The sequence below is a fragment of the Myotis myotis genome, unplaced genomic scaffold (assembly GCF_014108235.1).
Source record: "Myotis myotis isolate mMyoMyo1 unplaced genomic scaffold, mMyoMyo1.p scaffold_m19_p_3, whole genome shotgun sequence".
Taxonomy (NCBI): Eukaryota; Metazoa; Chordata; class Mammalia; order Chiroptera; family Vespertilionidae; genus Myotis; species Myotis myotis.
Window position 1 is genome coordinate 211,187,083 of NW_023416335.1, and position 68,627 is coordinate 211,255,709.

At 59.3% G+C, this 68,627-nt stretch overlaps 4 protein-coding genes across 4 annotated transcripts in view; 1 reads left to right on the plus strand and 3 right to left on the minus strand.

Annotated features, from left to right (window-relative positions):
* The window catches only part of EFCAB6 (EF-hand calcium binding domain 6), a 155,717-nt gene extending 148,992 nt beyond the window's left edge, over positions 1-6,725 (minus strand). The window contains exons 1-2 of the mRNA XM_036298810.1: positions 6,627-6,725; positions 5,385-5,547 (exon numbers count right to left, since the gene is read on the minus strand). The gene's annotated coding sequence lies outside the window, so the exon portion shown is untranslated. The remainder of the gene's footprint in view (positions 1-5,384; positions 5,548-6,626) is intronic.
* A 12,101-nt stretch (positions 6,726-18,826) lies between these two features.
* Positions 18,827-40,785, minus strand: SULT4A1 (sulfotransferase family 4A member 1). Its single transcript, XM_036298806.1, has 7 exons — positions 40,551-40,785; positions 28,485-28,615; positions 27,316-27,396; positions 26,663-26,789; positions 24,437-24,531; positions 23,497-23,635; positions 18,827-20,209 (listed from the first exon to the last, which is right to left on the minus strand). The coding sequence occupies exons 1-7, from the start codon at positions 40,717-40,719 to the stop codon at positions 20,097-20,099; spliced, it is 855 nt and encodes a 284-aa protein (XP_036154699.1). The 5' UTR covers positions 40,720-40,785; the 3' UTR covers positions 18,827-20,096.
* Positions 40,786-45,543: 4,758 nt separating this feature from the next.
* On the minus strand, positions 45,544-56,692 carry PNPLA5 (patatin like phospholipase domain containing 5). Its single transcript, XM_036298796.1, has 9 exons — positions 56,228-56,692; positions 55,607-55,839; positions 53,623-53,688; positions 53,132-53,341; positions 51,880-51,940; positions 51,535-51,720; positions 49,421-49,553; positions 46,681-46,797; positions 45,544-46,357 (listed from the first exon to the last, which is right to left on the minus strand). Exons 1-9 carry the CDS (start codon positions 56,418-56,420, stop codon positions 46,270-46,272), a joined length of 1,287 nt encoding a protein of 428 aa, XP_036154689.1. The 5' UTR covers positions 56,421-56,692; the 3' UTR covers positions 45,544-46,269.
* Positions 56,693-66,915: 10,223 nt separating this feature from the next.
* Positions 66,916-68,627, plus strand: part of PNPLA3 (patatin like phospholipase domain containing 3) — a 12,669-nt gene continuing 10,957 nt past the window's right edge. The window contains exon 1 of the mRNA XM_036298811.1: positions 66,916-67,349. Within this exon, the coding sequence (XP_036154704.1) occupies positions 67,100-67,349 (250 nt within the window). The 5' untranslated portion in view covers positions 66,916-67,099. The remainder of the gene's footprint in view (positions 67,350-68,627) is intronic.

Sequence of the window (68,627 nt, forward strand, 5' to 3'; positions counted from 1 at the left end):
CAGGTTGTGGGCTCGATCCCCAGTTCGGGGCGTGCAGGAGGCAGCCAATCAATGATTCTCTCTGGTCATTGATGTTTCTCTCTCTCTCTCTCTCTCTCTCTCTCTCTCTCTCTCTCTCTCTCCCTCCCCCCCCCCCCTCCCTTTCTTTCTCTGAAATCAATAAAAACATATATTTTAAAAAAACACAAGACTTGGTTCAATGAATGGTGCATCTTGTGGAAGGTACTGAATTTAGAGAAAAAAAATGCTGATCTCGTGTTACTTCCTCGCTTTACAAATTCCAATTGCTTCCTGTGGCCCTTAGAATAAAGACCAGGGTCCTTCATGGTGTCACAAGGCCTATGGGCGGGCTGGGCCTGCCTCTCCGGCTCTGTCCTCTCCTGGGTTCTCTGTGCGGCGACCGCACCGGCCCCTGGCAGTCCCTCCGATGAGGCCTCCCACGGGAAAGCTTTCTCCCGTGTGCAGCAGCCCCCTGCCCAGACCACTCCTCCTCCTTCCCTCTGCCTCTGGGTCCTTCCTCCTCCCAGAGATCCGCAGGATCTCCTGGAGGGCTCGTCAGACACCCACGGCTGCCCCTCCGCCAGGTCCTGGGTGGGGGTGGGCCCGAGAATCTCCTCGCTGACAGCTCCCAGGTCATGCTGGTGCTGAGAACCCGGCCACGTGTCTGGGTGCAGTCACTTCCTCAGGAGCCGTGACACCCGCACGCTAGGTGGGCCCCACGACACCCCACGAGGACCGCCCTAACCCTGGGAGCCCGCAGCCAGTTGCAGTGGCGTGTCTACCTGTGAGTATTCAACCAATGCCTGTCTCCGGCGCGGGTCCCAGGCAGGGCCTCGAGTTCCGAGGCGTTCACCCCCGAGGGAAGGAACGCGTTTGCTTCCACCCCTGCCCCTGGGCCGGTTAGAGCAGCAGTCCCTGCCTCCGGCCTCCTGCCCTCTAAGCAATCAGCACGCACCGTCAATTTTACCAGGAAAACACCTCGCCCACGGACTCTCTGCCCTCCGCCCCATGTCGCTGCTCTGATCCTCACTGGTCTGGATTAAGAAATAGCCCTTAAGCTCCTTCCCGGCCTCCACTCCCCCCCATCCTCCTCTGCTGCCAGGCTTCATCTCGCTAAAGCACAGACGCAGTTACGTTACTCCTTGGCTTGAGGGCACGCAATGCAAAACACACGTGTTACATTCTCAGAGAACTATGCACAAAGGAGAACATGAGAGCCTGTCCGCGCTGGGCTGCGGCTTAGACCCCGGTTGTGCTCCCTGCACGTTGGCTGTTCTGTGAGACGGTACCACTGAGGGGAAGGGAGGACACACTGGGCCTCCCTGCACTAATTCTGCAACATTTTTGTGGGTCTAAATTTTTTTAAGTTAAAAAAAAATACTCCACACTCTCCAGAGCAGAAGATCATCACATCATTAACAACCTGGCTCCAGGAGACCCCCCCAGGCACCCCAGTGCCTCACACACCGCACTACTGCAGTCCTCCCAACGTGCCCCGTGGCCCCTCACCTCCCAACGCGCCCCGTGGCCCCTCACCTCCCAACATGCCCCGTGGCCCCTCACCTAACAAAATGCCCCGTGGCTCACCTCCCAACATGCCCCTTGGCTCACCTCCAACATGCCCCGTGGCTCACCTCCCAACGTGCCCCGTGGCCCCTCACCTCCCAACATGCCCCGTGGCTCACCTCCCAACGTGCCCCGTGGCCCCTCACCTCCCAACATGCCCCGTGGCTCATCTCCCAACGTGCCCATGGCCCCTCACCTCCCAACACGCCCCGTGGCCCCTCACCTCCTCACCTCCCAACGTGCCCCGTGGCTCACCTCCCAATGCGCCCCGTGGCCCCTCACCTCCGCGTGTGGTTCACTCTTTTGCTGGAATTCCCTTCTCCTTTTCTGCCTGGCACACTCCCACTCATCTTTCGAGATGGAGAAGGGAGCCCTCCTGCGGAGGCCCTCCTACCCTTGCCTCCTTAAACGAACCAGCCAGGCCTTTCCAGAAAACGTGGCCTTACAGTTTCGTTCTGCACCCGTCACTCCATTACTTTGCTGTGGGGCGGGGGACATATGTGTACGGTGTTAGCTCCTCCCAGCCCGTCCCCCAGTTCTGCCGCCATGTTCACTTCGGTTCTCCGCTCCCATGCTCCGCGCTAGGCTGTGTAGCAGCCCCCCCAGCGGAGAATCGGCAGCACCCAGCCTCCTGGACCAGCACCTGCTGCACAGCCTGGTGCGCAGTGAGCACTCCATTAACCTCCTCTCGATGGACCGCCGCTCTCAATGCCAAGGACTGGGAGGGCAAGAAGCGCGGGCTACTCTGACCCTGCCTTTGGCAGCTGAACAATGTCCTGACCGTGAGCAAGGCAGTGACGCGTCCTGTAGGTCAAGCCTGACTTCCCACCACCCTCAGCTGAGGCTGCCTAAACAGAGAGAATTCGAAGGCCTCAGCGCACTCGGGATTGCCGCACAGCGTGGGAAAGTGGACATCCGCCAGGATTCTAAGACCACTGCCCCCAAAGAAGCACCAAGTCACAGAGCATCACAGACACTCCTAACCACAGGCGGGGGCACGGACAGGCGGCGATTTCACCTGTACATGTACTTGCCACGCACGTCCTGAGGTCCAGTTCCTGACAGATGCTATTTATACCAGAATCGTAACCAACGTGCCATCCATCTGCCTGGCCATCAAGAAAGCGTAATTCCACACCCCACAGAAAAATGTGTGCGGCCCAGCAGAAGCGGCATCGGCAGCGGAAACTGTTGGAACTGTATCGCGGGGAAGTTATCACCTGACTAAATTGGGAAACGGTGCAAGCAACACAGATGATTCTGGCAGTTAAATCCAAATCCTTGAGAAAAATCTTCCCTGTGTCCATTCTGCCATCAAATGGATGGTCTGTTCGGTTCTGGGACACATCACCCTGGTAAGTTCCCTCCTTGGCCTTCCATGTCCTCAGTCATTTGCTGAGCATCTCCGGGGGAGGGGGGGGGCGCGGGGGGGGGGGGAGCAGGGGGGATGAAGAATTTGGAGTAAAAAAAAAACATGGAGTCAAACTGGCTCCACTACCTTCTGTGCAGTTGCCAGTGAACTAACCCCCGCCGGACTGTCTCCTCATCTGCAACATGGAAATAATCTTTCTCTTTAGAGCAAGTATTCCAGCCTGGGACCTGGGGGCGGGTCCATGTGTGCTTCCATGGAACTTGCAAGTCTCAGAGACTGAATAGTAAGCGTGTGACATGATTTTTCTAAAAAGAGGATGCATTACTTCCACCAGCTTCTCCAAGGGCAAGTGACACCCCTCCCCCCAACACTCTAAAGGCTGTCAGAGGGTCACAGATACTGTCGCTAAAGCGCCTGACACACAGGGGCTGTGTCCAGTATTTGGTGGCTGTTATTAAGTTTAGGTCCTGGGAAGGGACAGAAAGATAAGTCAGACCCCAGGGCAGAAGGCAGGGAGACAGTTCCAGGGGAAGGTGTTGAGTGTCGTCTCAGGGATGTTTAGGCCAACACAGGAGGGCGAACCAAAGTCAGTGCCGAGAAGCCAGCAGGAGAGAGTGACCAGGTGGAGGCCCGGCTGCGCCAGGTCAGCGCCTGGCCACCACTGAGGTGTCCTCGACGCCTAGACAGGACTTGGCACACGGCCGGTGCCCAGCGAACAATCGTGAAATAAGCAGACGAGTGAGGGAGACCAACCCAGGGGACAGGATAACACGTGTCCCAATCCCTCGGGGAAAAACAAAATTCCGAAGGTGTTACTGAAAAGTACTGATTTGATATTCAAAATCACGTTACGATTCCCCTGCAAATGTGATGGTCCACGCTCTCCCCTAAAGAGTGAGGACCCCGGGCCCACGCCTCCGTCACTCAGCGGTCCCCGAGCCCTCGTGGGCGTTGTGATGAAACCCAAGAATTCTGCCTTCCAGACCAGCGGTTAGAAAAGCTTCATTTTTTTTCCCAGAGGAATTCAAATGCCTTATTTGCCTGGACAAAATTAATTCAATTTCTTTCTTTTTGTTTTAATTTTCTTTCTCCTTGAGTTCAAGAAGCTGAGAGCTGAATGTGTAGCCCAACGGTTTTACCCACTATGGATGGTCGGAGTGTTTTTGTTTCTCCAGACACTACTTTCCCATCCAATCTGTACTGGGCGTGACCCTGACTTCTGTGTTTTTATTTTCGGTATCGTATGTGTTCTCACGGTCATCTCAAAGCTTCAGTGGGACGTACAGAGTATTGACGTGAACACTGAACACTAGCACCGCGTCCTGGAGTACTAGGCACGAACACCGGGTCTGGGCCACGGCCCAGTAGCTCAGTGGTTTAGAGCTCTTGCTCACACACCAAGGTTTCGAGGTTTGATCCCCGGTCAAGACACGTACAAGAATCAATCAGTGAATGAATAAATAAGTGGAACAAATCAATGTCTGTCTGTCTCTCTCTCTCTCTAAAATCAATAAAACGATTTTTAGGGGAGGCAGGCCTGGAGGAGAGGCTGCACCCTACCATTTGTCTGCTTTGTAGCCCCTTAACTGCCCTGCAAAATGGAAAGAGTAACCACTTTTTCATAAGCAGCTGATGAGGACTCAATTTTTTTTAAATGTATTTGAGCCTGGAATAGAGTAAGTGCTCCATGAGGAGCTCCAGGAATAGCAGTCGCAGCTGCAGGTCTCGCGGCAGCAGGAAAGCTGCAAACACGTGGAGCGAAGAAATAACGGTGCCCCTGACGCCCAGCAAACAGAACCGAACAGCGGTCAAAGGTCAGAACCAAGAGGAACGCGAGGGACATAAACCCTCTCGTACTGGAAGGGCCTCCTGTTCCTGTGTTCTCTCTATTCACGCTTGCTCAGACCTGCCCCTCCCCTTCCCACCTGCTCTTCTGAACGGTGTGGACATCCGGGGCAGCGCTGCACTGAACGTGAGTCCATCTTTAAGTAGCACCAGAGTCCAGTCGATGTGATGTTGCACGCCTACATCTGGGCACTTTTGGATAAACACACTTTACGGGAGGGAAGCAACGGTTACCTCCCTGTCCCAGCCGCGGCTCCTCGTCTGCATCACACAGCTTGTGCTCCCATCCTGGCGGAGGCAGGAGGCAGCCAGGAAAACCTGCCGGGGCTCCCACCACCCACTAGCCCGGAACATTCACTCTCCGTTTTTTAAATATGTTTTTATTGATTTCAGGGAGAGGAAGGGAGAGAGGGACAGAAACATCCATGATGAGAGAGAATCATGGATGGGCTGCCTCCTGCACGCCCCACACTGGGGATCGAACCCGCAACCCGGGCCTGTGCCCTGACCGGGAATCGGATCGTGGCCTCCCAGTGCATTAGGTCCACCCTCAACCCCGAGCCACGCCGGCCGGGCCGCAACAGTCAACCTCGATACACACCTGCAAAGCAGCTTCAGTGAAGCCATCGGCTTGTTACCAGCCAGCGGCCGCCCGGGAGATCCCTGCTGGGGGCGGGCACCCGCCTGCGCACCATCCTCCCGGCACTGGTTCGGGCTCCAGGTGCCCGTCAGCCCAGGGCGTCAGCATGGGGAGCAGCAGACGGCTGGAAAGGGCAGACACAGGCGGAGGCCAGCGTAAAGTCTCCGGTAAGCACTTGTGTTTTCCTTTTCATTGTTGACACTACTGCCCATGTTCCTGTCTCCCCCCACCCCCTCCACGCAGCTCCCACCCACTCGGATGAGCATTATTTGACAAACATCCACAGCACCTGCTGTGAGCCAACGCTAAACTGGGTGCCTGCTTCACTTCCCAATTCCCGGGACATGACCGACCGGATGTATGTTGCACGGAAAACAGGGAATAAAAGAGATGAAGGAACTGCAGTGGGTGAAAGTCTAATTTTTTTTTTTTTACAGCATTTCTGTAAATCTACCCATGGTAGAGGCACCTTCTTAAGAAACATTAAAATACTCCTCTTGGAAGCGATGTCTCGATGGTCTTAAGTTTTGTGAAAGCCAATATTTCACAAAGCGCCTCCGGACAAAATTTCTGGGGAATAACTATGGAGGGGAGGGGGTGGTGTCTGAGGAGAAAGAATGTTCTAGAAAGACCTGAGATTTCTTTTTTTTTTTTTGGACCCGGGACAGAGTGCCGAGTTTGAATTCTGGCTTTGCAACCTCCTGGCTGTATGGCTTTTGGACAACCGCCCTCACCCCATCGGGCGCTAGTCCTCACCCAGGAGGTGGCGGTAACCACGACACAGTCAAGGTGGGAACAGAAAAACAAGGGGCGTGGAACAGTCTGTAAATGGGAGCAACTCGAGGCATTACCGCGCGTTTCCCACGTGACCTCACAGATCCAGGGAGGGGAGGTCCCCCCTTCCACGTTGTTGATAACCTGTCTTCCCCAGATACCACGTCAGCTGCGCGGGGGCCACGCCATCCTATTCACCTACGCCGCCCACCCCGCGCTCGGCACCTGCAGGCGCACCACCCACACGTGGGAAAGCCAGCACCGGCCCTTCACCGCGGACGGGGAGGGGAACCCCCGTGCCCCCGGAGCGGGCAGCCGCCCTCCCGGAGCTGTGGGGCCTTCAGGTCTGCCCGCCGGCCCCCTGCTCGGCCCTCCGCCGCCCCTGCGGCTCGCGCGCGGGCTCCGGGGGCCGCGGCCATGCCGCCTTACCCGCGCCCGCGTCCAGTTCTCCTCCTCGCGGGGCCACTAGAGCGCGCAGCGAGCCGCCGGGCGCGGAGGCCCAGCCCACTCCGGGACGCTGTTGCCGGGGCGACGACGACGCTCGCTGACTGGAGACTGTTTCTCCGCACTCGGGAATAAGCCGTGTTCCGATTGGCCAGGTCGACTACGGAGCGCGCAGGGACGGGGCCCGGGCCGCGCACTGGCTCCGCCCCCGACGGAAGGGACTTCCGCCGGAAGTCGTGTCCTCACGCGGCGGGAACGTGCCTGACGACGGGCCGCGAGAAAGCGGGTTTCTGTTAAGAGGGCTTCGCGCGAGGAGCGGGCGGTTGGACTGGTCGCGCGGAGCCGCCGGGAGCCGCGTGTCTGGTGGGAGGCAGCCGCCTCCTGGGAAGCCCTCCTCACCTGTGCACACCAAGCACACCCACTCGGGGTCTGCCCTCGGCGGAGGGAGGGGTTTTCAGAGCCCGGCCGCGTGCTACAGCTTCCCAAACGGCAGCACTTAGTCTTAGAGCCATTGCGACTGTCGCACTGATGGGCATGGCTACTGTGCCCGGCGGCCTCCTCCGGGAGAGGACAGCCCTGCGGGGGGGACCAGCTCGCGTGGCCCGCAGCTTAGCCTCAGCCCCGCCGGCCTCACCAGGGCTGCCTTCAGGACCAGCCGCCAGGGGAGCGGGTGCTGTCCGCATCCGCAGGCAGAGTGGGAACTCCGCAGGTCACGTGACCATCATCCTGGCAATGGCAGCAGCTGTCGCTGGCCTCAGGGAGCGCTTCCCTTTGCCGGGTCCCCATCCAGGTGCGTCACTTGCCGTGTAATCTGCACTGATCGGCACAGCAGCCCTACGAGGAAGGCGCCATGGTTATCCCCGTTTCACGTTTAGGAGACGGAGGCACCGGGAGGGTCTTCTGCGCAAGGACTCACAGCTGCTCAGTGGCCGAAGCAGAGCGAGAACCCAGGCAGCCTCGGGCCCCGGGTGCGCTCTGAAGCCCCTGCCATGCCGCCCCTTGCGGAGCGAGGTTCTGCCGGCGGAGGAACGCCCTCCCCGCGGTTCTGTCCGCGGATAAATCGCAGGGCGCCCTGCTGAGTCCTGGGGCGGGGCGGGGGCGGTGTTTTAGGGCCCTGCTCAGCCCTGGGACTGCACGGCTGGTGGCTAGTTCTACTCCACCGAGAGTCATTTCCGACGCTTTCTCTCCTGGGGTCGGCTCGCTTCGGTGAACGGCCTCCCCTCCGTTCTCGCTGAAAACAAAAAGGGACCCATAAGAATAGAACATGCACCTGCTTTGGCAACGTTTCTGCTTTTGCTCAGGTTCCAAAAGATGAAAGGGGAATATTCACAGAGGCGGGTTCCCCCGCTGGCGCCCTGAATCCCACCCCCATTTGCCTGGACTTCCTCGCGTCGGTCGCCGGTTCGGTGTGATCTGGGAAGCCCTGGTGTCCGGATCCTTGCCGAGAGCCCAGAATCGCCAGAACTGTTTTCGTAGCAATGCCAAGACGGTTCACTTCTGTTTTTGAGGAGCGTGCAGTAGGGTTTTCCGGAAGCTACGTGATGTGTGATGTGGCAACAGATTGGATGCAGGAGCAGGTAGGAGAATTCAGCAGTCTGCTGCTAAGCTGGCATTAAAGAGGCTTTTAATTCGGTCAAATTTGTTTGTTCATTGTGTTGTCGGGATTTTCCATTTCTCTACTAATTTTTGTTGTTGCTGTTTTTCCCTTGAGTTTCTGAGAGAGATGACACTATAAGTTGTATTTAGTGTGGGTCTGCTCACAGTAAATTGATTCCATCTTTATTTTTTTAAAAAGATATATTTCTGTGTTGATTTCAGAGAGGAAGGGAAAGGGAGAGAGAAACATCAATGATGAGAGAGAATCATTGATCGGCTGCCTCCTGCACACCCCACACTGGGGATCAGGCCTGCAACCCAGGCATGTGCCCTTGGCCAGCATCGAACCCAGGACCCTTCAGTCCGCAGGCTGACGCTCTACCCACTGAGCCAAGCCGGCTAGGGCAATTCCGTCTTTATTTATCTGAAAACCTTCATTCACCTTTAGGATATTTTCTTGAGTATAGAACTCCAGGTCTGCAGATATTTTTGCTCAGCCTCTTTTTTTTTTTAAATATATTTTATTGATTTTTTACAGAGAGGAAGGGAGAGGGATAGAGAGTCAGAAACATCGATGAGAGAGAAATATCGATCAGCTGCCTTTTGCACACTCCTCACTGAGTATGTGCCCGCAACCAAGGTACATGCCTTTAACCGGAATCAAACGTGGGACCCTTGAGTCCACAGGCCAACGCTCTATCCACTGAGCCAAACTGGCTAGGGCTTTGCTCAGCCTCTTAACAATGCTATGTCCTGGCTTCCATCATTTCTGTTGCAAAATCTGCTGTTTGTGTAACTGTTATTCTTTCCTAAGTAATGTATCTTTCTTTTCTCTGGAAAATTTTAAGATGTGCCTAGCTGTGGTTTTGCTTTTTTTTTTTTTAATATATTTTTGTTGATTTCAAAAGGAAGGGAGAGAGAGATCGAAACTTCAATGTGAGAGAGAATCATTGATCAGCTGCCTCCTGCACACCCCCTACTGGGGACTGAGCCCACAACCCAGGCATGTGCCCTAACAGGGAATAGAACCACAACTTCCTGGTTGATGGGCCGACACTCAACCACCGAACCACACCGGCTGGCCTTGGTTTTGTCTTTACCCTGCTTGGGTTTGTAGGCTATCTTGAATCTGTGGCTTAGTGTCTTTCATCAGTTTTGGAAAATTCTCAGCCAGGATCACCTCAGATATTGCGGTGCCCATTTACTCTTCTCTTTCTGTGACTCTGAGCCACAAGGACTTGTTCACATCACACTAGGGCAGTTGTTTTAAAAAACACATTCTGAGGCTATTTGTAATCTCCAGGATTATCTCATTGGGTTGGATTTTTGGGAGACCTATTTCAAATAACACCTGACACATCCAACGCCAAAAAATGTAATGGCATGGCACTAGGGATTTCTAACTCTGTGTTTCAGTTCCTCTGTCTCCAGTCCCATCGGGCGTCCTCTTGTTCAGAATCATCAATATTTGGGGTAATTGTTGTTCCAAGTGAGATAACAAGCTGCTCCGTGAGAATCTTTGCAAGCATTCTTGTTTTTAGCAACACTTCTCTCTGAGGGAACATTGTACGTGAAAAACCCTGACTTATAGTTGGCTGTGTGAGCAAATATGGGACTTAATAAACGTCTTTGAACCAACCTGAACTCAGTGAAACTTAAGTGATGTATGCTCGGGTCCAGAGTCCAGAACTGGGAAGCTAGAAATCTGCGCTTCCTTCCTTGCTCACGAGGATTTTTCCATGTACCTAGATGACTGATTAGACCAGCCTGTCATGAGAGTTTGAAGTGTAATTCTTTTTTCCCTAAGAGCATCTTCACTCTAGAGCAGCCGTGGGCAAACTACGGCCCGTTTGAAATGAATAAACTAAAAAAAAAAAAAGACCGTACCCTTTTATGTAATGATGTTTACTTTGAATTTATATTAGTTCACAGAAACACTCCATCCATGCTTTTTTCCGGCCCTCTGGTCCAGTTTAAGAACCCATTGTGGCCCTCGAGTCAAAAGTTTGCCCACCCCTGCTCTAGAATGTTCTCCCTGACCCTGGAAATTCCCCACTTCCATGTGAAGAGTTAACTTAGATTTTTTTTTTTTTTACAAGAACCTAAAGTCGCCTCACTGTATTGTTCTGATCAGCCCATAGTCTATTAGGTTAGGTTTTCTCTCTGTTCAAACAGACCAGAGCTCTGTGGTGCAAACAAGTTTGACGTGCTTGCTGTCGTGTGACAGGGCCTCCAGAGAGGAGTTTGGAGGAAGGGGTTACTGTCTTCCTTGACCATACCTTCCAAAGAGCACTGGCCACGCCCTTGGTGCTCTGTCCTGAGTCTGCTTTCAACAGAGCCGAACCCGCTACTGTGTCCAAGGTACCACTCAGCACCACCCGGCACCACTGGCACCACTCAGCACCACTGCAACCAGGAAAACCCAACCACCCAAGAAACGCTGACAGTCTGTGCTGCTCACACCCAGTGAGGGACCCGCTGCTGAAACCTCTGTGGACGCCAACCAGGGGAAGCTGGGGGAATAGTGCTCCCCTTACGACATCCAGCAGACAGCTCATCCCCTCGGTGGTCAGGGGGAATCTCGGGGACTTGGGGAGCCGTGTCCCTCCCTCAGGTTCAGAGCTACAAGGCCTCCCCCATCTGTACACCTAGGAGACTGGGCTCCACAGCAAACGTGTGGCCTCAGAAATGGAGACCAGACTCTGAGCCGTACTTAGGGGGACGTCCCATTTGTTATTAAGTGAGGTGTAAGTCGCTCTCTTGGAAGAGCTACTGGGGTGGCTTTTTACTTACTGAGGTGCTTTCTCTTCCTGGCAGTGCCCTTGACCAGTGACCCAGCTGCTTGTTCCTGTTCAGTCAGCCAGACACGAAATCGCACATTTTAACACTATCGCTGCACATCATTGATCATCATTTGTAAACGGGGCCGTTCTGCTATTTTAGGATCTGCCTTGAGAGAGACTACATCCTGGCTCAGCGAGCAGCCCCAGGCTTCCACTCCCATTTATGTGCTAAGATGCTATTAAGCTCTTAATTGCCCTTAAGAGTTACCAGTTGTCTCCTTCCGCGGAAGCAGGCCTCAGAATCCACTCATCTAGCTCCTGAACAGGACCGCGTCGTGTGGAGTACTGGAATTTAGAATGTTAATGAGTCCTGCCCGCCGAATATTATGCTGCAGCAAACTGAGGAGAACGGCCCCTCCCCGGAACACAGGAGCAGCTAGAAAACAACAACTTCGGCTTCATACACCTGGGCAACGAGCAAATCCCCGACAATCACCAGGAATTCTCTGTGCCGAGCGCCAGGATCTGCAGCAGCTTGCAATTAGTGCTGTTTAGCATTTAATTTGCCTTTAGTTAGGTAACAAGCATGTATTGATTACTTGATAGGGATGCAGCGCTGTGCTGAGCACGGTGTGGGGACAGAGTGATGGATGAGGCACAGCCCCTACTTAGAGTCTCCTTGGGGCTGGAAATGTTGACTTTGGAAAAGAAACTTGAAAAACAGCTACAAAATGTTTTCTTAACTGTACTGCCACAGGAAATTATTCCCCTTGCAGAATTCGGGGCTCTCACTCCTGGCACACACCATTCTAAGGAGAAAGGTACTTGCTGCTTCTGTCTCATGCTATTTGTGGGGACGCACCAGTCACTCATCCTCTGGCTGAGGAAGGTGCCCGCCTTCTCCTAGGGAGAGCCCCAGTGTGGTAGGGACCCAGGGCAGAGGTAGCCACCGCCACTGAAAGTTGGTCTGTCGGCCACAAATGGCAACGCCCCCTAATGTCTTCGGTAAAAATGGAGTGCTAGGTACCTGCAGGCTGGCAGCATCAGTGAGCTGAGATTCATTCACAGTGGCCTCCTGGAGGCTGAGCTTTAAGGCCAGCTGGAGGCAGGTGGTGGACATGAATTGGCAGCACTTAGAAATAACAAGGATCCACAGCAATTTTGAGAAAGAAGAACAAAGTTGGAGGTATCACGCTACCTGATAGCAAACTATACTACAAAGCTATAGTAATCAAAACAGCATGGTACTGGCATAAAAACAGACACACAGATCAATGGAACAGGATAGAGAGCCCAGAAATAAGCCCTCACCTCTATGGTCAATCTATGACAAAGCAGACCGTCTATTCAATAAATGACGTTGGGAAAAATGGACAGCTACATACAAAAAAACTGAAACAAGTCCACCTTCTTACACCACGTACAAGAATAAACTCTAAAAGGATGAAAGACTTAAATGTAACACTCAAAACCATAAAACTCCTCTAAGAAAACATGGGCAATAAACTGACGTCTCTTGTGGCAATGTTTTTTTTCTGAGATATCTCCTCAGGCAAGGGAAACAAAAGAAAAGTGGGACTACACCAAACTATAAAGTTTTTGCACAGCAAAGGAAACGATCAGCAAAACAAAAAGACAACCAGCTGATTGGGATATTTACCAATGATACATCTGAAAAGGGCTCGAATCCAAAACTTACAAAGAACTCATACCACTTAACACCAAAAAAAGGCAATTAAAAATGGGCAGAGAACCTGAGTAGATGTGTCTCCAAAGAGGACATACAAATGGCCAATAGACATGAAAAAATGCTCAACATCACTAATCAGAGAGATGCAAATTAAAGCCACAATGAGATATCACCTCACACCTGTCAGAATGGCTACCATCAACAAGCAACACATGCTGGAAAGGATGTGAGAAAAGGAACCCTCTTGCATTGCTAATGGGAATAGAAATTAGCATGGCCACTGAGGAATACAGTATGGAGTTATCTCAAAAAATTAAAAAATAGAACTGCCTTATAACCCAGCAATTCCACTTCTGGGTATTTATCTGAAGAAATCCAGGACACTAATTTGAAAAGACATATGCACCTCTACGTTCATTGCAGCATTATTTACAATAGCCAAGATTTGGAGGCAGCCTGAGTGTCCATCAGTAGATGACTGGATAAAAAAAGTTGTGGCACATTTACGCAATGGAATACTACTCAACCGTAAAAAAGAGAAGGAACCCTTACCATTTGCCAACAACATGGATGAACCTAGAGGATAATATGATGAGTGAAATAAGTCAGAGAAAGGCAATTTCACTTATGTGTGGAATCTAAAGAACAAAATAAACAACAAAATAGAAATAGACTAATAGGCACAGAGAACAGACTGATGGTTGCCAGAGGGAAGGGGTTGGGGGAGTGAGTAGAAAAGGTGAAGGAATTGAGAAGTACAAATTGGTGGTCACAGAATAGTCACAGGGATGTCAAGTCCACCATAGGGTTTATAGTCAATATTGTCATAAGTATGTACGGTGCCAGGTGGGTCCTAGACTCACTGGGGGGACCACTCTGTAAATTACATAAATGTGTAACCACTGGATTGTATTCCTGAAACTAATGTAAAATAATATTGCATGTTAAATGTAATTGACCAAAAAAATGTTTTTAAATAGCAGGGAAGGGCAAAATGTTCCCCCGAGTTGAGGAAGAGAGGTTAGGGCCCAGGGGTGGGCAAACTTTTTGACTCGAGGGCCACAATGGGTTCTTAAACTGGACCGGAGGGCCGGAACAAAAGCATGGATGGAGTGTTTGTGTGAACTAATATAAATTCAAAGCAAACATCTACACTAATAAAAGAAAAACATGGTAATTGGCATACAACCACTACCCTTCCCATTGGCTAATCAGGGCAATATGCAAATTAACTGTCAGCCAAGATGGCGGCCAGCAGCCAGGCAGCTTGAAACTAACATGAGGCTTGCTTGCTTCAGTGACGGAGGACTCCAACGTTCCCCGACGGCCGCTGCAGGCCTCTGAGCTGGCAGTTGCAAACATTGTAACAAATATAGACGCTAAACAAAACCCCAGAAACCAGCTTTCAGCCGGCTGGGATCTCAGAGCTGGAGTTGATACAGAGTTTCGAGAACCGAAACAAACCAGATACCTGCTTTCAGGAGCGGAGGCCTAAGAGCTGGAGCCTCAGAGCTAAAGCTGGCCCAGAAGAAAAAAAGAAAAAAAGAAAAAAAGCAGTTGGGAGCTTCAGTCCCAGCCTGAAAACAGCCCTCAGCCCCTCACTCAGACTGGCCAGGCACCCCAGTGGGGACCCACACCCTGATCCAGGACACCCTTCAGGGCAAACCAGCCAGCCCCACCCATGCACCAGGCCTCTATTCTATATAGTAAAAGGGTAATATGCCTCCCAGCACCGGGATCAGCGGAGCCGCGAGGCCTCCCGGCACCGGGATCAGCGTGACGGGGCAGCGCCCAAACCCCCTGATTGCCCTGCAGTTCTGTGTGTGACAGGGGGCAGGGCCACAACCTCCCTATCCGCCCTGCTCTGTTCGTGACAGGTGAAGGTGCCCCAACCCCCTGATCGGCCCTGCTCTGTGGGTGATAGAGGGCGGCGCCCCAACCGCCCCCCCCCCCCCCCCGCCACAGGCCCTGCTCTGTGTGTGATGGGGTAGAGCCATAACCTCCCCATCGGCCCTGCCCTGAGTGTGACAGTGGTGGCACCCCAACCCCCTGATTGGCCCTGCTCTGTGGGTGATAGAGGGCGGCGCCCCAACCCCCTGATCTGCCCTGCTCTGTGTGTGACGGGGCGGTGTGCCAACTCCCCTATCGGGCCTACTCTGTGAGTGACAGGGGGGAGCTCCCCAACCCCCTGATGGGCCCTGCTCTGTGCATGACAGGGGGGAGCTCCCAACCCCCTGATGGGCCCTGCTCTGTGCGTAATGGGGCAGCGCCCCAACCCCCTGATTGGCCCTGTTCTGTGCGTGACAGGGGGTGGCGCCACAACCTCCCCATCGACTCTGCCTTGAGTGTGACAGGGGGCCGTGCCCCAATCCCCCAATCGGCCCTACCCTGAGCATGACTGAGGGTGGCATCACAACCTCCCAATCCGCCCTGCTCTGTGCATGACAGGGGGCGGCGCCCCAACTCCCCAATCAGCCCTGCTCTGAGCCCGACCAGGGGCTGCACCTAGGGATTGGGCCTGCCCTCTGCCACTCGGAAGCAGGCCTAAGCCAGCAGGTCGTTATCTCCCAAGGGGTCCCAGACTGCGAGGGCACAGGCCGGGCTGAGGGACCCCCCCTCCCCCCCGAGTGCACAAATTTTTGTGCACCGGGCCTCTAGTCATTACATAAAAGGGTACGGTCTTTTTTTTCAATAGTTTTATTCATTTCAAACAGGCCGGATCCGGCCTGCGGGTCGTAGTTTGCCCACGGCTGGGTTAGGCGTTCGGTCAGGCCGCGATGAGCAGTGTGGCCAGGCATGCATTTTGTGTTTGATTTTCATATTTCAGACACATGTCGCATTCCCCAGTTTTAATGCTTTTAATAGAGCACAGACTTCCTTCCGTCCGTGGTGATGAGACAGGTTTAGGAAAAGCAGCTCAGGCATCTGGCGCCAACGAGCTTACAGGGATCCAAGCGTGAGGATGAAATTGTCATCTGACCTGCGGATCTGGCAAAGGCTCAGCACGCCTTGGAGGCGGCTGTGCGGGCCCACGCTGTGTGGCAGGTGCTTCTGTGACTAATTCTTTGCTCTTGGTGCTAAAGTACGTCACTGGCTAAGTCCGTCACTGGCTAATATTGCACAGTCTCCCCCCCCCCCCCCAATTCATCAGATCCTCTTGGGTTCAGCCAGTAGGCAGTTTGACCACTTAAGAGTCACAGGATGTTGAGCTGGGGGGGCGGTTAGAGGACACCTGCTCATTAGGAGCTGAAAAGGGGTGTCCCCCATGGTCCCACCAAGTGGCAGGCTGGAATGAGAAGCAGGCCCCTGGCCCACTCTGGTATGTCCTTCTTCCCACTTGGCACGCCCCTGGCCCTGCCCCGTCTGCATCCCAGCCGTGCCCTATTCCTGACATTGAGTGAGTTTGATTCCTGGTAAAGGGCACGTATCAGGGTTGCAAGTTTGACCCCTGCCCCAGTCGGGGTGGGTGGGGGAGACAACCAATCTCTCTCTCTCCCCCCACCCTTCCTCCCTTCCATTCTCTCTAAAAATCAATGGAAAAAATACCCTCGCATGAGGATTAACAACAAAAAAGATGCCACTCAACAATCAGGCATTGATCACATGCCCACCTGCCGCCTGGGAAAAGATGGACACAGATAGCCCTGCTCCCAGGATGTCACTGTCCCGGGCGGGAGGCAGAGCAGTGAGGTGGGTGGGACCAGAGAGGAACTTGGGGAGCAGAGGGGGAGGTTCACCAGGTGAAGGCAGGGCTGGTGGGCCCAGGCCGTGGGCTGGGGGCAGGGTGCCCTGCAGGAGTGGCCAGAGGACCGCCAGCAATGATGGCTGTCCCGGAGTGGCAAGCTTGTCAGGGCTGGATGTCCAGCTGCCAGGATGTCAGAGGGCATTCCTCGCTGGGTAAGGCAGGGCCAGCTGCCCAACGTGCCAGCCAGTCTGAAAAGGCTGCTTCTATGAATGAAAGATAATGTCATGTAGGCAGGACCGGGCCATTCCTACAGAACGGGCCCGTATGGAGTGATGGACACTGAGGTCTGCCCTCACCATTACAAACAGCGGTCACCCCGCTCAGAAGCCCTGCCTACCCCCACCCCCACCCCCCCAATCCCAGGACAGAAACTGCAGGCCTCTCTATCCACAGTCCTGAGGGCTACCGCACCGGCCAGGACTTCTCAGCTGTGAACTGTGATGCCGCTGTCAGCTCTGGCGCGGCCACCAGGGGGCGCTCGCCAGCAGTGCTGGGTAGAGGCGTGTGGATTGCATTTGTTTTCCAAGCCACTTGGCTCTGGTTGTGCCCATGCGATGAAGTGAGCAGGATGGAGGTCATCTCCGCTGTGAAAATCAGGACCCGGGTCAGAGCTCTGGAGTGACTCACCTGCTCTTGTGCAAGGGCCCCCTCCCGAGGAAGGCACTGGGCGCTTGGAAGAAAACAAATGACAGGCTCCAAGAGGCACAGGTCAAGGCCAAGGGAGCCCGAGACATCCCGCCTGGCAGGAGCTGGGGGGGGGCGGGGGTGGCGGGGGGGGGGCGGAGGGAGGGAGGGGAGAGGGGGGGTAGGGGGGAGTGGGGGGAGTAAACCCCGTGCTGGCCCAGAGTCCTATGGGGATCTTGCTGGTCTGTGAAGTCAGGCCCTCACACTGGCCCCTGCCGTGGCCCACCCTTGAGAATCCCGGGGAGCCTGACCTGTGGAATTCAGTCTGCCAGGGCCTCTCGCCCTCCTGGCCCGACTCACACCCCATCTGCACCCCACCCCCTCACTCCAGTCTCCAAACTGGCTTTACCTGTGGGCGCCCAGCACCTCCTGCCTTGATTGCTTTGTCTCAGCGTCGTGTGCCAGGCAGGATGCACAGGTGGCAGCCCACACGCACTGCCCGCACTTGTTCAGCACCAGACTCGGGTCAGAAGGAGCCTAGAGATGGTACAACACAGCTCCCCCCCCCCCCCCATGTCCTGGACGCTGGCACACACCCCCGGGGCAGGCCCTTCCGCCTCCACCTGGAACCGACTCGCGAGCAGCCGGGGGAGCTGTGCAGCATGCACACAGGGTGCCCTCCCTTGATGAAACCCTCCGAGGCTTCCTTTTTGTTGCCAGAAACCCAAACTCTCCTGACCTGTAAGCCCCACCCCCAGGGCTGGTGCCGGCCCACCAGCCTCCATGCCCTGCCTGCCCACCCTGGCCTCTCCCCCAGCTCCAAGCTGGGGCCCTCGCTTCCTTCGCGCTCCCACCAGCATGTGGTCTACTGGGTCCCCCCAGTCTTCTGGGGGCTGCACGCCCCTCCCGTGGGTTTGGTGATGGCTGGTCCGTCGCACCCCCTGCAGGTGCTCAGGTGTTTGCTGAATGGACGAGCTCCTTCTGACCTGAGAGTCTGGTGCGGAGCACGTGCGGGCTGCCCCCTGTGCTCCTGCGGGGCACACAACGCTGAGACAAAGCCATCAAGGCAGGTGCTGGGCGCCCACAGGTGAGGGATCAGCCAGTCCGGGCCAGCGGAGGTGTTTCACCGACCAGCACCGCCTCCCGTGCCTCCCACTGGCCGGTGTCCCTGGACTTCCTGGCTTTAGGTGTTTGTCTGTGGTTTGGGACACAGCAGACTGGATAGCCCACAAGCTAACTCGGGGCCTAGGATAATTCTAAAGGCCCGGTCAGTCTGGGTCTCACGTGACTTACAGGAACCAGTCCATCGGGAAGTAAAGGGTTTCCGAAAGCCCAGCTTTACCCGATAAACCACGGCTTGGACTTCCTTCCACGGGGATGGGGAGGCGGGCTGCGGACCCCGCAGTGCAGTGCTGTCTTGCCACCCCAGGAACGCCACCTTGACAACGGGACCTCCCGAGGCAGAGGGTGACGCCTGCATCCCCCGGATCGCTCCCAGGCTTCCCCCTCCCCCCACCCTGCCTCTCATCTCCGCTTACAGAAGGTATCAAAGGTGGCGGGCAAAGAGCGAGGTGAATTCCACGCTTGGGACGCTGAGCCCGAGAGGAACAGCCAACCCCGACCCGGCCCGTGACCCTTTACGGTCAGCCCCAGCGACAGGGTGTCCGCGGGGCTCATGCTCCTGCCGCCCCGAAGTGCCGAGGGGATCACGTGGGGGCCCCTCCCCGCAGCACAAGCTCGACACCAGGCCTGGGACGTGTCTTTATTAAAGATGCAAGCAAGCACAGAAGTCTCATGTCCATACAGCACTGAAATAGAAAAATAGAAAAGAAACTTCACAGACAGCAGCCTCCCTCACGGATGCGCGGAAAAGGGGCCGCCGAGCCCACACGCACCGCCACGCGCCACCTGCGGGTCCCAGCCGCTCGCCTTCACAGTAAAACACACCTTTCAGGGACGCAACACAGGACAGCTCCTCCAGCAGCGGCCCTGCCGCCTCTCAGGGCCCTTCCCAGCCACAGGCCACCCAGCCTCTCCGCTCCTCCAGCCAGAGGTGGGCCAGGTGATGGGGAGAGACAGGGAGGAACAGGGGTACAGACTCCACCCCTCTTCCCCCAGGGACACGGAGGTGCGGGGACAGGGACAGGGTGAGAGCAGGGCGCTAACCCTGCCACATGGCACCCCAGGGCTGAGCGCCTCCGCGGGCGGAACCAGCTGAAGGCTCAGGACCGGGAGCCCCAGGACCTCACTGCGAGCACCTGCTTCCCCAGCAGAGGCTTCTGCTTCAGGAACAAGAGAAAGACGGTGACAAAGACTCGGACTCCCAGTGTCTCCGGGTGGACTGTCCCATCGCCGGCCTGGGGCCGGCTTCCCCCCAGAGTCCCGCTGGCTCCGCCCAGCGAGTCTCTGGCCTCGGGCATCCCCTCCGAGAACGCCCGGTGGGCAGTTCCTGCCTCATTTCCAGGTGACAGAGAACTGCGCGCCATCGGGACAGTCTCCCTCGGCCCCCGCCTCATGGAGCCCTCACCTTCCTCCCAGACCAGGTGAGAATGAATGGCTGCCTCACAGGAGAAAACTACAAAAATAAACTGCAACCTGAGATCTGTCTACCGTTCGGTGTGGCTCACCCCCGAGCGCCCTCGGGAGTGAACTTTGGTTTGGTGTGTACTGACACGTGTTCAGGTCTCCAGTGGGAAGCTCTATAAAATGCAGGCAGGAATGCGGGCTGTAAGAGGCTGGCGTCTGGCTGCATATGTTACAGGCTTTGTGTTCACGGTGCCACAGTTGGAACGGAACGGCGACCCTGACAATGTTTGTATCAGACACGGACAGACTTCAGATCCGAAGGCGGGACAGCTGCTCCGGGCGGTAGGCCCCTCCCACCCCCTGCGCGCCCCCCTCCCCGCGTGGCCACACCGCGGCCGGGGCTTGTCCAGCGAGTAGCGAATGCGTGTACGGGACCGTAGCTAGTGGCGTCTGGGGACCGCGAGCATGCAGGGCTGTTGCCGGGGCTGCGCTTATAAATAAAAGTCAAACGTGAGGTCGCACTTCCCCATCTTCTGCTTGTACACCAGGTCGAACTTCTCGTTCATGGACACGGTGAAGATGTCCTTCCACAGCCCCACGCGCCCTGGAAGCAAACGAGAGAGCGTGCTGCACGCGTGCGCGCCGGGCAGCTACCCGAGCACAGGAAGCCTGCACCCTCGGACCTGGCCCGGGGGCCAGGCAGGCCCTCTGAACCGGACAGGCTGGACCCCGAGTCTGACATCCTGGGGTCCTTTCCCGCGGGGTGGCCCAGCGCCACGAATGCACGGAGCTGAGGTGCAGGCTGCCCCGGCCACTGGGGGGGGGTGGGGGGGGGATATGACCCCGCACCCAGGCTCTGAGTGCGATTCTCAGCACAGGGAGTGTGGCCAGGTCTGTGGACCGTGGGGAAGTGGGGTTTCCGGATGTCCCCACTCACGGCTCAACAGCCCCACCAAGGGGCCCCTGCTTCTGCAGACGGCAAGAAGGGAACACCATCCAAAGGCAGACCCCTGAGGCGAGCAGGCGGCCTCCAGGTCAAGGAGGGAGATTTTGAGAAGCCTGCGCGCAGCCCGGGAGGAATGGCAGTCACGGTGCCCGCCAGCTCTCCTGCCTGGATGCAGAGGGTGTGCGGCAGCCAGACTACCGACTCCACACCAAGCGAGTCAGGGCCACCCCTGGCCGCCGGGGCTGCAGCGCAGCAGGCGGTCAAAAACTGTGACCCTGGCCACCAGGCAGGAGCACGGAGCCCCAGACTGATGAGCAGGCTTGGGAGACAGAGCCCAAAAAAACTCAAACTGCAGCTGTAGCCAGTTTGGCTCAGTGGATAGAGCGTCAGCCTGTGGACTGAAGGGTCCCAGGTTCGATTCCGGTCAAGGGCATGTGCCTTGGTTGTGGGCACATCCCCAGTGGGAGGTGTGCAGGAGGCAGCTGATCGATATTTCTCTCTCATCGATGTTTCTAACTCTCTCTCCCTTCCTCTCTGTAAAAAATCAATAAAATATATTTAAAAAAAAAAAACAACTCAAACTGCAGAACCCACCCACTTTCCCGTTAACTACAACAGCTGCAGTTGGTTGGACAAATATTGACCCCTTGAGTGCCGGGGAGCGCTCCTCCTGACCTTCGCCAAAAGTGCCGGGAGCGCTATCAAAGCTTCGAAATGGCGTCCAGTTCTAAGTCTGCTTTTATTAGTGATGATGATATTGCTAAATATGTCAATGTAGTAAAGGTTTCCTTAAGTTTTTGAATATGTAACTTCATTTACTTGCGATTCATAATTTTTTTCCAAAACTGCTGTAAAATCAGCAAAAATGCCTTGGCAATTTTAGCATAGTTCCTAGGATATTGGTTGGCACTCAAAGGGTTAATGGTGCCCTGGCTGGTGTAGTTAAATGGTTAGTGTCGGCATAGGCACTGAAGGGTCTCGGTTGGATTCCTGATCAAGGGCACATATCTGGGTTGTAGGTTCGACACCCAGCCTCAGTCTGGGCGCCAGCCAGCAGGAGGCAACCAGTTGATCTTTCTCTCTCTATCTCTCCCCGTCCCTCCCTCCCTTCCACTCTTCCTAAAAAAATCAATGGAAAAAATGTCCTTGGATGAGGATTAACAAATAAAAATAAAACATTAACAGTGACCATGAAGATGCCAGAAGTGGGGTGCAGACCTCCCAGCTGGGGAGCTGTGACCCGCCAGCTGTTGCCGTGCTTTTCGGGAACTAAGATGTTTGCTCAGAACCCTTTCAGCATCTCCGAGATCAGAGCTCGAGGTCGGAGCAAACACCCCTCCTTGGCCCCCGGCCGGACCTCGGGACCAACCCACCCCTGCAAGCGCGGAGCTCACACCCCAACAGGACAGGGTTCCTCTTTGGCCATGAAGATGACGTCAGTGTGGGAGGAGAAAAACTAGAGGAACTGTTCTGCTCCCCGTTAATGGCGCCCAAGGGAGGAAATCAGGAGCCTGTAGCCCAAGCCACCATAAGTAACTTTTCCAGGATTGTTTTTCTCAGCTGAGGCCGCTGAGCGCGCATCAGAGGAGTCACCCACCTGGTTTAGGGTTTGGAATCAAGACAGTGAATTTATGCTGGGACATGAATCAAATCTAAGCAATGCAGCTGGCTACTCAAGGCCCTGCATTCTCACCAGCGCAAGGAGGTCTTCCGAGCACAGAGGCAATGTGCTAAAAGAAAACAAAATCAAAGAACTGAAATAAAGCAAAACCAAGGCGACAAGACAAAGCAAATCCATGGAAGGAGCCCTGGGACACACACACACACACACACACACACACACACACACACACACGAACCACGGGGGGCGCAGGGACGGTCACACCCACAGGCAACAGAGCAAATGCAAAACTAAAAAGGAGCAAAAAAAAATGTAAACCATAAACATGGTGAGGATGCAGCCAGGAAACAAGCGCGAGGCGCTGGGGTTTGTTTCTTCCTGGAAAAGCAGGCCGCTCTGCCTCTACAGGAAGGCACTGTGCCCCTGACCTTCAGAGCAGCCCGGGAGCCCCGGCAGCCACGCCAGCCCTCTGCATCTGCAGACAAAGGACAAGGCTGTCTAAGCTCAGAGCCCGGCCTGAGGCCCCTCCCAGGGCGTGGCAGCTGTGATGGAGCCCACCCTTCCGCCACCACCCAGGGTCTCCTGTGGACCTGATGGCACCTCTTCCCCTTCCCTCAAGCGCTGTCGTCTCCTGAGAAAGCTCCAGACTCACAACCCAGGAACCAGCATCAGGGCACCACCACCAGGCTGTGCCCCTTTCCCTGCTCTCCCACGGCCACAGCAACCCCTTGGGGACCACGGGGCTCTCCTGCCCCAGCTCCCCAGTCAATCCGCCTCTGAGGGCACGGAGGGCCGCGGGGCCTGGAGAGGACTCCTGCCTGGAGCATCTCCTCCATCTCAAACTGCTGCCTGCCCCACAGCAGCTCCCGGAGCAGCCAGCCCGGGGCCTGCGCTTTCTGCTCTCACCCCCTGCCCGGCCGGGCTTGCCTGACTGCCCCGGGCACTCATGGTGCGTGCAGGAACCGGCACTTCCTCACGTGGGAACTCACGCCCTCCCCGGCCCACAGGTTGGGGAATCCATCTGCACACGTGGGCTCTGCGATTTCACCGCCCGGGCCACCCGGGCTCTGCTGTGGGGAGACACCTGCTTGAGAACATCGTGCCCACAGAGCCTGGCACGCGCCCGGGGGGCCCTCCTGGGAACCCAGACACCGTTCGCTCCGTCACAACGCAAACAGCTGCACAGCCCAGCTTCCAGGCGGCTTCGCCCCACGCACAGCAGAGGGCTCTGGAGAAGCGAGACACGGGCAGCGGGACGCTGAAGTGGGGCGGGGGCGGGGGGCCACGGGCCCTGGGCAGAGGCAGGGGCGGCAGGGGCGCGTACCCCGGCCCACTGGCAGGGCCTCGGCGTTGCAGCACTGGTCCACCAGCTGGTGGCAGTGCTCGATCAGCGACTCCAGCTGGGCCTTGTCACAGGACACCCCCAGGAACCTGGCCAGCTGCTCCACCATCGTCACCAGGTCCTGGAAGGTAAGAGCAGAGGTGGTGCCGTTACTGACCGCTGCCTGGGCCCCTCGAGGGGCGGTACTCGGTCCTGAGCCCCGTCTGAGATGGGCCTCACGCGGAAATAAAACCCCGGGTTGGGAAGTGGCCCAAGGGCCACTCTCAAGCGGCAGCTCCGGGATTCAAACCCAGGTCCTCGGGAATGTGAAGCAGGCAGGAGCGTGATGTCGCGGTGGCCACTGTAAAACAGCAGCAAGAAGTAAGAGCCCACCGGCTCACTCTCTTCTTCCCCATCCTCCCCTCAGGCCCCGGCTGCCTGCCCTCAGCAGGAAGGAGCTGGTTGGGTCTGAGGCCAGATGCACTCACAGCTGGCCCAGCGCGCTGCTCCTGCCTGTGGAGCGGACTGACCCAGCGATGGGTCCCGGAGCTGCGTGCACACCTGCTCCCCACGCAGCCCTCCGCGGCTCCCCACGGCCGCCACTCGCTCCCAGGGATACAGCCGGTCCTTGCATAACAATACCCCTGTGTCCAGTTTTGTTCCACTGTCGCACTGATGAGACGTAGGAACTTAACTCTCCCTAATATCCATCAGCCTCCGGTAGTGATAATGGGCGTCATCATAAGTCGTTTCACTTGGCCACAGAACCCATCCACACTGTTCAGGGAGGACTTCTTGTAAACGGGGCTTCCAGTGGGCAAAGGGGGGCGAGTCTGGGCACACATCAGGCCGGGGGGCTCTCGGACGCTCCCGTCAGTCCCACCACGGGGGGCAGAGCCCCCACCACCCAGGCTCCCGCTGGCTCCCGGCGCCGCACACTCACCCGGTGCATGTCTTCATACTTGAGGAAGAGCACGTTGGAGTCCGTGCGGTGCTCCCAGAACTCCTGCACGTGCTCGAACCAGGAGCCGTAGCCCACTGCGGAGAAAGGACAGGGGGGTCACTCCTCACCAGGGGGGTGTGCCCACAGGTGGCTGTGATTCCGGATGGAAAAGCAAGCTCTTGGCTGGAGGGAGGGAGTCCCAGGGATTGGTGGGGGCGGGGGGGCCACAAGGCGGGAAGAGAGCCCCACAGACAAGGTCTTCTGAAGTCCCACGTCACCTGCTCTCTGCACAAGTCTCTCCAGGAAACAGCCCCCCCCCCCCATGCCCTGAAGACCCGACATGGGGGTGAAGGCCTCTGCTCGCCTGGCATGGACGGTCCCTGGCACATGGGTTTGTGTTTAACAATGGCCACCGGGAAGAAAACGATGCCAGGAAAAGGGACACGGGCAATCCGGTTTGCTGGTGGGTGACGGGTGCAGAAGACAGATCCTAGCACAGGGCTGACGGGAGTGACCACTGCCGCCCCTCGGGGCTGCCTGCGCCGTCTGCCATCTCGCCAGCAGGTGGCAGCACAGCAGCGGGACCGGGTGTCCATCGGGTCGGGGTCACTGCCCCCAGGGATGGGCCTTAAGGAGCAGGTCACAGCACAAAGGCCCTCCCCAGCCCTCGGGGCCTGAGGAACAGGAAGGGGCTCCACAAGGGAGGGCAGAGGGAATGGAAGGAAAAGAACGGATTCGGCCAAAGGTCTTGTTTGAGGGTAAATGCTGGCCCCTCTGCTGGTCCCCTCACCGCAGGGTTTCTAGCTGCTGGGCCCTGGAGCCGCGGCCAGCCTGCCGTCCCCGCACCCTCACAGCAGGAGGAAACACAGGACGGGCCTCAGACACAGACACGCCCAAACCTGCTGCTTGGGGACGAGGGAGAGGCGGGGGGACGGGGGCCGGGGGGGAGCAGCCACCTCACCGCAGGCCAATGGCCGCCGCCCGACGAGAGCAGAGGCTGGGCCCTGGGTGAGCAGAGCCTGAGCACATCCCTCTGGCCCAGGAGGAAACTCACAGCACACAACTGACCTCCCCTGGGGACGAGCTGGACGGGCGGGGGTGGGGCCGCTGCACCTGAGCCCGGCTGCAGCTGCAGAGGGGCGTGGCCTCATGGGGGGCCCTCCTGGGAAGGGGCTCCCACGGCAGCTCCCGCTTCTCTCCAGGTCCCTCTGCCCTGAGAGGCCACGTGCTTATCCCGGCGAATTACTGGGATTAACAGCTCACCGGCCGCCCCCAGCAGGGAGCCTGAGCTCAGAGCGGCTCCATACAGGCTCCCGTCGCCTGGGCACACCCCCAGAGTGCATGGGTACACCCGCAAAGCCAGTGCTGTCAGCGGGTCCTCTGGCCTGGCTCTCGTCGTTTCTTATTCAAATTTTCAGGACCTTGGACAGAGAAGAGCCAGGCAGGGGCCCTTCTAGACCCGATGTGGGCACTGTCTGGGAAGAGGGAGTAAAGGGGAGACCTGCGGGGCACGGGAGTGCCTATGGCCTTGGACGTCAGTGCCTGACGGTGCGGTGACCTTCAGACGCGGGCGGGCCTGCCTTGGAATCACTTCAAATGCTCTGCCCTACCCCACTGGCGACTGGAACTTTGCCCTACCCCACTGGCGACTGGAACTTGCCGAGCATCCACAACCCCCTGGACCCTAATCTCGGCACCTGCTCCCTCTGCAGCAGCCCGGCTGGCACTGCTGGAGCTGGGGAATCGCACAGGAAGTGGACAGCAACCGGTGCCACCGCGGTGAGGGGAGAACTGCGTGAGGACCTGCTGACCTGCTGCCCAGGGCGGCTCCCCCACTCCCGCGGAGCACGGCCTTCCCGCCCCTCCCTGGCCACACTGGCCTGGGCGGGGCTGCCTGCCTGACCCTCATCCCGCTGCCTTCCCCTGGGGCCTGCACTGGGCCTCCCTCACCAGTCACGGAGACGCCTGGGCCTCCGTGTTCACTTCCGAATCCAGGCCGGCAGGGAGAGGCTTTGAACTGGGGAGCCTCTCAGAACCCAACACCGAGGCGAGAGAGGGGCTTCCGAGGGGGACGCCCGCTCTGCTGCGCAGGAGCCCTGGAGCCCGGCTTGCGCGCCCATCCGCAGGAAAGCAGGCCCGCCGGGCACAGGGATGGCCAGACCGGGGCTGCGGGCGGTGCTGCATGAACAGCGGGCGGAGCACGTGCCCCGGGGCTGACGCACTTACGCCTGTCGTTCACGAACCGCCGGCAGAACTCCTGGAAGGTGCCGCGGTAGCTCATGGTGCGCAGGGAGCGGTGGAACTGGTAGTAGGACACCACCAGGTCCTTGGGGTTCCGCGCCATGTAGATGACCTGGGGGGCGGGGAGGGGGCAGGCGGGGCGCGGGGTCAGACACCCTCTTCCCACCAGCAGGTCCACGGGCCACACCCGCTCCTGCACCCCGACCCCTCCAGCATCGAGGCCGCCCCACCCGCTGCCTTTCAGCAGGGGTGCGACCTCGCCCACACAGGGCATCCTGCTGGGGCAGGTCCGCAGCGGAGCCATTTGTCATATCTCTGTCTCCAGCTCTACTTCAGAGTCAGCGGGAGGAGACAGGAGAACGACGGTCCTGACACCGGTGGTGAGAACTGTGGGCTCAGAAACGTCACGCAGTTGAGAAACGAAAAAAATCAGCCTGAAACGCTCGGCCTTCCACAGGCAGAGGCTGGACTAGGCTGGTCCAGCCCAAGTTCAACGGTGAGGGAAAACCCAGGTTAAAATGTGAATGAAACGCTAGAGACACTGGCTCTGCCAGGGTGGACGCTGGCACCAGGGTCTCACTCCCCGGGGCCTCGGGGGCCATGAGGGCACAGGCCAGTGGGAGGGCGCAGGGCATTACCTTGGAGTCGCCATTGTGGAGGTCGGAGGGCAGGAAGCGGTAGGGGAGGTGGCTTTTGATGAGACGGGGTGACGTCAGTTCCTGCGGGGGGGTCAGGGGAGAGGCGGTCAGTCCCACGGGCCTCAGGGCCTTTCCCATGGGGGCGGGCGGCAAGGGTCTCGGATGGTCGGGACCAGCGCTCCGCCTGACAAACTTCCCGCCCGAGGCAGGACCACCCTCCAGGCTGAACCTCGGGCCAGATGTGAGCAAGATGCGGCCCGTCCTCGGGCACCCACAGCCCGAGTCGGCCTGTCCGTCACCAGGGTCTGCCCGGAGGACCAGGGCGGGCCTTGAAGGGCAGCAGAGGAGGCACGAGGCAGAGGGGCGGCTGGGCCCTCAACCATCTCAGCAGGATGCCTTCCTGCAGCTCCAGGAGCGTGCCAGGCCCTCTGCCCCGACTCGGCCATCCAGTGCCGCTGGCTCCCCATTGGGCACGCTGGTCACCCCTTAACCGCCACTCCTCCTTGTTGTCTCCCGGTCCGTCTCCCTCACTGCATGTCAGCTCTGAGCGCTGTACCCCGATGCCAAGGGCAGTGCCGGCCACGGGTGCCCAGCGCAGCACTACGCACGGGCTCAGCGGACGAGTCAACACAGAATACTCAACTAGTGGGACAAGGGACAGGCGGTCCACGCTGGAAATGCCACGTGAACTACGGTGGCAGAGGCGAGGGTGGAGAGAACATTCCAGATGCACCGGAGGGATGGAATGGACAGGAAATTGGGGTGCTTATTTCATTCCTGACACCAAAAATTTGATGCAAATGCATCCTACCCAGCTCCCTGAACAGACGGGGTAAACCACGGGGCAGGTGACTCAGGGCCCCCACCCCCACTGCCTCCTGCCCCCACTCCCAGCACCTGCCTCCTTTCTACCTTGAAGTCACCCACGTCACCCACCCATCGATTGCAGGTCACCGTCACGGGTTCAGGCCTGTCACCTGGCTACCTGGGTGCCGGCAGCTCTCTGCTCTTCCCCCGCCCACAGGGCCCCCCCAGCTCTCTGCTCTTCCCCCGCCCACAGGGCCCCCCCAGCTCTCTGCTCTTCCCCCGCCCACAGGGCCCCCCCAGCTCTCTGCTCTTCCCCCGCCCACAGGGCCCCCCCACCCCCACCTCTCGGGAGGAGCTGTCACCTTGATGATGTCCAGGCCGGGCTGCGGGTACTCCAGGACCGGGAGCTGCTCGTCGATGTTCATCAGGCCGATCTCATCGGGGTCCGCGCCCTGGCTCACCAGGTAGACCACCTCCTGCAGCAAGCTTGTGCCTGAGGGGGGCCGGGGAGGCGCTCAGAGGCCAGGGCGGGGCCCTCTCAGCTCAGCACTAGCCCAAGGAGGGGCTGAAGGGTCATGGGGTTGGGGGGCGCGGGAGGGGGAGCGCGTGGCGCCCAGGAGCGCCTGAGTCTAGCGGAGCACACTGGCCTGGGCCAGCACCTCGCCCGAGTCCCACCCTGCGGTGACGGGGGGAGCGCCTCTGAGGTTGTCAGAGGGATGAACAGGACGCACAGCGCCTGCCGCCGGGGCCCAAGGGCTGTCACCATGGATGGTGCTCAGTCCCGAGGCTTCCAGCTCAACTTGCCATTCACACAGCAGCCACGGGGCCCCAGCGGGAGGACTTGCCAGCCAGCGTCTGACACTGCGGCACTGTGTGCCCAGCACCCACAGCGACACGGGCGCGCCCTGAGATCCCAGAGTCTCCCCGGTTACACGGAGACGCGCACCAGGGCGATCCTGGCCGCGCCGCCCAGAACAGTGGGCCTGGGAAACCACGGTGCCATGGGCAACCCCAGAAGGAGAGGAAGTGTGACTGATCCTCGTCAACGGCAACGAGAGCCGCGGCCCTGAACTGCCGCTGCCCTGAACTGCCGCTGCGCTCAGCGAGGCTGTGAGGCTGCGCCCCACACACAGCGCTGGGCCAGAAGAGACGACCCTCGACCCTCGGGCCACCTCGTGCCTGGTTCTTGGTGACTCCACCCACATCAGGCTCCGCAATGGGTGAGACAAGCTACGATGCTGACGCGGACCCAGATGGCATTCCACCCACTGCAGACCCTGCCAGGACGGGCTTCTCCCGAGGAAAGCGAGGCCTCCCCCGGCCCCCGCGCCTGGCAGCCTCGCCCCCCGGCCCCCGGGCCTGGCAGCCTCGCCCCACAGCCCCCCGCGCCTGGCAGCCTCGCCCCCCCAGCCCCCCACGCCTCATCCACTGAGCTCCTACGGCCTCCCTGCTGGTGCAGAGCGTGCCGTTTGCACAGGCTGGTTCCCTGCCTGAAGCCCTTTCCTCCTCCCTTCAGGTCCTTCAGAGGTGAAGGCTCCCTGACCAGCCACATAACTGACACTCTCGCCCTCGTCCCCCGTCTCTGCTGCGCCAACGGCCCAGGCATGACTTGCACATCCTTTATTCTGAATGCACAAGCAAACCCTGGGTGCTGAGCAATCAGAAAGAGGTGTGTTGATCAAGGAAGACTTCCTGGAGGAGGCAGCTTCGGAGCAAAGGCCCTAAGGGAAAAAGTGGTGCAGCAGCTCATCAATTCAAACAGAAAAGCTACTAACCCTGGGAGCTTCCCACCAACCTGAGAGGTGGGGCCATCACTCCCTCACAGACGAGACTCCTGAGGCCTAAGTGGGCCCAAGGTCACAGAGCCAGTGTGTGGCCCACCCTCCTCCTCCCGAGGCCCACCCATCGGCAAGCTCAGGGCAGCTGCACTGGGCGTCTGTGCCCTCAGGAACGACTGTGGGCAGAGTTCCCGAAATGGCTCTCCCGGGCCGTCCTCAGGGCCTATTTTTAGTGTCCCACCCCCACTCCTGCAGCCCCCACAGGCAGGGACCCAAACCGATGTTCTCTGCACATTAACATCGATTTCCGTCAATATCGACTCGTCAACTCCAAAGCCCCATTAGCTCTCTGTGCCGGAAGGCCAGCCTTGCGAGAGCCAGAGGGCGGCCTGTCCCCAGTGGCCCCTCCAGGTCCACTTCCTGGCTGAGCAACACGTGCTCCCCTCCTCCAGCCTTCAGGGCCTCAACAGGAGGGCACTGCCCGGTGCCCGGCACCAACGAGGGTGGGGAAGGGGCACCCGGGACAAGTGCAGGGAGCAGCCCCAAGCCTCAACGGGCAAGATGTGACGAAATGATCGCAGAAAAAGCCCAACCAGAGGTGATGAGGACAACGGCACTGACGGTCACTGCGGGGTTCCTGCCACTCCGCTCAGCACCATCACGGACGGCACCGCCCGGCCCTGCAGGCTCTCGGCCAGGCACCAGGGCGGCAGTCCTCCGGGCTCGCCGCTCCTCTCCATGCCACTGCCCCCCCCCCCCCCAGGTCCCAGCACCAGGCACCCCTGGGGGTTACCTGGAGCCCACTCAGCCCCCATCCACTCTCCTGGCTGCCAGGCCCCAGTGGCCCTCCCGTCCTGCTCGGCCTCGTCCCCCCGCCCCACGCGCTCCCACGTTCGATGCTGGGGCTGGGGCTGCTATGCCGAAGCTGTCCACAGGCTGCCGCCCACCGGGCCCACTTGGCCCTGACCTTTGGGCCATCGGTGCCTGTCCTGGCCCCGCAGGACCAGAACTTCTGTTCCAGCCCCCAGCGCACCGGCCTCAAGGGCAGCTCGTGAGGGCAGGGAGCACGTCTTAGCAGAGCCCGCCCACGTCTCCTGCGAGGCAGGGCTACCACCCCCGTCCCACAGGCGCGGGGAGGGAAGGCGGGACCTGAACACGCCCGAGTCACGCCTGGGTTCCTTCGCTGAGCCTCGCCCTCCTGCCCGAGGGCCTCTCAGGATCTGGCGTCTGGCCACCTCCCACCCTCTGCTCACTGGACAGGGGCTGGCCCTGGAGCCCTGCATCCCTCCTGGACCATGGAGGCGATGCCTGCCCTCCTTCACAGGCTGGCGGGGCCAAGGCCACAGATGACCTTCGCGGGCCAGAGGGGCTCAGCAACTCTGAGCTCCAGACACAGGAGCACCGCTGCCGGGACCACGCCCACAAGGACACACCACAGCCTCCAGCCAGCCAGGCAGCCTCCTCCCGACACGGGACACGCGGTAACAGACGACACCTGGGGCCACCGGCACGGCCGGGCGCAGGGAGGGTTTATGAGCATCTCCCGTGCAGATGTGGAAACGGAGCTCAGTTTAGATTCCTAGTCAAGGTCATGGGAGGGGAGAGCTACATCAGCAGTGGGACCCCAAGGATGCAGGCCCCACTCCTGCACCGCCTCCCAGCATGCGGGGGAGCAGGAGGGTGTGGAGGGCAGAGAAGCACGTGTGAGGCCCTGCGGATGGGCTGCGGGCAGATGGGGGGGAGGGCCACAGCTGTGCTGGGTGCCCCTCCACTCCTGCAGCCCCCCAACCAGGGGTACAAAAGCAGGTGGGGGCAGAGCGCAGCCACCACCCCAACCACTCCCTGGGGGAGGTGAGCAGAGGAGGGAGCAGGGCAGCAGGAAGGCTGAGGGGAGGGGTGGGGAGGCGGGGGGGGGGGGTGGTTCCAGCTCTCACCCTGAAACTGGGGAGGCCGCAGGGCCGCCTCGGGAGGAACACGCCCCAGGCTTTTACTGAAGGCGACCTCCTGCCGAAGAGCTTCCGCGGACGCCGGGAAGTCACCCCGTGCGGCGGGCATGAACTCTGACCCTGGGTCTCGGGCTGAGGCCCACGGCGTCCTGGGGGGAGTCCTCGGGAATGGGGCCTGGCCGGTCACAGGCTGGAGGGAGCCCATCGCCATGTCCACCCGCCCCTGGGGAGAGAGTGACCAGCACTCTCGGGTCAGAACCCACGGAACTTGGCTCCCAGCCCCCAGGATCCTGACCCTGGGATTAGAGTTCTCTTCTTCTCGTTTTATTAACCAAACTCTCGAGGGCACCTGGTTTAAGAAGCCAGAGGACTGAGGGCCTGTAACCGAACATCCAGGCCCTCCCCTCCCCACTCCCACGCCCAGAGCAAGCTCCTGCTGACTGTCCTCCCACCTGAGTTCCGCGTTCCGCACGTGCTCAGGCAGGTGGTTGTGTCGCGGCTGCAACGTGTCCATGTTTCCACGGCACTGATTCCAACTCGGGAGGTGCGGACCTCGCCAAGCCCCCTCACCCCGCCCCCCGCCCCCCGCGCCTCAGAGCAGGACTTGGCCTGACGATGCGAAGCCTCTGAGTGTCTCACTCAGCGCAGTCAAGGCCACACCTCCTTCCTGCACGGGGTTCTTTTCCTAGAGTCCACGGCTGCTCTGGTGCCAGCTCAGCTTTCTGTGCGGCTACGAGTGAGCCTTCCCCACTCCGTGACAACCCCCCACCCCCCCACCCCACGCAGCCAAGCACACAGCTTCGCTCAGCTCTCTACGCCCCAGGTCATGCCCCTCCTGCTCCCGCAGGAGGAGGCGTCAGGTCCGTCTGCTATCCAGGTGCCCCTCCTTGGTGGCAGGACCCGCCCTCCGGCTGCTTCCTGAGCTAGTGAGGCTGAGACCCTCTCTGCCAGGTGCCTGGCAGCTTGGCTGGGCACAGAATTCCTGGCTGGGAGCCTTTTCTCTCAGAACTCTGAAAGCGGGGTCCCGTCCGCCAGCAGCCAGGGCTGGGCTGAGACGCCCAGGTCGCAGCCTTGGAGCGTGGCCCGTTTTTCTCGGGAAGCTTCGAGATCTTCTCTATGTCCGTTTTTAATTTCACAGTAATTCAGATGCTTCAGTGTGGTCTTTTACCCGTGGCCGTGCCAGACACAGGGGTTCTTTAGCTTGTGTCCGTGAGTTCTGAAAATCCTGGTTTCAATCATTCCTCTTGCACACTCTTCCTTCTGGAATTCTGAGATCTTTTCATTTTCTTAGTTTGGGCTCCTATTTGCTCTCATTTTGTAAAAAATTTTGTTCTACTTACGGGGGTATTTCCTCCACTTGGCCGGCCAAACCTCACAAGTCAGATTTTAGAATCCCAGCTGCCATGCTGTTAACTATTTCTAGTTGATGAAAGAGAGAGAAGGAGAGAAACATCGATGTGAGAGACACACTGGTCAGCCACCTCCCATACACGTTCCCACAGGGTCCAAACCCGCGACCCAGGGATGTGCCCGCCTGGGAACTGAACCTGCTGCCTTGGTGCGTGGGCATCGCTCCAACCAGCAAAGCCGCACGGCTGGGCCCAGCCGCCGCGCCCGTCTCACCCGCTGCTCTTCCGTGAGAGCGCAGCTGCCCTCCCTCTCCGCGGACTCCTCACAGAGCGACGGTTCCGGGTGGTGTTTTTTGAGTTTTGATTTTTTTCTTTAGTTTTTCTTCTGCTCTGTACAGTGTCTTTCATTCTTCCAAGCTCTCTTTTCTGATTTGTGTTTTGTTTTTGCAGTATCTGTCCTTGATGTCGGCGGCTTTAAGACCTGGTGACCTTGGGTCCACCCACAGGTAAAGCAATGCGGATCAGCCGTCTGCGGAGGCGAGGCTTGCTGACACGGGGCTGTGTGTCTGGGACGGCAGCCCAGCCCGTGAGGTGCTCTCGCGGCTGAGATGGGAGGTGCCATGTGCACATATTCTGACTTCTTTATTCCAGAGAACGTGCCCCGCTCTTTGCCCTGCAGGACCACAAGCATCCCCGCAGCCAAGCAGGGGAGGGGCTGGGGGCCTCCCTCTCAGGGCGTAGCTTTCCCGGATCCCCATGTCCCATATGGCACCGTACCCCCGCCTGTCGCTGTGCTCGCCATCCCCAACCCACAGCCTCTGCATCTCCTTCCCCAGAAAAACCTGCCTTTGCAACAGCCTTCCTCCCGTCCTTAATCCCCATCATACCACCACCCTCCGCTGCCAGGCACATCCAGCCCCGGAGCCCGCCCCTGGAACGGGTCCCCGCGCCCCGCTGCCCCCTCCGCTGGCACTCAGCTGCTCTGCCGCTCAGCCAGGGAAGCTCAGCCACACAGCCGACCTTCCAGAACCTGCTGGCATGGCCGACCCATCACCACGCTCCTTCTCCACGGAGTTCGAGCTCCACTCCGTGACTGGCGTATGGAAAGGTTTCTAGAGGCAGCAGAGATGCTCCTGCGTTCAACCTGCCCCAGCCCCTCGTGAGCCACGGCATCCCCGTCACAGGACCCCCGTCACCGCCAGGCCTGGCCGGCTCCCTCGGGGGCAGCAGCAGCTGAGCATTGGAAGCTGCACCGCGGAGCTGGCCCAGGCCCGGGCTCCTGCACCCCACACTCCTACGGCCCCTCTCCTGCAGCCCCTCTCCTGCGGCCCCTCTCCTACGGCCCCTCTCTCCTGCAGCCTCTCTCCTGCAGCCTCTCTCCTACAGCCCCTCTCCTGCACCCCACACTCCTGCGGCCCCTCTCTCCTGCGGCCCCTCTCCTACGGCCCCTCTCTCCTGCGGCCCCTCTCCTGCGGCCCCTCTCTCCTGCGGCCCCTCTCCTGCGGCCCCTCTCCTGCGGCCTCTCTCCTGCAGCCCCTCTCCTATAGCCCTCTCCTGCGGCCCCTCTCTCCTGCAGCCCTCTCCTGCGGCCCCTCTCCTGTGGCCCCTCTCTCCTGCAGCCTCTCTCCTACAGCCCCTCTCCTGCACCCGACACTCCTGCGGCCCCTCTCTCCTACAGCCCCTCTCCTACGGCCCCTCTCCTGCGGCCCCTCTCTCCTGCGGCCCCTCTCCTACGGCCCCTCTCCTGCGGCCCCTCTCCTGCGGCCCCTCTCCTGCGGCCCCTCTCCTGCGGCCCGTCTCCTGCAGCCCGTCTCCTGCAGCCCGTCTCCTGCAGCCCGTCTCCTGCAGCCCCTCTCCTGCAGCCCGTCTCCTGCGGCCCCTCTCCTGCGGCCCCTCTCCTACAGCCCGTCTCCTGCAGCCCCTCTCCTACAGCCCGTCTCCTGCAGCCCGTCTCTTGCAGCCCCTCTCCTCAGCCCCTCTCCTCAGCCCCTCTCCTCAGCCCCTCTCCTGCAGCCCCTCTCCTGCAGCCCCTCTCCTGCAGCCCGTCTCCTGCAGCCCGTCTCCTGCAGCCCCTCTCCTGCAGCCCGTCTCCTGCAGCCCCTTTCCTGCAGCCCGTCTCCTGCAGCCCGTCTCCTGCGGCCCCTCTCCTGCGGCCCCTCTCCTGCAGCCCTGCACCGGGCTGGGACTTGCTCTCCCAGACACCGAGGAGGCTCCAGGCCAGGGAGCAGCGAGGGCAGCCTACGTCTCATTCGGCAGCATCCCGTCCTAGGAGGTGCCTCATCACACATCTCTCAGGATCGTCTCTTGGTTGTCTCTCAGAATAATCTCCACGGCGCGCGGGGGGCACGGAACTCAGAGGACAGGCGCCGCTCAGGCACATGGCTGAGAACGGGCGGCGAGCCAAGGCAGGAAGCCCTAGGCGGCGCGCACATGGGTGCCCAGCTGTCACCCAGTGACAGCCAAGTGCAGCGCGCCGTGTCCCAGGGACTGGGAGCCCCTTCCTCAGGGGTCCTCACCTGCCCCAGGCGGCTCCTTCCACTGCGTCTCACACACGGAGAGCAGGCTCAGCGGGGGCTCAGCGGGGTGCTGCCCAAGGCCACAGTCTGCAGGCCGGGGACCCGGCACCCACCACTTTGACTCCAGAACTAGGGTGTTTTCACACACACACACACACACACACACACCACACACACCACATACTTATACACATACACACACCACACATACCACCAAACACCCACTCATGACACACACCACATGCACACACATACACATCACATACTTATACACATCCGCACGTGCCACACGCCACACATATATACATATCACATGCATGCATACATATACACAAAAACACACCACACATATACACATACACACCACACGTGCATACCCACCACACACACACACCACACACACATCCCACCATACACCCACACGACACACACACACCACATGCGCACACACACACACCACACACACACACACACACGGCTCATAAAAGTGGGCAGCAAAACCAAGGCCAGGAGTGCTGCAGCGCTAACCCTAAATCCCACCAGATCGGGGATGGAGCGCGGGTGTGGCGAGAAGCCCTCCTAAGGCTCAGACCAAAAGCGGGCGGTGGGGCAGGAGCACCGAGGAAAGACCCCCCGGAAACTCGGCCCTGAGCTCGGCACTCGGGGAAGCCGCAGGAGTGAGAGCTGGTGGTCAAGCCAGTGATCGGAGCAACAACAGAACCCACACGCAGCCCAGCTCCCACGTAAAGGCCTGGCCAGAGCAGACAGCCCGCATCCAAGCACAGACGCCACTGACCTCCGGCTCCACCGCCAGCACACCATGTCCCGCAAACAGGCAAAAAGCACTACTCGTTCTAAAATAGCCGCTCTCAGCAGACAAAACAGTCAACAGAATCAGACTCCATTTAAATCAGTCTGCGTAACATGTTAAAGGATTTCATGGAAAAGGTGAACAGCACGCGTGAACACATGGGGTATTTCAGCAGAGAGGTGGAAACTAGACCTCGAACTGCTAGAGGAAAAATAAAAACACGAACAGAAATGCAGAATGCTCCTGGGGGCTCCCAGGCCTGACCGCATGGGCCTGACACAGTGGAAGAAAGAATCAGTTCACCGAAGACTGGGCAGCAGAAACTGTGATGATCACTGGAATCTCAAAAGAAGAGAAAGAACAGGACGGAAGGAATATTTGGAGAGAGAATGGCTGAGCGCTTTTCCAAATAGTGAAAGGTATCAAACCATAAATCTAAGATGTTCAGCACCCCCCCCCGCCCCCTCCCCCCCCCCCCCCCCCCCGCCAAATCAAGACAAGTATCCCCACCCTGAAAAAAACTACACCTGGCCTTAGATTAAGTGCTGAAAACCAAAGATAAAGAGAAAATCTTGAATGCAGCCGGAGGGGAAAAAGACCCATTCCACAGAGGACCAAAGAATTACAGCAACTTTCATCAGACGCCATGCGCTTGCCGTGCAGCTGACGGGAGGAGGGGCCTCGCTGCACTGAGCCTCAGGCCCATCGAGGCAGGGGGGTGGTCCTCCTGCCCGTGCAGAAACCACAGCTCACAGGGCCTGTCACCTGCCCAGGCCACCCAGGCGGCAAGCAGCAGAGCTACATTCAAACCCAGGACTTCCAGCTCCCAAGCCAGGCTCTTAATCTCTACGCACTGGTGCCTCCTACAGACCCAACCGTGGTGGGGAGGAGAGAGGGAAGCAAGGGAAAGGCAGTGTGAACTGGGCCCCTGCAGAGGCCGCAGAGCAGTGGCAAAGCCTCAAGATCTGCCCCCCTGCCCCCACCCCCACCCCCGACTTAGACTCCCAGTAATAAAGGTGCGGAGAGAAGCTTGCTCCTCCCTCCGGCCCGGGGCCTGAGTCTGGCTGCCCTTGTGCCTTTCCAAAGGTGACACTGCACCTGAGAGATGGGGGGGGGGGGGGGGGGGCGGGTCTGAGCCTCTACAGAGGCAGGAGAGTTAGTTCCTCATGAACAAACATGGCAGAGCACCTGGCACACCCAACTCCTAAGCGGCCGATGACCATCCAAAGGCGCCGCAGGTCCCACTCCCAGCTGCGGCAGGTCTGTGTTCAGAGTGACAGCCCGGCCGGCGAGGCTCAGTGCTTGAGCATCGACCTATGAACCAGGAGGTCGATGTTGATTCCCAGTCAGGGTGCACGCCCAGGTTGCAGGCTCCATCCCCAGGGGAGGTGGGGGGTGTGCAACCAATTGATGATTCTCTCTCATCATTGATGTTTCTCTCTCTCTCTCCCTCTCCCTTCCTCTCTGAAATCGGTAAGAATATATATTTTTAAAGGATCAGGGAGCTGGGCAGCCTCAGCCACTGTGGTGCTCAGGCTGTGGGTTTCTCAGCAGGGGAAACACAGCTCAGACTCACCCAAGGGCAACGCCGGGCGAGAACCCGGGTCCTGACCCCAGGCCAGCTGCCCGTGGAGACCCCTGCAGGCCCCTCCTCCTCCGAGAGGAAATCTTCAGGGCAGATTTTGGGGGTACCAACTCTTCAGTCCCCTTGATCGTTTCACGTAATGAGCAGGGGTTGGGGGGGGGGGGGAGCTTCAGAAGCACCGCGTCAGAGCCAGTGCCGCCATCAGTCCCAAGAAAAGCTCCCACTTACCTGCCCCCATCCATGGGGTGGGTGAGAAGGATGGACTGCGATGAGGTTAAAGAAAGCAAAAAGACCAGAAGCCCTGGCTGGTGGAGCTCAGTTGGTTGAGCATCGTCCCATGTACCAAAAGGTCGCCAGTTCCATTCCCGGGTTGCTGGCTCCATCCCTAGTAGGGGGTGTGCAGGAGGCAGCCGATCGATGCTTCTCTCTCTCTCCCCGCTCTCTGGCCTCCACAGTACCCATGACTGATCCTTCACTCCCGGGGTCTCAGTCCCCTCCACTCAGCCTTGGTCCAGCCACATGAGGGTGGGCAAGTCGCTCCACCTCCTGGGCCTCCATTTGCCCTGTGGGAAGCAGGAGCCAGCTCCGTCCCGCCTCCCAGAGCTTCGGGGGAAGGTGCCGGGACACAGGCACGCGGGGCTGCATGAGCCACAGAGCTCCGAGCCTGGCAGCAGATTGATGCCGCATCTGCTGATTGATGCCGCATCCACCGGGCTCACACCAGCTCTCAGGGGCAGTCCCAGGGTGCCCGACCTCAGGCATGGAGGCGAGACACCAACCGGGGCAGACGGAGACCAGCAGAGCCTGGAAAGGCCAGAGGCTGAGGGCAGCTCTGCCGTTTAAAGGGAAGTTCTCTGGGTTCTGTGGGCAGGGCCTCACACAAGGGTCCGAGGCCACGGCTGGCTCTCCCGTCACCAAGGGAGAGCGTGTGTGTGTGCTCTTGTCTGCTTTGAAAGATTCAAGTTACAAACAAGAGGTGAGTTTTATATCTGGAAAACTTCCTTCAACTAACACCTCACTCCCCATCCAGGCTCCCCCAGACCCCCCCAGGGCAGGCAGGGCCCCTCAAGGCCTCCCCCACAAGCCCCCCAGCAGCGCTTTCCCGGTGACCTCAGTGACCCGCGGGGCTGCACGCCTCCACCCCTTCCAGCCACGTCTCCCCTCCATCTCCTCGCGCAAATGGACTGGACAACTCCGAACCCTAGAGAACTGCCCACACCAAGTTCTTCCCAATTCCTCTGCAGGCAAACCCGGCCCTAAACTGACACGGGGCGATGTTTAGTCTTTACGGGCCCACTGAATGCGGGGTTCTCCCCACACGTCCATCCCCCATGGCTCTAAAACCTGGACAGTTCCAACCCCCACCCCCACGGGGCTGGGGGCGGGCTGTGGCCACACCAATGGGGGTGCACACCTCCTTCCTCCCCTCTCCCCAACCGCCCCACCAACACGGCTCCCAACCCTCCACTGGCAGCCCCTCCCCAACCTTCCTCAGAGGAACTGGCCCAGCCCTTGGGCAGCGGGGACCCTGCAGGTCTATGACAGCCACGCCACAGCTCTCCCCGCCTCCTGGCCACCTCCCTCCCTCCCTCCCTCCCTGTGGGTCCACATGACCTCCAGCCCTCCTTCCCAGGGCTGCAGACCCAGCACCCAGTGTGGGTGCAGCCGCCTCCTCCCTCCCACACAGGCGGAGGGAGACCTGAAGGGATGTTTAAAGAGCCAGACAGCCGCCTGCCTCCCTCCCTACGAACCACACAGGCAGACAACCCCTTGCAGCAGGCCCTGCACGCAGACCTGCTTTAAATTCCCGCCTGGCATTGGGCAAGCACTGCTCCCCCTCGGCGCCTAGACTGTGGTGGATTGTCGGGAAGATGACATCAGTCAGTGCTGGGAGATGGGGCTCCGGGGTCCTGCCTGTTACCCGGGTGACGGAGGAGGCCCTGAAGCTAGGGAACACCGGGCACACGCTCCGGCCAAGGCGGGCCCTCCCCCACCGGGAGCCCACGCAGGGAAGGAGCACCGTCCACAGTCCCCACGCCCGCCCGATCCCCTTCCCAGACGATCCCCAGGACTCTGCGCGCATCCGAGGCTGCACTGGGTCCAGGAACAGAGAGGTTAAGTGACTGTCCAAGGTCACACAGCCCGCAGGGGGAGGGGAGGGGAAGCGGAGGAGGCGGCCCGGGCCTGGCCTCCGGGCAGCTCCAGCCGACCTGGCTCCATCCTCCCCCACCCCCACGGGACGCTGTCCAGCCTCCAGCCGCGGACACCGGGCTTCACCTCCGGTCTCCGGCCTCAGTCCCCAGATGCGGGCCGCCCACCCCCATCCCGCCCTACAGGGGCCCGGGCACTGGCGGGCGGCGGCGCCAGGCCCTCCCAGCCAGACTGACGCGGGCCGCGCGTCCCCGGGCGCCGCAGAGCCGGGGCGGGGCGGCGCGGGGCTCACCGGACTTGGGGTAGGTGACGATCCACACGTCGCTCGGCCGCACCGGGAAGTTGGCGATCTCCTCCATCTTCCCGCGGCAGAAGGGCGGCAGCCGCACGCCGTGGAACTCGAAGTACTTGCTCTCGAACTCGCCCGGGGTGCTGGGGGTCTCGGCCTCGCTCTCCGCCATGCCGCCGCCGCCCCGCTGCCGCCGCCGCCCCGCGCCCACGCCCGCCGCCCCGCCGCGCGGCGCTCCCTCCGCAGGCGTGACGTCACGGCGCCGCCTCGCCCACCGGCGCTGAGACGGCGCTCCGCCGGTATGACGTCATGGCCCCGCCCGCCGCGCCCGGCCCCCCGCAGCCGTGACGTCTGGAGGCCTCCGGGCCCGCCCCGCCCACACCTGGCGGCTGGTCCCCACCCCCGGGAGGACCGCGGCCGCCCCCCGCCCGCCGCCTCCCAGCCCGCATCCGCATCCGCATCCCTCCATCACGCCCTCATCCACCCACCCAGGGCCCATCTTCCGCAAGCGCTCAACACAGGCTGGGAGCGCTGCAGCCAGAGGTGACCTCAGGGATTCCTTCACTCCTCCAGGCGCGTTCAGGAAGCTTCTGACCGGTGCCAGGCGCTCCGGTTCCGGGCCCTCTGGGGCTTACATTTGTGCATAACCAGGAAAATCGCAGGGAGTGGCGTGCGCTATGGAAGGCAGGCCCCATCATCTCCTAGGGCAGAAGGTGGGGGGTGGGTAACTGCAGCTTTCCAGGACCCGTGGCAGACCTACAAGGACGCTCTCCAGATAGCGCCCCCAAATCCGCACTGAATAAGGCACTTCTTAAGCAGACAGCAACTTGAGAGCAACAGAATTCTAAAGAGGTTTTAGTACAAACCCTCATCCAATCATTGAATATATATATATATATCTCACGTGAATGAATGCTGATGGGGGAGAGGGGGTTCTCACTGCGGAAGAAGGCAGGGAAGAGCCGTGTGGTTTTGAACTGGAACCTGAGGTACTGATATGAGTTTACTATTTTTAAAACTATTTCTTATCTTTGCTGACAAGGCCCTGAGGCACGGGGTTCCAGTAATACCAGGCACACCCAGTGCCCAGATCCTCTTGGTTTCTAAATACTTGCCCACAAGAAGGAAACACGGTTTCCTGAAGAAAAGGTCCATTCCAGGGCTGGGCAAAGAAAGTACAAGATGAGCCTAAAACATCTTGTTGGGCCCAAAAAAAGTGTTTTTAAAAGTGATAGGGATCTGTGGGAAGGACACGAGCTAGCTTCAAAGGCCGAATTAGGAACAACTTGCACATGTTAGACGAAAACTGGAAACAACTCAAACGTCCATCGGCAATAGAATGACTAAACTGTGACATATTCGTACAATGGGATACTTACTACACAGTGTTTTAAAAAATGTGAAGAATTACTGGTGTATGCAACAGCACAGGTGAGCTTCGCAATCAAAATATGATGAAGAAGCCCGATCAGCGTGGCTCAGTGGCTGGGCGTCCACCTGTGGACCCGGAGGTCACGGTTCTATTCCCGGTCAGGGCACATGTCCGGGTGCGGGCTCAATCCCCCAGGCTGGGGCATGCAGGAGGCAGCTGATCAATGATTCTCTCTCGTCACTGATATTCCTATCTCTCTCTCCCTCTCCCTTCCTCTCTGAAATCTATAAAAATATATATTTTTAAAAATGATGAATAAAAGGGCTATATGTCAAATGATCCCATTCACGTACAGTTCAGGGACAAACAAAACTCATCTATGGTGACAGAGGCCAGAAAAGTGCTTAGCGTGGGCCCGAGGGAGAGGGTTGAATGGGAGAAGACACAGGAGTGCCCTCTAGCCTGTTGGGAATCTTGTGGATCTTGCTCCCAGTGATGGTTACGTGATGATTTAGACATAGTGCACATAGAGATAGGTGTGCAGATAGATACGTATACTGCAGCTATGGAAAGAGAGAGAAATGGGTACATAGATGGACAGATAGGGCTGCAGGGCCTGCCTGAGGGTCATGCCACTAGAGCAGCCCCAGACGGCCCTGTGCCCAGAGGGCCCTGCACTTGGGGTTTAATGCTCCGTGGTCACCGTCTCGAAATCCGTGATCCTTTTATTTGAGCCTGTGCTCGATCGTGCAGTCTGGCGGGGTAATGGAACACGTGCTGAGAACCTGGAGCCTCGGAGCACGGGCAGTTCCACCCACTGCCGCCTCCTCCGGACAAGTTCCTGATTGCCTGCTCCCCTGTCCTCCTGTGCCCCAGCCCTGCCCAGCCTCTCTCCTCGCCCCTCCCCACAGACCATGGGGCCTGAAAAGGACGCTCACCCACCATGGCATCTCAGAGTGGGGCATGATTATGGCCGTCGTTGTCATCGTGGTCCTAGATTGGCAGCAGCCGGGGCATTTGGTGGGTGAATCAGCCAAAGTGAGCCTCTCTCCCACCCCCAATTCAGGTGCCCATTTGTCTAGTGTGGAGGTGGCAATACTCGGGGCAGCAGGCCTGTGGGAAGGGGAGATCCCTGACTTGAGCTCCCCGCTCCCAGCCAGGGCGTGATGTGGGGGTCCCACAGCCGACAGGAGGAAACGGGCAGCCGATGGGCAGCTCTCGGGGCTCTCGGGGCCATGGGGCTTGTCCACCAGGCTCTGTGAGGGTCTGCAGGTGCCCTATGAGGAATGCAGTGTTGAGAAGGCGACATAAACTACCTGTAGCAAACAATAACCACACTGACAGGTTGAGAACTTGTGGAGTGATTTTAGTACCTTGAGTAGCATTTTCCCTGCTTTTTGAAAAAGAAGGCCTACATTTTAATCTTGCATCGGGACCCAGTGCTAGGAGTTCCATTCTCCTCAAATTCCTCTGTAGAGTCTATGCCAGTGGTCGGCAAACTGCGGCTCGGCAAACCGTGGCTCTCGAGCCACATGCAGCTCTTTGGCCCCTTGAATGTGGCTCTTCCACAAAATACCAGCTTCTGCACATGGGCCACGAAGTTTCAATCGCACTGTACATGCGCGCCCACACGTGGTATTTTGTGGAAGAGCCACACTCAAGGGGCCAAAGAGCCGCATGTGGCTCGCGAGCCGCGGTTTGCTGACCACGGGTCTATGCGATCCCAAGCAACATCCCAATGGGCTCTGTTGTAGAGATTAACAAGCTGTGCCTGGCCGGCGTCCACCTATGAACCAGAAGGTACTGCTCAATTCCTGGTCAGGGCACATGCCCCGTTGCAGGCTGGATCCCCAGTGTGGGGTGTGCAGGAGGCATCCGACCAATGATTCTCTCTCATCCTTGATGTTTCTCTCCTCTCGCTCTCTCTCTCTCCCCCTCTTCATCTCAAGTCAATAAAAATATATTTTTAACATTAACAAGCTGCTTCTAAAAGCTAGAGAGGAAGGCTATAAATCAAGACACTGTGGGATGCGCATAAGCATAGGCATATATTTAAATGGAACAGAATAGAGACCCCAGAAATAGGCACACACATGTATGATGGCTTGTTTTTTGACTGATATCCTTACGGGCAGGGAACAGAAGCTTCTTAGGAAGCAAAGCTGCCCAGCAAGGCCTGGTCTGCCCGGTGGTGTAGACGCTCCATCTCCGGGTGTGGAAGAGGCTGGAGAGCTCTGTCCTGAAAAGCCTTTTCCTAAGTAAGGTGGGCCCGGAAGTGCTCTGCCCTCTGACATCCCTGAGGCAGCTGAGCGGCTGGAAGGCCGGGCGGGCGGAAAGGCGGCCGCGGGTCGCTGTCCGCGGTGCTGAACCGGACAGCTCCCCAGGTCCTCCCGCCCTTCCCCATCGGTGACTCTGGGAAGCCATGGCTGCTGGTCGCCCTGCTTTTGCTTTGTTTTATGTGCTTTCTTGATGCAGTTTCCTATTTGTATGTACTCTCAAAGTATTAAGGTAAGTACTCATTTATTACAGACATGTCAAACACGTAAAATTAGAGAGAATAGTGTAATGAACTTCTATGGGCTCGTCACCTAGTGCCAAGTGTTAGCAATTCACGTTTCATCAAACTCTCACCCACCTCCCCCCGCAGGACTATGTGAAGCAAATCTCATGCATTGTGCCATTTCATTCATTACTATTTCAGGATGATCTTTAAAGGATAAGAACCACGTGAAAACATATTCCCAGTACGTTAACACAACTCAAAAGTAATGGCTATCCCTTAACATCACCACACCTGCGGTCAGTGTACACAACCAGATGTGCGGGTGAGGTGCAAAGCTCAGCGGGGTTGAGGTATCTGCCTGGGGACGCCTAAGGTCACCAGGACTTAGTGCTGGGACACAGGCTGCCCCACTCGCATCATGTGACCACGGCCACAGATTGGCACACACCAGCCTGCTTGCCAGAGATAACGTCAAGCAAGTCTGAGGCGCAGGGCGCTGACCCAGGCAGGTGGTCACACCCACAGGGTGGTCCCTGAGGACACCAGGGCTCATGAACGACAGGCTCCAACCACACCCCTGCTCCGACAGGTCCAGGTCAAGATCAGTGACGTCGGACTCTCTGCGGCAGAGGAGTCCTGAGCGGAATCCCCATGTGTCCCCAGTATCTAAAGTGCAGCCAGAGCTGAGCCTGAGTGGCAGCTCCGTCACCGACTGGCTGTGGAACCTGGGACAAGGCGCTTCGCCCCTCTGAGCCTCGGATTTCTCGTCAGTGGAACTCACCGTGGGTCGCCCCCAGCCTGCTTTTGCCCCCACAGGCCCCTCTCCTGGAATGACTTTCTGCCAACCCACATTCTAGGCTTCCACGAAGACCCAGTCAGAAACCCATTCCGCTGTGGCTAGTCCCTCCTGGAGTCACCTCTCCTGCATCTGACCGCGTGGTACTGTTTATGTTCTGGGCCCAGAGTAGAGCTGGAGGCCCCGTGGAAACCAGCCAGTCCAACCCCTGGTTTTAAAGACAGGAAATGAGGAACTGGATGAGGAAGGAACTGGCCTGGTGTCGTAGGGGCCGCCGGTGGGCACCCCAAAGAGGCACGCACAGCTGGGATTCCGAAAAGATTTTAATCCCTTTAACCTCTCTCCTCTCCCCTTCCGTCTCTGGGCTCTCGCTGGGTGGACCCAGTAGGAAGGGAGAGATCGAGGTTGAGGAGTGAGCAGACCATGGGGGTCATGCCCGAGGGCTGGTGCCAGACAGAGAACTCAGAGAAAGGATGTGAGGGCAGGCACAGCACCCCATCCCCCCATCTGCTCCCGATCTCAGGGCTGAGCACCTTCCCCGCCTTCTAAAGCGCTCAGCTCACTCTGCCAGCAGCCCTGCCAGGCGCCCCACCAGCCCTTCTCCTCAGCAGGGCCACCACCAGGCCCCAGAGGGCAGTGCCAGAACCACGACGTGATGTGCGTAGCTTCTGCTTCCTTTCTCCCTCTGATGAGGCGGGGCGGGTGACCTGGGCGCAGGGTGACCTGGGCGCACCAAGAGGCTGGGCCTCTCCCCAGGAAGAAGTGCTGGGCCCCAGGGAGCCGGCTGCAAGGAGCAGGGGCTGCAGGGGGGCTGGCGGGTCCCTTCTGGCTCCTGAGGGCCACCCACCCACACCATCCGGGACAAGAGCCTGAGAGGAAGTAGGGAGGCCGCCCCTCGGTCCTCCAGGGCCAGGGGCCAGGCTCTGAGCTCTGGAGGTTGAGTCAGAACCAGGCCTCGCTCAAGGCCTGGACGTGGGCACCCAGGACCCAGGACAAGGACCACGACAGAATGGGAGAGGCCAGTCGCTGGGCCGGCCCAGCGTGGTGTCCCTCAGGCCCGATGGGAAGGGGGCACGTGCTTCTGGGCCGGGTGCGCAGGAGGAGCTGCCTCTGGTGGGAGCGGGCTGGAGACAGGTGGGCTGCAGAGGAAGCAGAAGCCAGTGAGAGCAGTGGTCAGAGCCGGGCTGGGGGAAGGGCAGGGGGAAGACATGAGGGACAGCCTGGCCCCAGTGAGCCCTGGTCACTCCTCCCCCAAGTCCCGCGATGAGGAAGGAAGGACCGGGCCCCTGTTCTGGCCGAGCTGGGAGTGATGGGAAGGCTCCAGGGGGCATGGCGAGTGCCCCCAGGGTCCTGCAGGCTGGCCGGGCCCAGGGCAGTGTGAGCTGCCTGCCCAGGGTCAGCAGAGCAGCTGGTGCCTCCCCCGAGGACGGCGCTGGGTTCTGCCCACCCGGCTGCGCCTCACCTGAGCTTTGGGAGGAGCTGGTCCCTCAGCCGGGAGCACACCCACAGGGCCCCTCGCCACAGCTCGCCCTGCATCCACCGTAGGTCGGCCGGCAGGTCCGGCAGCCACAGGACCAGCCTGGAGGAGGGGCAGCAACAGCTTCACTTCGGCCCAGCTGAGCCCACCCTCCACCCTCCCCACGGGGCCAGGGCCGGAGCAGAGTGGGGATCCCTCGTCCCCGAGGCACCAGGGCTACAGGAAAGGGCTGGGGGTGAGAAGCAGCCAGAGGCACGGGTTCCACCGGGGGCGGCTCAGCCTCACGGGGCACCTGCAGGGAGGGAGGGGCTGGGGATGGAAACAGAGTGGACTCTGAACTCAGTGGGTGGCCAGGCCCTGAGAGTGGACTCCACAGGCAGGAGTAGAAAGGGCAGGGGAGGAAAGGGCAAGGGTCGGGGGTCAGGCTGGCTTGGGGTGTAGCCCAGTCCCACGGCTTCTCAGCTGTGTGACCTGGGGCTGGGGGGGAGGGAGGACGCTGGGCACCTCTCTGGGCCTCAGCTTTCTCACCTGCCAAATAAGGACCGTCACCTCGCCTGTAGTTCCTAGCCTCCCCCATCTCCGTCCCCCTCTCACCTCTCCCCAGGCCAGCTCCCCACTCCGCACCCCTGCACGCACCCGCCCCAGGCCAGCTCCCCACTCCGCACCCCTGCACGCACCCTCCCCAGGCCAGCTCCCCACTCTGCACCCCTGCACGCACCCTCCGCCCAGCAGCCAGGGCCCGGCCTGAAACACAGACCACCAGAGCCTCTCTTGCTTCCACAGGACCCTGCCAGGCAGAGGGCCGGCCATGCAGCTGTGGCAGAGAAAGTGTGTGGCCGGCACCTTCAATGGACTCCCCTCCCCACTGCAGGCTCTTAGGGGGCCTCTAAACCAGGCCTCGGACTGGGCAGACAGTCCTAGTGCCATGCGACAAGCAACACATCAGCCGGACTGTCACCTCCCTCGTTCTGGCCCTTCTGCCTCGATGATTACACCCACGTGTAGGGGACAGAAATACCAGCAGGACATTCCCCGTGGTCTGGGCAGGCCTCCCCAGCAGTGCGCATAAGGGGATTTTTGTTTTTAACTGAAAAGGTGAGAATCTGCCTTTATCCTTTTTTATTTCAACCTGTGGTTTGAGTCTCACAGCAGCACGAGGCGGAGCGGTCAGCGGAAGGCTCTCTCCCAGCTCTGCGTCACCAGCCGTTTAAACGGCGGGACTGGCCGGGTCATCATCGCGATGTGGAGCAGGACATAGACCTTGGCCCCTGTCATAGGCCCTCTTCCGGGGAATAGAGAGTTTTTAAAATGCAGATCTCCCAGGACACCAGTGTCCCCTAGCTGCCTTCGACCACCGTCGGGTAAAGAGCACCCTCCTGGCACAGCTACAGAGCCCTGTGTGCCTAGCCCCTCCGCCTCCCCAGCCCCATCTTGGACAGCTCTCCACCTGTAGGTCCAGTCACACCGGCTTCCCTTTCTGCTCCTCAAACGAGCCTTACTCCCTTCTGCCCCAGGACCTTTGCATATGCTGTCCCATCCATCTGAAATGCTTTTCCCTTCCCTCTTTGCTTAGTGGATTCTTATTTGTCTTTCATCTTACAGCTCAAAAGTTATCTCCTCTAGCCCGGCCAGTGTGGCTCAGTGGCTGAGCATCGACCTATGAACCAGGAGGTCACAGTTCGATTCCTGGTCAGGGCACATGCCCAGGTTTCGGGCTCGATCCCCAGTGTGGGATGTGCAGAAGGCAGCCGATCAATGTTTCTCTATCCTCACCAATGTTTCTATTCCTCTCTCTCTCCCTTCCTCTCAACATCAATAATAAAAAAATTTTTAAGTTATCTCCTCTAGGCAGCCTTCTATGACTAGGCAGTCCCTAGTGCAGCGGTTCTCATCCTGTGGGTCGCGACCCCTTTGGTGGTCGAACGACCCTTTCACAGGGGTCGCCTAAGACCATCCTGCATATCAGATATTTACATGACGATTCATAACAGTAGCAACATGACAGTGATGAAGTAGCAACGAAAATAATTTTATGGTTGGGTCACAACATGAGGGACGGTATGTAAAGGGCCAGAAGGTTGAGAACCACTGGCCTAGTGTAAGCCATCCGGGTTCACAGCCAGTGGAGACTCCCTAGGCATCTCCAGGCAGAGCGGTGGTTACACAAGCGAACGTGTGATGACCTGTGCCCCGCCAGGCTCCACAAGGCCAGGGACCGGGGCTGGGTCAGTGCTGCCTCCCAGCCTCCAGCCAGGGCGGGCCCCTGGTAAGCCCTCGAGGACTCTTACTGGAATAAATGAACAACACACTAGTCCGCAGAGTTAGAATGAGTAGAGAGGGCTTAGCCACAGCCAGCCTGCCATGGAAGAGCCTTGTTGTATAGAAAAGGAATCTGAGGCCCAGAGAGGGTAAGAGACCTGGCCCAGGCCACACAGCAAACCTGAGCCAGCCCAGCCCCTAGAGTTATTTTCAAAAATAGCACATGGTCTCTGAGGCGCTGACAGATGGGCCCAAGGTCCTACAGACAGGAGGGACCGGAGCGCTGACCAGGAGGCCCCGGCTGGTCCACAGCAGCTACAGCCTCCGAACCAGGCCCCAAGGGCCCTCTGGGTCATTCAGCCAACACCGGCAGCGTGGAGAGACCAGCCAGGCTCTGCCCACTGGCGTGCCAGCCGCCCTTCCTGCCCTGGGCACTGGTCTCCACCACAGCCCCTGCCGGCCTCACCTTCTGCCCCGGAAGTAGACGTACTCGAAGGGCAGCGTGCAGGGCAGCAGCAGGTAGGTCAGCGCCTTCCCGGGCGTCGAGCGGCGGAAGCGGGCCCAGGGCCTGGGGTCCCTCCTACTTGTTTTCTCCAGGGCTGCAAGAGAAGGGGAGTGTGCCCACCAGCTCCTCTCCACCCTGCAGCCCACAGGGGGTGCCCACCTCACCCACAGAGCAAGAAACACAGAGCAGGCCCCCACTGGGAGCCAGCAGGGGCCAGGCCCTCAGCTGTTCATCCTCGTCCGAGAAATGGGCAGGGTGTGCCCCTTTCTCAGAAGAGGAGGCAGAGGTTCAGAGTGGAGAAGGGACTTGCCAAAGGCCGTCGCTAGGAGGTGGCAGGGCCAGGATGGACCCCTCTCCCGCCCTCTCTCTGGAAAGTCTGTGGCGGCGACCCAAGAAGGAACAGGTGCCCACATCGCACCTCCCTCCATAACAGTAGCCCAGCGGTTACTAACCACAGCAGGGCTGCAGCTGGGGCCGGGACCACCCCTTCCCCAGCCCTCTATCCCCTTCATTGACCGGGTGGGAGCGGCCTGCGTCCTGGCTGGGGCAGAACCAGAGGCCAGATTCCTGCGCCAGACCATGGCACAGCCACCTGCCCCCAACCTGACTCTGGCCGGTGCTTTTAGGCACAGACACTGGGGGCGGGGGGAGGGGCGGGGTGCACATACAGCAAGTCCGAGACAGCCCCCAGATGACCTGCCATGGCCTGGACTGGACCATCCCTTCCCTTCCCCAGCCTAGGCTGCCTCCCCGTAATGGCAGGACCCACCTTCTGGCAGGTAGGTGAGGACTAAGGGATGCCAGTGAGGTCCAGGCCGGATGACAATTCCCTTCCCGGAAGGGGGCGCCCCTCGCCAACCCCAGGTGCAGGCTGCAGGGCCCCATCGAAGAGGCGGCTCTCTGGTGCCCCCGTGTGGCCGCAGGGATGGGGCCAGGTTTGCAGAACGGCATTCTCGTACCCAGGGCTCAGCACACATTGGAGCCCATTTCTGCTTGCCCTGTGTGGTCCCTCATCCCTCCATCCCCTCGCCCACCTCACTGACCCTGCTCTGGCCTCACCACCACCATCTTTCCTCCCAGCTTCCTGCCTCTCAGCCTGTCCCCACAAGCTAACAATAAAGGAGCAACGCAGAGTGATCCATTGGTCAGTCATGGACTGGGCCTGGGCCTACGGTTCGCTGGGCAGTAATCACTAGGGGCTGCCCCTCAGTAAACCCCTCAGTGGCCCCATCTCTCTCCTCTAGGCCACATACCCAACCTTCCCAGCCTCTCTAAGCTCATCTCTGCTTCCTTGCCCCTCAACCACTGTGTTACACACACGGGGGCCTCCAGCTCTTCTCCCCTCCACACAACCCCAGGACATTTGCACATGCTGTTGTCTTCCCCTCTCTTCGCCTGGCTAGCTCCTTCCATGTTTCACTTAGATGCTAACCCACCCCCACCAGCACCATTCCAGGTGACTGTGGGACACCTGTGATTGCAGCTGTGACATTTAGGTTCCTGTGATTGCAGCTGTGACATCTAGGTCACCATGCAGAATGCCTAGTTCTGCCATGTGCTGGCCATGTGACCTTGGGTAAGTCACCTAACCGCTCGCTGTTCTGGTTTCTACATTCGTACAGTGGGGACGACTCAGTGCCGTCCTCAGAGGATTGTTGAGATGATGAAATGAGTCTAGATCCTCCGTATGTGCCCCCCCCCCGTGCCCCTCAGTACCTCCTCCCCCCCACCCCCCACCAGGCAGTGGGCAAAGGCTGGGCTTTCTCAGGCACAGACTTGGGTCTGAATCCCCCAGTGCAGGCTCTGAGGCCTTGGTGAGTCCCTCCCCGCCCTGAGCTTGTAGCCTCATCACGGAAATGGGGTGAGGAAACCCCTCGGGCCCTCAGCGTAGTGAGAAGTGAGTGACACTGCATGTAAGAGCCCCTTGGCACCCCTGGCACTTAGCAGGAACTCAAAAAGAGTCCCGCCCTCCTCCAGGCCAGAGCGCCTCCAGGGCAGGGCCCACCCAAGCCCCTGGTGCCGTGCCCCGGAGTGCCAGCGCCTGCCGGTGAGCAAGTGCGGGAGGAGGGCAGTACCGGCCTCCAGCTCCGGCGACAGCTGCTTGAAGTTGGGCACGTCCTTGACCAGCACGCTGGGCACCGCCCAGTTGAGCGACAGGCCGGCCTTCTGGCCTCCGTCTTGGTCAGTGTCCCGGGTCCCATGGGCTGGGGCCGGGGGCTCCTTTGACACCAGCGTCCACAGCACCGGCTCCTTGGTGAGTCCTGGGCGGCGAGAGGCAGGATGTGGCGGTCAGCACAGCCAGAGCCTCCGGGTGACAGCGACCCGCCCCCCGCCCCCCCCCCCCCCCCCCCCGCTCTCCACGCTGCCACCCTGTGGGCAACGCTCAAGGCCAAACTCCGCTCTGAGGCGCTGTCACCCACCGCGTCTCTCCAGGAACCTCAGGGCGTCCAGGTAGCCTTGTCTGCAGTAGTGGACCAACATCTGCCAACACACAGGTCAGGGGGGATGGGGGGGCCCGGACGCCCCTAGGCTGACGGTCACAGGCCGAGACTTGTCTTCAACTGGGAGTGATTCCAGCTGCTCCCCAGGAGACCGCGCAAGGGCCCTGGGCCCAGCGCTGGGCCGGGAGGGACCTGGGACCTCCCTCCACTCCCTCCACTGCGGCTCCCTGGCTGGGGCTCCTGCTCCAGCCCCTCCCCCCTCTGGCCTCAGTTCCTTTCTGGGGCCGAGGATGCCCGGGACGGTGCCTGGGACGGTGCCTGGTGCCCATAGGTCAGTGGAGGATGGATCTCTTCGGTCTCCGTTGCCAGGACCGGCCCGAGATGGCCGAGGAACCCTGGGGCCCCGCCCAGCTGCTCGGTCAGAGCCCCACAGCGGGGAAGAGGCCCCTGCGGCCGGGAAGTGGCTCCGCCTCCCCTCGTCGTGTGACCTCGGGACGGACACGCGACCTTCCTGAGCGCCTCGCGGCCTTGTCTGTGAAACGGGCTGAGATGTCTGTCCACCCAGCCTATGGAGGTCAGAGAAGATGAGCTCGTGCCCCACGGCTTGTTCCTTATATTATTAACCCTACACAACCGGGAGAGTGTGGAGAACAGCGGGGAGCCCGGCTGGTGGCGGGGAGGAGCACCTTCTGATGAAAACCTGTTGGTTGTCAAACTACCTATTTTCCAGAAATACTGAGGGGCAAAAAGCAGGAAAGGTGGGTCTGTTGTCCGCCTTTTCCTGAGCGTACGCCTCGCCTCCACACAGCGGGTCATCTGGCCGAGCCTAGGGCAGCAGGAGGAAGCCCGGCGGCTGGCTGAGGCTGGGAAACCTGGCTTTGCAGCTTCTGGGCTGTGTGACTTCGAACAAGTCACTTAACCTCTCTGAGCTGCGGTGTCCTTTCCTGAGAAACGGAGATGATAACGGTGCCTTCTCACAGAGCCTGACCCAGGGGATCACGGCGGGCCCAGCAGGGTTGGCGCTGCCCCGGCGGGCGCCAGTCTAACGCCACACCCGCTCAGGGGGCGCTTCAGGCTGTGGGTTGGAGACCTGGACTGTAAGACTCGGGACATGTGTCTCAACGGCCCTGAGGCTGCGGGGAGGGTTCAGGGGCACAGAGTCTGACACGGGGCCCTGGATCATGGCCGAGGCTCTCACCCCTTCGAGGCTGGACGCCAGGGCCAGGCCTACCTCGGGGCTGGGCGCGACGACGCAGGTGAACCCCAGGTAGAAGTTCCTGGTGGAGAACTGGAAGCTGGCGTTGAAGGCGTTCAGCTCGAGCACGCTGGCCGAGGTGCTCGGGGGGCAGATGTCCACCGTCCCGGTGAAGGGCGACACGGTGATGGTGCTGGGACAGTCCGAGAAGGGCAGGTTGTTGCTCAGAGCCCCGTCGAAGTAGCGCTGCAATTGGGGCAGGAGTGCTGCCCTCAGGACGCCTGCCCTCGGGCCACACCGCGAGGAACACCCGGCCAGCGACGGGCCGCAGCCGGTGACCCTGTGGCTGCCCCAGTCACTAGGTCTGTCGAGCTCAGGGTACTTTAGAGTACCCTCTCTGAGCAGCCCAGGAGCAGGGGCGAGGCTGGCACACAGTAGGTGCTGAAGGTGTGCTGGGCCCTCCACCCACACCTCTCCCCAGCAGGTGCCTGGGGCTGAAAGCACAGGGCAGGGCCTTGGCCACTTACCTCCCCTCTGAATTCGGGGGGGATCACCCCACAGTAGAAAGGGATGTAGAGAGTGCAGATCAAGGCCTGGGAAGACAAGAGTCCACGGAAACAGTTGTTCACGCTCCTGCTCAGAACTGCTCCGAGCACCGTCTAACCCCAGGAGAGCCCGCCATGTGGGTGTTGTCGGTCCTGGGTCCCAGGAGAGAGCTGAGGCGCAGGGGCCATTGTCCCAGCCACATTCTCAGGGTTAAGGGTTTTGAACGCAGGCCCGTCTCAAGTTCTGCCCTTTTCCTGCTGAGCAGACCCTTGCGGACTGGGGTTGCTGCCGGAGCTCTTCCCGGGGACAGACAGGCACCGGGTCCCCCTCCTCCTTCTCCGCTCCGCCAGGAACGCTCGGCCGGGAGTCCAGGGATGTCGCCCAACGTGCGTTCCTTGGACACTATTCTAACCAGATGCACCTCCAACGAGAAACCTTGACTTCTCCACCCACCTGGAAAGCATGGCCTATCTTCCCAGAGAGGCTCTGACAAGTCCTGCGTAAAAGAGACCCTACCGTGGACTCTGATGCTAGTGGCATTAGTGGCATCAGGGCTGGACAATCCGCCGCTGTGCAGTGTGGGGGCGCTGTCCTGCGCATTGAAGGATGTGTAGCAGGACCTCTCCCCCAGATGCGAGCAGTGTATACACGCACACACACGCACAGAGGCGCACACACACTCTCATCGTGTGACACCCAAAATGTCTCCAGCGCTGCCCACTGGCCAGAAGGGGAAAAGCAAACTCCTGCAGCAGAGAGCCTTGCCCCGCAGAACCCTGGGAGAATCTCTCCCGAGCTCTCTCGGGGATGTAGAACCTATCCCGGCTCTGAGCAACGGAGACACAGGTGAGCTCCACATTCCCACAGAGTAACAATCAGAGTGGCAGCAGCTAATGTTTACTGAGCCCCTACTATGTGCCACACAGGCAGAGAAGGTGGGATGCACTTTGGGTCCCCTGTGACCCCCTGGGGAAGCTGTGGACACAGCCCGCAGCCAGGGACTGGCCCCTCCCTGCACAAAGAATTCAGGTCAGCACAGACTCAGACACAGGCCCGTTCTGGGACTGGGGGCACCCGGGCGAAGCAGGGGCCCCAGGCTGCGTGGAAGGTGCAGACCCCGCTGGGGAGGGGGTCAGAGCGGCGATGCGGGAAGCACGGGTCTCCTGGCTGGCCTCCCCGGGTAGGACCTGTGCCCCTGCCTGAGCGTCCGCCTCCTGCCCCGCCCGGCCGTCACCCACTCCTGTTTCTTTCAGTCCTGGATTGTTTCTTCGTTCGGGCGGATGTGGTCCTTCCTTGCACCCCACACACGTTAGATTAGAAGCCCCAGGAGTCAGGCGACATGTCGGTCTGTCCTTCCCTGTTACAGTCACGGTGATGACACAGAACAGACCCTCAGGAAATGTTTGCCCACTGTGTCCGGAAATGCGTGGAGGACCGGGTGGGGCAGGGCTGGGCAGGCACCTCTCTGGGGAGCAGCCTGTTTGGGGGGCTCTGATTTAAAAAAAAAAAAAATGGGCCTTAGCTGGTTTGACTCAGTGGATAGAGCGACAGCCTGCGGACTGAAGGGTCCCAGGTTCGATTCCGGTCAAGGGCACATGCCCTGGTTGCAGGCTCGATCCCCTACAGGATCGGCGTGCAGGAGGCAGCCGATCAATGATTCTCTCTCATCACTGATATTTCTATCTCTCCCACTCGCTTCCTCTTTGAAATCAATTTTAAAAAACAACAGACTTTTGCCCCCTCCCCAGCCAAGCTGGGGGCCCCCCACCTCACCTGTCCATCCTCACCTGGCCACCGCCCCTCTGTTTTGTAAACAAGCTGAGGGCTGCGAGCTCACTGCCCCCACCCGCGACGCCTCCCTCACCCTGCAGATGCGCCTGCCCCCGGGGAGTGCCCGAAAGTCGCTCTGGTAGGAGCTGGCGTCCCCCCACCTGCCACAGGCCCGGAGGCCCCCAGCCCACGCACCTGGATGACCTCCTCGCGGCTGGCGAAGTCCGTGATGATGACGTTGCGGCCGTCGGGCCAGCGGGTCAGGGAGATGCCCAGCTGCTGGGAGGCCCGGACGTGGATGTCACGGGGCAGGTGGGCCCGCAGCTGCTGCTGGATGTGCTCGATGGGCGCGAAGGCGGGGTGGAACACGCCCAGGCTCAGCTGCTCCACCTGCTTGGCCAGATCCAGCAGCCGGTCGCAGCAGAACTCTGCGGGGGAGGGGGGGGGGGCTCCTGAGCCACCAGGCGCCCTGCCCTGCGGGCTGGGAGGCTGGCCTTCCCTCCTGGGGGCCAGGGATTCCTGTGCCCCACCCTGCGTTCATATGCTCTCTCCCACCTTTTGCCCCCAGGTGACCCTCAGAGCATCTTCCTGGCTCCGAGCGTGGCACCCCTCTTCTGTGAAAAGGGGGGAGCCCTAGCCCCAGTGCTCAGGTTCTCAGATGCATTACACGGCACTGACCGCTGGGCAGGACGCACGGGCCCTGGGACACCCCTCCCTCCGCCCCCGCCCCCTCTGGTCCATCCAAATCAGCGTTCGAGGAGGCTGAGAGATCCGGGCTCCCCCCCCCCCCCCCCGCCCGCCTGGGCCCCGACGCACCGACGGGCTGTCCCATGAGGATGCAGATGGCGTTGAGCGCGCCGACCGAGGAGCCGTAGATGCGGCGGGCGCCCTGGAGGAGGCGCGGGGCGCGCTCCCGCAGGCAGTGGGCCACGCCCACGTGGTAGAGGCCGAGGAAGGCCGCGCCGCTGAAGGACAGGCTCCAGTCGCCCTCCTCCTCGAAGCAGCTCATGGCGGTGGGGCCGGGACCAGGGCACGTCCGAATAGGGCGGGGACGGGGGCGCTGGTGGCGGGCGCTGCGGGATGGGGCGCAGGACGTGGGGCGCAGGTCTGGCGTGGCGCGGGGCAGGGCAGCCCAGATGTGGAGCTCAGCGGGAGAGCCGGCCCCGCCCCTGGTGCCCGGCTGGCCCCTGGGCTGTGTCACCCATCGCCCCAGCCAATGAAGCCCCGGGCTGCGACCACCCCCTCTCCTCCAGGTGCGCACCAGGTGTGTCCCAGAAGCGCCGCCCCCACAGCCTGCCCTGCATCGGGGTCACGGGGTACACGGCCCCAGGTACCCCGGGACGGGGCCCGGGAAAACGGGACCAACTCGCCGCCCGACCTCTGCCCCCAAACACTGCCCGGCCCGGGGCGGCCGAGGGCGGCGCAGAAGGCTCCACCCCGTGCCACGCGCTCTCCTCGGAGTCGCCTTCGCAACGCCGTGTGACTAGGGACCTCCGTGCCCGCGTCCGGCTGGTTGGCACCAACTTGCCCGCATCCTGGCACTGGGGGCAGCTCGCGGCATGAAGTACTCGAGAGAAATTCCCTGTGTGTTCCCAAGGGTGACGGGGCGGGCCCAGGGGAGGGGCCCAGGCTGCGGGGTAGGGGGTCTGACGGACTCCCTCCCGCCAGCCCGGTGGATGAGCACCCGCCACGGGCAGTCCGCGGGATGGCGGAGGGCCGAGCCTTGGTGCTGACGGGCCAAAGACCGGTGAGGGTTAGTGCTTGAGACCTCTCATGTGTTTCTCTAAATAAATATGAACTGCCTGGAAGAGGGCTTGGGAGGCCACCGCTCCATATATGAGAGTCCGTCTGTGGGGAGTGGAAGGCGGGGGGCACGGAGCTGGGGAGGAAAGGAGAACGAACGAAATAGCAAAGCAAAACGCAGGTCATGCACCCCAGGAGCTCAAGGGAAGGAGAGGGGACAGGGCTGGGACGCGGGGAGCAGAGCTGGACCTCAACCCCTGCCAGCCGGACTCGAACCCCTGCTCAGGCTGCCCTGTACCAGCCCCAGACGGAGCGGAGGCAGGCAGGAGGGCAGACCTCCAGGACCCACACAGCTCCCTGCAGGGTGCACAGCGCCGGGAGGCCTCTCTCCCGGGAGGGGGAGGCGGGCTGGAGCGCTGGAGCGGCTGTGGGGGAGGGGAGCAGGGGCCTCCCTGGCGCTGGGTAAGCATGTCTCCCGGGGCATTGTGTTGTAGCTTTGCAACAGTCCTGTGACATAAACCGCACTGCCAAGCCACTCTGCAGATGAAGAAACTGAGACAAAACCCGGGCCCCGAGAGAGCTCTGCCAGTAAGAGGCTGAGCGGGGTGGGGCAGGACGCGGAGATGGGGGAGCCCAAGTTCAGGCCAGAGGCGCCCACAGGGACTGGGCCGCAGGCCGTGGGCTCCTGCCTTAGGGAGGGAGGCCACTCTGCAGGAGTCAGGACCACAGGGCTTCTCCCAGGGCCTGAGTGTGGGAGGCGGGAGGCAGGGACCCGGCAGACGCGGTGACTGGGCCCCAGGACACAGTGAGTGGGTCAGAGTGGTGGCCCAGGCTGGTGGGAGGAGGGGCACATGGGGAGTGGGTGCCCCTGGGACTTCCAGGGGAGAGGAAGGTGAGCTGTGGGAAGACAGGGAGCTGCAGGTGGCACTGGGCAGGTGAGTTGGCATTCTGGGTCACAGACTCCCCGGGAGAGTGTGTGCTTTAAAAAAAAAAAAAAGTCTTCAATCTGGACGCATGCTCAGTGGTCAGAACGCCAGCCAACGCACCGAAGGGTCTCAGGTTCAATTCCAGGTCAGGGGCACATACCTGGGTTGCAGTTGGCTCCCTGCCCCGGTTCGGGGTGCTATCAGGGTGCGTGCTGGAGGCAGCCAGTCGATGTGTCTCTCTCACATCGATGTTTCTCTTTCTCCCTTCCTCCCTCCCTCCCTCTCTCTGAAAAGCAGTGGAAAGGGTATCTTCAGGAGAGGCTAGAAATAAAAGGTCCTAGAATGAGGTGGAACTCCATGAACTGTTCCGGTGTGTTTGCCAGATTTACAGTTAAGTGACAAATGCAAAGTGCAGAACAGCGTATGTCGGACACTGCCTTTTGCAGAAGAAATAAGAGGAAAAAAGAAAATATTGATGCATCTCCTTTTATTCCCTTTTCTTTTTGAGAAAGAGAGAGAGAAGCACGGATAGGACATTGGTATTTACAAGGGGTGGGTGGGGAAGAGCGAAGAATGGAGAGCAATACCACTTTGAGTTTATCTTTTTATATAAATTTGATTCTGGAACCACTCTAGTCTATTATACACTAAAAAAATTTTATCAGCCCTAACTGGTTTGGCTCAGTGGATAGAGCATCGGCCTGCGGACTCAAGGGTCCCAGGTTCGATTCCAGTCAAGGGCATGTACCTTGGTTGCGGGCACATCCCCAGTGGGGAGTGTGCAGGAGGCAGCTGATCAATGTTTCTATCGCATCGATGTTTCTAACTCTCTATCCCTTCTCCTTCCTCTCTGTAAAAATTCAATAAAATATATATTTTTAAAATTTATATATTAGAGGGAAAAAACTGAAAATGAAATACAAGCAGAAACAAATGAACTGTATTCCCAATGAATCATGGAACCACACCAAATAGGGGCTTTTGAACACAGGACTTAGGCTATACTGGGTGGGGCCAAGGTAGGTTTACAGTTGTTCAGATGGAAAATAATACAATCATCCTATATAATAAAAGGGTAATAAGCAAATCGACCAAATGATGGAATGATGGGTCGCCATGATGCGCACTGACCACCAGGGGGCAGATGCTCAATGCAGGAGCTGCCCCCTGGTGGTCAGTGTACTCCCACAGGGGGAGCACTGCTCAGCCATAAGCCGGGCTGATGGTTGGCGAGCACAGCGGCCTGCCTCTGCGGCAGCACTAAGGATGTCCGACTGGCGGCTTAGGCCCGCTCCCCTAAGCGCCAGTTGGACATCCCCTGAGGGCTCCCGGACTGCGAAAGGGCACAGGCTAGGTTGAGGGGACCTCCCCACCCACCCCACCGGTGAATGAATGTCGTGCATTGGGCCTCTAGTTCATAAATAATAAGGCAAGAATAAACTGTTCGGTGTACTCACAACTATAAACCTCCTCAGCCCATCCTGTATATCCTCAGTCTATAAACAAAAGGACGGCAAATATTAACCTCTACTTTTTGTGGTGGCATAGGATAGCAGCCCGACCATCCTTTTTGTGATTTGTAGGAATGAGCCATAGGAAATATACTGACGATAACTGAAGTTAGGGTCTCACCATCAGAGAAACACGTTATGAATGTGGAAAGACAGGAGGCTAGAATGAACCCTGAATTGGAAGAGATCAGCCTGAACTCGCGGGTGTAGATAAAGAGAGAAACAGATGTAGCTGTGTGTTGATTATTCTTACATGGTTTTATTTAGAAGCTCTGTCCTCTGAAGGGCCTAGAAGCCCAAAAGGAATGAGCACACCCAGCAGCAAGACCTTGGTTTCTAAACACCATTCCCCGCAAACAGGGGAAAACTCTGGGGGAATGACTGATTGCAGGGCCGAGCAGGACAAGCACAAGGTGAGCCTGGAACATCGGACGGCAAAAAGCAAGTATTGAAGGAAAGACGGAGACTTGTCCAAAGGATTCAGGAGCCAGCTTGGCTAAATCTGGGACAGAGTGAACACCCACACAAATCATTTTAAGAACAGAATGTTCATGGAATAAGATAAGAGTCGATGAGGCCATAAATGAGATAAAGGAATAAATAAATGGAGGAGAGGCCAAAGCTCTCCCTTATGTTAAGTGCTAAGTGATCACTGTAGAGAATGGACAATCCCTTTGCAAGATTCTCAGTAAAAACTGATTTACCCAATAATCATCAATAGAGGCCAAATCTGGTGGGAACCAGGAACAGTTTATAGTTTCAGAGTGTCGCCCTCACATTGACTATTAATTACAAAAGTGAAAAATAGGTTACAGTGGGTTAACCTTGCAAATACAGCCATAACCAAGTACCCAAGTCATATTGTCCCCAATAATCACATGCCTCCAGATATGATCCCCTAAGGAGGACATGCACGTGAAAGACCAAATGACCCTCCAAAGATGTCCCCATCCTAACGCTCAGAATCTGGGAATACGTTATCTCACGTGTCAAAGATCTTTGCAGATGTGATTAAATCAAGGATCTTTTTAAAAAATGAATGTATTGGGATGACACTGGTTAACAAAATTATACAGGTTCAGGTGCACAATTCTACAGCACATCATCTGTACACGGTACTGTGTGTTCACCACCCCAAGTCAGGCCTCCATCCATCACCACTTATCTCCTCAATACTCTCCTCCAGGTCACCCCTGCCCTGGCGATCACTGCACTGTTGTTTGTGTTAAAGATCTTAAAACAGGGAGGTTATTCTGGCTTATCTGGGTGTTCCCCATGTAATTGTACTTCTACGTTATAAGAAGAGAGGGAGGCAAAAGAATCAGAGAGAGATTTAAAGATCCCGCAGAGCTGACTTTGAAGATGAGGAAGGGGCCACGAGCCAAGGACTGTGGGCGCCTCTAAAAGGCAGGGAGATGGGTTCTCCCTAAGGGCTCCAGAAGGAAGGTGGCCCTGCGGACACTGTGACTGTAACCCAGTGAGACCCACTGCAGACTGCGACCGCCCACACTGCGACCCAGGAAACCTGTGATCGTTTGTTCCAACGGCAACAGGAAACCAATGCACATCACTTTGGTAGAATTCTTGACAAAGATGCATAACTTGAGTGAAATGATGAGGAAACATGATTCAAGGGATTAAATTAGACTAAGGGGCATTCTAATTAATAATTTGCCTGTACTCTTGAAAAAAAGATCATGAAAGACAAAGGCAGTTTGAAGGAGACTAAAGAGATATGACAACTAAGAATGTGTGTGGCCCTGGCCTTGAACCTGGCTTGAAGGGACGATGGGCAAAATGGAAATGTGAGCTGCAAATTGAACCATGGCCCTGAGCTGATGACCCAGTGACTGATTTTGAAAATTGCACTGTGATTACATCATAAAAGTCCTGGTTCTTTTAAGGCACTATCTCAGTAGGGGCACAGGGCATGGTGTTGTAACCTAGCCTCCAGGAGTCCCCAGATGAAGTCTCCTTCTCTGCCTCTGTCTCTGTCTGTCTATCACCTAGCTGCCCATCTAGCTACTCACCTAGCTACCCACCTAGCTACTCACCTAGCTACCCACCTAGCTACCCACCTAGCTACCCACCTAGCTACTCACCTAGCTACTCACCTAGCTACTCACCTAGCTACCCATCTAGCTACCCACCTAGCTACCCACCTAGCTACCCAGCTAGCTACCCACCTAGCTACTCACCTAGCTACCCAGCTAGCTACCCATCTAGCTACCCACCTAGCTACTCACCTAGCTACCCACCTAGCTACCCACCTAGCTACCCACCTAGCTACCCAGCTAGCTACCCACCTAGCTACCCACCTAGCTACCCACCTAGCTACCCAGCTAGCTACCCACCTAGCTACTCACCTAGCTACCCACCTAGCTACCCAGCTAGCTACCCACCTAGCTGCCCACCTAGCTACTCACCTAGCTACCCATCTATCTCTCTATCTAGAAGGAAGTGTATGTCACTGATGGGAGATTCTGGGTGAAGGGGACGTGAGTGTTCCATTTTTGCATAATTCTTACAACCTCTCTAAAAATGTGAGCTCAGATCAATATAACAAGAAGAAAGACAGCAGGCAGTTATGCCTTCCTGGTTGGCTCAGGGCGCGAGAGGCGGTCGGTCTGTGGCCATAAGTGGGGAGTTCTGCCCCTGTTGGTGTTTCCATGGAGGCTTTAGATTTGCCAGGGATCACGGATTAACCGAGGGGGCAACCAGGCCTCCGTGGAGAACGGGTCGGAGACTTTGGCAGTTGCCAGACCCCTTCTGTCAGGCAGTCCGCAGGGGAGGAGGTCATGGGAGCAGAGCAGACACAAGGGACAGGAGGGACATGAGCCCAGAGCAAACACAAGCAAGTGAGTGAGGGTGAACCTGAGGCCACCTCTCCAGGGGCCCCTGGTTGAGCATGAAGGACAAGAAGCCCAGAGCTGCCCTGAAGAGTGGGGGTGACCAGGGAGGTGGGGACAGGGAACCTCCCAAAAAGAAGAAGACACAGTAGCAAGTGGTTTCTGAGCCGTGACAACCCCTTTAGGCCTGGGGTTTGCACATGTGGTCAGTGAGCCACAGGCCCAGGCGCCTGGGAAACAGGAGGAGAAGGAGCGGCTGGCGGCCCCCAGTGAAGCAGGGGGTCCCTCGGGGGTGAGGACGACGGAGCCCCAGCACGCTAGGGCATCTGCATGCACGACTCCGGAGACCAGGTTCAGTGACGCAGATCCGTTTTATTGTGGAACTACAGGGGTATAGATAGCATGAGGGGACCAATCAGAGGGAGACACGTTGCTACAGGCAACCAATGGCTGAAAGGCTGGGGTACTGTGCACGTGGCTCTAGGAGTTTGTTCCGACGGGCGTTGCTACTTCCTGGTGCGCGGAGGAAGCATGTCATGGTGGAGTGTGCTCACACCATTGCATCAGCCACAGCGCTGAGACATACTTCCCGAGCTCTACGTACACCCCAGCCCCGGCAGCAGACAGAACCTGCCCCTCCCTGCCCCCAGCTCCGGCTCCATCCAGGCTGCCTCACGGGCTCCTAGTGGGTGAGCATCTCCCCAGAGTGTTCCCCCAGAACCCGAGACGCAGACTGGAGAGCTGCACTCGCGGCTCCCTGGGGCCCACAGAGGCCTCTGCTTGAGAGAAGTCACTGCCCCCCTGGGCCTCAGTCCCCCAATGCAAGTCGGGAAATTGACCTGCAGCCTTTGTAAGAATGAGGTCCGACTTAGCACACACACAGGCCCTGGGCGCCCTGTGGATGGCTGTCCATCCGTCGATGGACAAAAGGCAGAGTGGCCATGAGCTGCTGGGGCTCCGGTCACTGTGGAAAAGGGGGAGCAGTGTGTGGGGCACAGCAGGCACTAGGAAGTGCGTGTCCTGTGGGTGCGCAGCGTCCTGTCCACCTGCAGCGCAGGCTGGCGTGGCCGGGCGGCCCCTCCCCACGGCCCAGGCCCAGCATGGAGCCCGGTGCACAGGAGGTGCTTGTGCCAGGAACACGCTGTCCCAGGAGGTGGACAGAAACAGGCAGCCTGGGGCGGGGAGGCCGCCTGTGGGCCCAGCTCCAGGGGAGGCGGGCAGGGGGCAGGGGGCAGACCGCAGACCAGGTCCCACTCTGAGGAGCCGAGGAGAAGCCGCCCACAGACACTGATCGAAGCCCTCAGGCCACCGGCTCTGAGGCTTTGCCACGAGACACCTGGACCCGGAGCTGCTCTGGACACACGGACGCGCGGCCAGCAGAGCTGCTGGTGTGTTCAGGGCAGAGAGAGGCCCAGACCCAGACAGAGAGGCCAGGAGGGGGGGTGCCCCCAGGGCTCCCTCAGCTCCCAACTCCTCATGGTCCCTGGGAGGAGGCGAGGGTGGCAAGTGCGTGTCAGGGGCCTTTCCAGGCCGGGCACCGAGCACAGGGCTTCCCAGCCGCCCTCCCAGTCCCGTGAAGCCGGGCCATCTCCCAGCTGAAGGGACTGGAGCCCAGAGCTGCCAAGTGTCTTGCTGGAGTCGCCTCGCTGGTTAGGGCCAAGCCAGGACAGGGTGATGGGGCACCAGAATCATGCTGAGCCCCAAACACTGGCTCAGTCTCGCAAGGACAAAGGGGACCAACTCTTCCCCGTGTCACCAAGACAGCCTGGGGGTGACCCTGTTAATGCCCACTGAGCAGCCTGGTGTAACAGGTGCCCCGGGGACCTGGGAGCCATCCAGGTAGGTCTGCATGTGAAAGCTCTGAGATGGGGAGGCCTTCTGAGTGTGATGACTCAGAGCCGCGCCCCCACCCACATGCGCACCCCCACCCCACCTCCGCCCACCCCTTCCCCATCAGGCGCACCTGTGTTCTCCCTTCACACAGCTGGGCGCTGACCTGGTTCTGGACCCAGCCAGTCCCAGGAGGACACATCCCAGTGACTCCACTTCTCTGTGGACCCTGCAGGCGAGGAATTCACAGACAGAAAGTAAATGCTGGCCGCGGGGGCTGGGCAGGCGGGAGAGGACTCAGTGTTTCATGGCAGTAGAGTTTCTGTTCTGCAAGATGAAACCAATTTGCAAATTTGCAATGATGTGTGCACACCTTGGGAACGCACTTAAGGCCACTGAACTGTGCCTTTAAAAATAGGTAGGACAGCCCTAGCCGATTTAGCACAGTGGTTAGAGCGGCAGACTGAAGGGCTGCTGGTCCGATTCTGGTCAAAGGCACATAACTGGGTTGCAGGCTCCACCCCTGGCTCCAGTTGGGGCCCATGTGGGAGGCAACCAATGGATGTGTTTCTCTCACATTGATGTTTCTCTCTCTGTCTCTTCCCCGCCCCCATCCACTTTCTCTAAAAAAAATCCATGGAAAATGATATCCTCAGGTAAGGATTAAATTTTTTAAAAGGCTGACATGGTAAACTTTTGTGAATTACAGCCGGGGCTGGGAGGCTGGGCTGAGGGTGGGGGCTGCAGGGGGGAGGTGAGGCTGTCCCTGGGGTGGGGAAGGCTGGGCCAGGTGCGTGGCTGTGGGAGGTCAGAAGCCAGCCTGGGGCACTGAGGGAGGACCTGGCAGGTGACTGAGAAGCCCAGGCCTCCCACAGGCATGGGGTTTGGTAACTGGGGGAAGGGTGCCTGCCCTCATTTTGCGGGACTGCAGGGAGGCGGTGAGTGGGCCCCGGAGCCCCAGGGTCCGCGCTGAGCCAGCACAGTCCGAGCGGGCGCCTGTCTGCATGCACGTCCCACCCTGGGAACCAGCCCCAGTCCACGCACCGCCTGCTGCCCTCTGAGAAGGTCCGGAGTCTCGTGGGCGGTTCTGGAAGTCGCCGCTTTCGCTTCATTATGAGTTGTGAGTGGGCACCCCTTGGGGAAACACAGGGTTGGGGTCCTGCAAGCTTCGGGATGTCACAGTTCGGTCAACCCGCCACCACATAAACTTGCATGTGGTTTCAGTTTAAAGACAGCTTCTTTGGTAGCTATTGATGATTCATTCGCATGGAACGTACAGCCCCAGCAGTGTAAGTTGTGTCTGAATGAAGCTCAACCAACACCTGTATGTCCCCGAGGCACGTTGCAGCCCGTGCACTTGGGAACTGCCCACAGCCCAGCACACTTACTTGGGGGCCACTCCAAACAGCAGAGTCAGAAATTAAAGCGCAGACATGTGAGCTAAGGGACCGGCTGACACAGGAGGGAGCGGTAAACAAGAGGCAGCTGAGGCCGCAGCTCCGGACCTGGTGTTGGAAAAGGCACCACGTGACCGGTATCGGCGGTGGGTGAGGGGAGCGCCGACCCCACAGCCTGGGGCGATGACGCCCAGCCCCGTGCCCAGGCGCTGCCCAGGGGACGTGCTGAGTCCCGGCAGCAACTCCAGGGCTCATTGTGCAGATGCGGACACAGGCGCAGAGGGGGAGGCCTGATTCTAAGCCGGTGTTCTGCGCGCGCTGGCTTGGCGGAGAGGGCGGGGCGTCTCGGCTGGGGGAGGGAGGCCCCGGAGGCTGATTGCCGGCTCAGCCACGCGGGGCCTCCGCCCCACCTCCCTGCACCTGGAGGCGCTCCGTGCAGCCGGGACACACGTCTCTACGGGCAGCTGAGCCACTTCCCAGGGGCAGCAGGACGCGTCTCGGCCCTACGTTCCTCCACTGCTCCCAACACCTGTCACTCACCCTCTTCACTTAGAAGCGAAACTTTGAAATGGAAACTTGGCGTCACTGTCCTGAAAAGAGAATCGCCACCACTTGCCAGGCACTGAGACCTCACACGCACAGACTGCAGGGAACAGAGCAAAGCCATCACACGCGTGTCGTGTGGATGCCGGTGCCGCCTAAGGCCTGTGAACAGGGGAACGACCACGTGTCGGGAAGAAACTAAAGACCTCAGTGGCCACTGCTGCTTCCTCCCTGACTCAGGGATGAAGAGGAACTGCAGGGGGCGCGTCTCTTTCCAGGACAACCTGTCATTTGGAGAAGGGAGAGCTTCCCCACCCTCCCTCAGGCACAGGTGGGCCCCTCCCAGGCCCCGCCCCACAGCCCGTCCGCTTCTCCCAGGCCCCGCCCCACAGCCCCTCTGCCCCTCCCAGGCCCCGCCCCACAGCCCGTCCGCTTCTCCCAGGCCCCGCCCCAGAGCCCTTCTGCCCCTCCCAGGCCCCGCCCCACAGCCCCTCTGCCCCTCCTAAGCCCCGCACCACAGCCCATCTGCCCCTCCTGGCCCCGCACCGCAGCCCGTCTGCCCCTCCCAGGCCCCGCCCCACAGCCCATCTGCCCCTCCCAGGCCCCGCCCCACAGCCCATCTGCTCCTCCCGGGCCCCGCCCCCCAGCCCGTCTACCCGGATAGGCCCCGCCCCACAGCCCGTCCGCTCCTCCTAGGCCCCGCCCCACAGCGCCTCCAGCCCGCGAGGTGAAGGAGCAAGGAGTGGGCGACGAGCCCCTGATTGGCCCACCCGCCCGAAGAGCATTTGCTGGGCGAAGGGGCGGGCCCAGAGGCGCTGACGTCACGCAGGGAACACCTGGGGAGCAGCTGCCAGGCCGCGCAGAGCGCACCAGTGGGCACTGGGTTAAGATGCCAGGAAGTGCAGACCGTGGACCTCAGACCCCGCCTCCCGGACCCCGGCCCGCCGCCGCTCTGTGCGACCCCGAGCGTGGCTGGAGCGTGTCCTTCGTGGGCTGCGGCTTCCTGGTCTTCTACCACCTCGGGGCGACCCGCTGCCTGAGCGAGCGCGCCCCGCACCTCCTCCGCGACGCGCGCATGTTCTTCGGTGCCTCTGCTGGGGCGCTGCACGGCGTCACCTTCCTCGCAGGTGTCCCTCTTGGTACGTCCAGGGCCGCCCCCGGGCTCCTTGCCAGGAGGGGGCGCCCCCAGGCCTGGGCTGCGGGCGACTCCTAAGGTTGCGGGGTGCCCGGTGGATCCGAGTTTGGACACGGAAACTGCAGGTGCATCCGGGGGACCCTGCAGACAGATGCCCCACCCTCCACTGCGTCCTCTCGCCTTGTGCGCGTGGGCTCTGTCGCCCAGTCTGGGAGGGGGCGCCTTGGGAGCGGCTCCTCTGGGCGTGGGAATCCCGAGCATCTCCTCACCCCACCCCCTTCTGGAGCCGGGGCTTGAAGGAAGCCCCCATTCCCCACCACCTAGAGCTGCAGGCGGAAGGGAGCTTGTCGGAGGAGGCTGGAGGTGGAGCTGATCCTTGAGGTCCCCTGGGGAGGCTCTGGGCCAGCTGAGCTGCCAACAGGAAGAGTTGATTCTCCCTGGGTCCCACCGACACGGATGAGGGCTGTGGCCTGTGTCCTGGGTGGGCACCTTCTTCCCTTCGGGGACTTAAGAGACTGGAGACAGCCCCACAGCTCCTCCCTGCTCCTGGCACCACTGGTGCAGCCCAGCCCTCCTGGGTGCATGCCGGAGTCCAACCCCAGCAGGTCCAGGGGTCCCCAAAGGTGTAGACGGAGTCGGCGAAGAAGGAAGGACACGGAGACAGTGTTCAGTTGATCAGCAGCCTAGCCAGGATCTCCAGCCAGGATCTCCAGCCAAGTTCTGGTCTGGATCTCCAGCGAAGTTCTGCCGTTTATTGTTTTGTTACATCCGTATTTATACCAGTTGATTTTAATCCTGTCAATTTCTATTACAAAGGTTAGGGTGTTTCTTATCTCCATTCCAGGGAGTAAAGATTATGTAGCTTAAGCATGATTGTTCATAGTTAAAGTGATTAATTACCCACCTGGCACTTAGTTAAGAGGTTTTATTCCCTCCCTAACTTCAGGGGAAAATCCCTACCTGGGGAAACAACCTTTCTCAGAGACCTTGGTTAAAACACATAGTGCCAAGAAGGTGAGCAAACATATTAAGAACAGTATGCCATATATGCCAGGTCCCTTGAAACAGCAAGCATGGACCAGCTCCCGGCAAATTCCCCCTTTTTTATTTTTTAAAAAGCAGGCATTAAAAAGAAAAACCTGAAATGCTCTCTTATATCCATTTTAAGAGTAGGATTGGTGCTTTCCGCTATTACCTGAGTCCTGATCTATCACCCCAGGGAGAGCTTGCCAATCCTGCACTTTCCCCGGGGTGGAAAGGCTGCAGTGGGGTTAAGGATAAG

Bases quoted from the DNA above. Each gene is read 5' to 3' on its own strand.
- PNPLA5 (XM_036298796.1), bottom strand. From the start codon at position 56,420: ATGAGCTGCTTCGAGGAGGAGGGCGACTGGAGCCTGTCCTTCAGCGGC. The intron at 51,941-53,131 runs GTAGGCCTGGCC...GTGTGTTGGCAG, and splicing joins TCGTCGCGCCCAGCCCCGAG to ATGTTGGTCCACTACTGCAG. The intron at 51,721-51,879 runs GTGGGTGACAGC...CTCGCCGCCCAG, and splicing joins GAGGTTCCTGGAGAGACGCG to GACTCACCAAGGAGCCGGTG.
- SULT4A1 (XM_036298806.1), bottom strand. From the start codon at position 40,719: ATGGCGGAGAGCGAGGCCGAGACCCCCAGCACCCCGGGCGAGTTCGAG. The intron at 27,397-28,484 runs GTGACAGCTCCT...ACCCCCCCGCAG, and splicing joins CCGGCCTGGACATCATCAAG to GAACTGACGTCACCCCGTCT. The intron at 24,532-26,662 runs GTAAGTGCGTCA...CTTTCTCCGCAG, and splicing joins GCGGTTCGTGAACGACAGGC to TGGGCTACGGCTCCTGGTTC.